The sequence below is a fragment of the Tetranychus urticae genome, chromosome 1, assembly GCF_039701765.1.
Source record: "Tetranychus urticae isolate SD_2017Ah chromosome 1, NJAU_TeUrti_SD_1.0, whole genome shotgun sequence".
Taxonomy (NCBI): Eukaryota; Metazoa; Arthropoda; class Arachnida; order Trombidiformes; family Tetranychidae; genus Tetranychus; species Tetranychus urticae.
In genome coordinates this window covers 10649547-10718686 of record NC_142958.1, presented here as the reverse complement: position 1 = coordinate 10718686, position 69140 = coordinate 10649547, and the positions used below count along the sequence as shown (strand labels likewise).

Below are 69140 nucleotides of genomic sequence, written 5' to 3'. Positions count from 1 at the left end.
TTCAAAAAGGCTCCAAAATACATTATAGATTGCCATCGAAAAATACACAAACTTTATTTGTTGATCTTTGTTGTTTCAAAATTGGTAAAACACACTTGGATTGCGAACGACCGAATGAAAAAATCCTTAAAAAGTCAAACTGCTTTCTCTTTATATTTTATTGTGGATTCATTTCACTCGATCTATTGGCTGTGATTTGGTCCCTCACACTAGCTCTAAAATCTTAAGCTTAACCACTTGTGAGTGTCTTGAGCTTAACCAACCTGTGACTATTATTGTGGTCAGTAAAGCTGACTGCTAACAAGAGTTGTAAGACTTTGTTAGCTTGACTGAAGCCAATTACGCACGAAAGGTAAACTTTAGCTAGTCATCGTCCAGACTAATAGAGATGTTTCACTATTGAGTCTGAAAGTCAGTGAAATAATGACTACCTTGACAGTAGATGATGTTACAAGAGTTTCTTTAAGTGTAAAAAGTGATACAAACAGTTGGTTTAGAAAGGCAATTCAGAAGCATCATGGTCATTAATGGAACAATTGATCAACAATCGAGTTTCATCTCAACAATTATTGGACAATTGAATAGGAAGTTTAGCAAGACAAAAAAATGATTGACTTGATAAAGAGGTAAAAGAAACTAAATGAAGCCATTGATACATTAATGATGATAATCAACCATTATCTTGTGATTATTTCATTTCAATTCAATCCTTTAACTTCCTTAATCTATTCAAATACCGAAGACAGACGAAGCCTTGTTTTTATTAATACAAAAAGGCCTCAAGTTGATGCACTAACGCGCCAATTGTGAATGCAACAATTAGCAATGAAAGCTAATAAAGTTAAATGAACAATCAGTTAATCCAGTGAGCCAACAATTTGATGGCAGCTTTCATCTTTTGTAACAAAGGATGAATTTAAATGTAAATTGAAATGGTTTGTTTAAAAGTCAAAATAGCGACACAATTGATTGTAATAACAATCATTATGATAATAACAAGGTGAACCCATGAAAATAGCCGCAGGTCAAGATTGGCCTTTCCGCTCTTCCTCTCCTCTGGTGTCCACATTGATTATCATAATTAGATCAACATGAGGTCAACAAGAGATGAAGATTTCAGGGAAAAACAAATGATAATAACGGATAATAGTTGGTCTTGTTAGTTATCATTTAGAATAATATTGTAAAAGAAAAAACATTTTCTGTCTCAGAATAGGCCAATTGGTTGAGATTTTACGATAAAACGGAAATGATTTGCTTCAGTTATCTTGATATTGATACAAAAATTGATTCAATTTTAATGGAAAATGTTTTTTAGCCAAAAAATGGAAAAAAATTATCTAATTATTTTCGTTTTCATGAATAAATAGCTTGGAAATTTGGATTTACCTTTTACTCTTGCAATAACATTGTTTCACTGTTAATGAATATTTCAATTAATCAGTTATTAATAATGTTAATTGACTCATTATGAAATTGATGGAACAAGAAAAATGTATTGAATAATTGTTATTCATTAACTTTTTTTGATTAACATTTTTTTTCTTCCCTTTTTTTATCCTTTGTTAATATAACCTGAAATCAATTAACAAATCAACTCACGTCACATTGAACCGTAAATTAGATTACCCTTCATCTAATCAAAAACCAATTAACTTAATCGAGAAATTTAATTAATGGTGAAACAAGAGAGAAACAAGTTGAAATGATAATAATGTCGAAAAAAAGACACAAAAAGAGTTTTCATTAAAATGATAATTCTGTAATTATATTGATCAATCATGAAAAAGGAAAGAAAATCATTTCTTCTCTCGATCCACAATCAACTCGAGACAATCAAATTTCATGAAAAATGAAATCATACAAAATCTTATTCTCATGAAGCAAAAAATCTCACATTTCATCATTTCATCAAAAACTGACTTTGCTCTTGAGCAGGGATTTATAGGAAAGGAACCACACAAATAGAGTTAAATTGAAAGTTGAAAGGAGAACAAAAAAGGTTAACAATTGATAGTTGGTGGCAAATGATATATCAATAACAATGTAAGGAAAGATGAAAGGTGAAGGAGGAGAGAAAAGGTAAAATTGGCATTAAAAGGTGGAGTTAAGGGCTTTTGATAAACTTGGTAATAATCATTTTCCTTCTTCTTTTTTTTTCTATTTTTTTCTCTTTTTGATTGGAACCAAATAAGATTGTCAAATATTTTTGACAGCCTTTTAGAGGAGGTCCAGGTGGGAGTGAAGGTAATCATTGAACATTAACTGGTAACAAGGTAAACGCTAGGAAGCAACAGTAGCAATCAAATGTGGACAAAGTCTCAACAAAAAACACAACAAAGTCAATGATATTATCATCATTGTTATTATCAATATTATTTTTTTTTTGCATCTTTTCTCTTCTTCGCTCTCTGTGAGTTTCCATTTGATCCACCCTTGTTATTAACTGCTTTTTTCTGGTCAAATCTGTGAGGTCAAGTAATAGCCTGTTTTGTAACCAATTGATTGTCTTTCATTAAAAACTATTTCTCTCATTCAATTTCATCCGCTTAATACGAATCCAGTAGAAAAAAGGAAAAAAAGTTTACTCACTTTTTGTTTCACTCTTGACAAGCTATCATTTTCACGGTAACCATTATAATTGATTCCTATCAATTGAGTTGATTACCTTGATTATCTCTTCTCTCTTTACCTTTCTGTCTTCTCTCTTCTTCTTCTTCTCTTCATTTTCATCTTTGCTGGTAAAACTCATCTCCAAGGTAAAAAAGGTAAAGAAGCTGTTAACTATAAATAACAAAATACGTTTTGACTCAAATTACTGGTCATTTTGAGGTTTAACAATAGACTTAAATAATGGCGTTTACTGTTGACCCTCCACGATGTGATGTTGTCCACTTCACAGTCTGGATGATTATCAAGATGATTATCATGATTATCATTTTAATGATGACAATGATATACTTTAAGCCTTAATCATTCCATGCCAGGTTAACAAGCAGCAACAATGAAAAAAAGGTCAAATTATTCAAAATGGAAAACAGTCTTTTTAAAGCAAAATTTCATTTTCTGGTAAAAAATTGAATTTCTGTTTATAAAACTTGGGTTAATCACATTAATTGACTCATAAAGGTAACCAAATGTGTGCTTGTGCTAAAAGAGCTCAATTTGTGTTGTAATTATTAGCAATTACGAGTTAATCAAAAGAAGATGTTGGGTTAGCGTGAAGCTCAATTGTTTCATTTAAGGTTGATAAATTATTTACAATCTTGACTGATTAAATGAACAAGTTGGCACCTTGAACGAGGTGGAGTCGAAAAGGTTTACTCCCATTGCCAGGTAACTCCACCTCAATGTAGAGAAAAAAGTTGAGCAAAGAAAATGAATAGCAACTGAATTAATTTAATTGTTGTTGGCTGCGAAAAATGTATTTAACTAAATGATATTTGCAATGAATTTCTTCTTCTTTTAAGCAACAATCAAGATGATGATAATGATTGAGTCAATTTGATTGAGAAAAGAGAGAAAAAAGAATGAAAAGGGAAGAAAGAGAAGAAAGTAAGATGAAGATAAAGAGGTGGGCAGGTAAAGGTAGACGTTGAGGAGGAGATTGAATTAGTTGTTGGTTTAGTCGTTTGAGTGAGTTTCTCTCATTTCTCTTGAATCTCTTTAATCATCATTAGTCCACTTGATGAGAATCATGTTCAACATTGAAATCATCTTTTAAACTGCAATCATTCAATGGAAATTGAATAAAAAATTTAAATTCTGACCTTGACTTTGTTCACCTTTCGAGTCTCATTCGATCATTTTGTTTTGTTATTTATTTTTTCCCTTGTTTCTTCCTCTTCTTTTCACACTTTTTCAACTTGTTTGTTTTCTCGATCAACATTGGCGGTTACAAATCTCAATCCGTTTACCCTTCAAAAGGGTATTTACTCACCTTTGGATTTACCTTTGAATGAAAAGATGCCCGGTTATAGGTACAGTTCATCACCCAATTGTGATATAACTCACCATGTTCATCTGAATGGTCATCATGGACATCATCTAACACTCAACAAGACAACTCGTTCTCGTGATTTCACCATTGCTCATCTTGTACTTAATGAAGGCAACAACAGAGACGATTCAATTAAAGGTAAAAGTTGTCTCGATTCATCCAATAATAACCATTTAAAGAATCTATCTTCACCCGATTCTGATGAGGAACCTGAAGTTAAATCGTTGAACAATCATCATTCCAATAGCCATCTGAGTTCAGCTCATCTCAATTCCCTCAATCAACATCATTATCATTTGTTAAATCACAATTATCTTCGATTATCAAGTGATTCTAAATGCAATAATTTAACAGAAAATAATAATCGCTCCAACACCAATGGTAACCATTCAACGGATAAACTTAATGATTCACTTTCGTCCAATGTTAATCAACGGCTATTAGGTGACAATTGTGATTCCAGTGATCAGGGTCAAAGTGAATCAATGAATGAAGATAAACTGAATGGTGATGATTATGATGATCTTGATGATAACATGGACCGAATGGAAGATACAAGTGATTTAATTAACTGTTCAAACGGATACTTTCCCAAGCGAAAACAGCGTCGTTATCGAACCACATTTACTTCATTCCAATTGGAAGAACTTGAAAAGTCTTTTTCAAAATCTCATTATCCAGATGTATTCACCAGAGAAGAGCTTGCAGGTAAAATTGGTTTAACCGAAGCTCGTGTTCAGGTAATTCAACTTGCCCTTTAATCCAAATTTTCCTAACAAATTAATCTTAATCTAGTCAAGGTTTAGTGTTGATCCATAAATTGAAATGTTTATAGACTTGAAATAACTTATTGTTGGTTACCTTGGATTTACAGTCAATTTGAAAATGCAAATCACTTTCGATAATTAGTTTAACTCGCTTTTGTTGAACACTTGCAATTTGTTTCAATTGTTGCTACAAATAATTTGCTTAATTGCGATTGGTAAAGTCACTTAATTCACTTTGCTTTAGTTGTGTTGACACTTTTCAAGGATTTACCAATAATGTTAATCTTTTGTTGATCTATAAACACGGGAATAAACGTTGTAATAAACATTGCTTTAAGCGTTTAAACTTTGAAAAGTTGACAATGGATTACAGGATTAACAAATTAAATCCATTTTTGACTATTTGTACATGAGCTGAATAGGATTAACATATCAACACTTGATTTTGAGCTTTTTGGCTTTTCTAGATTAGTTAGGATTCGGTCAAGTTAATCTTTTGAACCCAATTAATGCGACCTTTTCTCGATTCCATTATCAGGTTTGGTTTCAAAATCGTCGAGCAAAACACAGGAAACAAGATAAATCTCCAAATGGACCTGGACTTGACCCTAATCCAGGTCCAGTTTACAACAACATTGGACTTTACCATGGTTCACCCAATAACCATCCACCAACCCTATTACCGAGTCGAGTTAACATGGGCACTGGACCTTCTGCTCAAAACGGAATCTCACCATTACCCAATGGACTTTCAGGTCAATCCAATCCAACAGGTTCAGTGGGTTTAAATAGTTTACCAGGTTTAAGTGCTGGTGATACACTGAATAATCCCTTCTTGACCAACTTCTTTAATCATCTTCATCCTGAAACCAAAGGTTCCTCACCTTATCCATCAATACCCTTAACCCTGGCCAGTTCACCCAACGGACTGCCTGGATTTGCTGGTTTCCCTTCAGCTGCTGCGGCCGCAGCAGCCGCTGGAACTTATCAGTCATTGTTCAACAGTCGCCTCGCAGCTTCCAGTTTCAACACTTTACTAGCCAATTCTCACCTTACAGGAGCCAATAATCCAGCCTCATTCCAAAACTTACTAGCCACATTATCATCCATCTATGGAACCAATCATCCAAATCTTCATTCTTATCCCTCATCACATTTACCTTCATCTCATCTTCAACACCATCCTCACCCTCACCAACCATCTCAACAGCCTCAACCTCAACAAGCCTCATCCTGTTCATCATCAACCTCATCATCATCTTCACACTCTCATCCCAATCTACCTCCATCACCAACCATCTCAGTTACTGACGATTCACCGGACAAAGCGCCATCACCACCACCGAGAAAGTCCTCATCGCCACCAGTGAATAGTGCAAGTACCAATGGGAACAGCAATGAATCAACCCACAGCAACAACAAAGAGCCTAACCAGTCAACCAACGGAACACCTTTGTGCCTTGTAACTAAAGAGTTTGGTGAGAAAAAGTTTCACGAGAAAAGTTCAAATGAAACATTTCGCTCATCGAGTATAGCGGTGTTAAGAGCAAAAGCTCGTGAACATGAGATAACTTTAAGAAGAGAAACTGATGTCAAAGAAGAAGATGAAGAAGAAGACGAAGATAAATGACACAAGTGTTCCAATGCGAATAACAATCAATTCATTTGTAAAACAAAACATGATACACTTAAAGTGACCAACACTTATCATCATTCCAATTCATTTTCATCTTTCGTTTCTTTTCTTTCATGGAAACTCATCTTTTCATGTTTCTGTACTTGGAGTTAATTCATCAACTGTAAGCTTAACCAATTTGTATCAACACTTATTGCTACCTTAATGAAGATAGAAACACTTTGAAAGGCGAAAAATGAATAAATGGAAAAGAAAACAAATTCTGTATTAAAGTTGATCGGCATTATACTTGACCGTTTCAAGGGTGTCCAGTAGACAATATTGTCCAGTTTAAATTTACTCGTCATACTCATATTTATAATATAAGTTAATAAAAAATAACTCAAAATGAAACTTCTTTTTCTTTTCATTCGTGAAACTTTGATTTTCCCATTTGATTATTTCATCCTCTTTGTCAGATTAATCATTGGAAATGATTGAATGGAAATTTACTTTGCAATGTTTACATGAGATGATTATCGTTCGGAAAAGTTGAACAAATTGAGACAAATTAGATTGCAATAGTCGATATTAAGGTTGAATGGTTTTTCTTCCTTCTATTCTTAATCACTTAATTTGAATTAGTCTGGTAAATTCAGTGTAAAGTTGGTCAAAATAGGAGATAATTTGTTCTCATCTTTTTTTTACTTCTCAGTCTCAATCCAATTCTTGTTCATTGTTTCACCAAATTGTTTCAATTTTGCTCGTTTTTCTTTTTCTCTTCCTTCTCACTTCGTTGTTAATTTTTCGCTTCAAAACACACCAAGCTCACACATTTGATGAAACCAATCAAATTGTGAAATGGACGAAATTGAATAAGAGAAGAAAAAAGCGACGATTAAATGGAAACTCGATGCACAAAGGCGAATCAAAGCCTAGTAAATGGAAGCAAAAAATGCTAATTGCTGATTAAACTGGTGATGAAATTGATGCTCTGATTGGTTTCACTATTCAATTATTCTTTCATCACTAATTGGGTTAATCAGATGAACTAATTTAATCGAACAACAAAATCGCTTTTTTCAAAAGCTGTGACTTGTTATAAAGTAAATTGTCATTGCAAGCATTCAAATTCATACTAAAATGAACCAGAAAAACTTGAGTCAAGTAAAGAGTTGAAATTACAATATTAAGTTTAAACATGAGAAGCAAATTTAAAAGCTATGAAATTAACCAGATTAATCCTGATCGAGTCTTTAAGTTAACGAATTTTCTTCTTGAAATATGTGCAAAACTATAGGATTGATTAACATAATCAATTAATTTGAAACTTAAACCACTTTAAGATGCGCAAGATGTGGAATCTCAATCTGAATTGTTTCATTTCTGGTCAATTTATTGCAAGTTTTAGGGCCTTCAATTAGAAAAGTGTTTGTATAATATTCTTATTGATCAGTCTTTGATCACATCTTGAGAACAGCTTCCTAATGATGAGCACAATTGTGAAACTGAAGACTAATGCAAATAAACAATTATAGCTCAGCTCATCATGAAATTTGTTATCAATTTGCCGACATCTTTTTAGTGAAAGACTGTCGATTGACTGCAAATGTTAAAAACAATTCAAACGAAAACTTTTATTTTTTTCAAGTCTAGAGCTATTTACAGTTGATGAATGCAGTTTAACCCATTTAATTTGCCTGAAAAAATCGCTTTGTTGACCTTTCATTAATTTGATCTTAACTGAAATACTCTTCTTCAACCTCAACCTTTTTCCCTTTACATTAGTAGGATATTTTAGCCACGGCTTTGCAGTCAAATTAAGTGCGTTTCCATTCAAAATATGTTTATTAGTTGATCAAGTTCACTTTGACATTTCACGGATAAATTTTGCAAATTTATTCTAAATTCAGTTCTTTTTCATGACTTAAAACTTAAAATTAGTATCCTCATTAGATTACACTAAGCTTTCAATAACCAACGAATTTAATCTCAAAATATTCTAATATTAAGAAATGTGAAAGAATAAGATTTGAAATCCTTATTCCAATATACGCATATCATTATTACACAAAGGAGTTTATTTGAGGAGGATTTCGAGCTCGAATGTCGACAAGACCAATAAATTTTGTTCAAATAAAAGACTTATTTTGATCTCGAAGATTTCACTTTCACAGAGATTTAACTTATTTATCAGCGAAATCTCAAGTTTTGAGTCTTCTTAAAACGATTATGGTTCAGTCATATTAAGCTTCAAATTCATGAATTATTCTCTTAATCGCAATCATAATTTCGATTAAAGTTCATTGAAGATAGATTAAAAACAATCGTTCTCAATCGAGAAGTTGTTATGAAAACAAAATATGAAAATTGAAAGATTTGAATGGAATCGCAATTTAGCCAAAATTTTGTATAAAATTGAATTCTAAGCTAAAACTCAATTTTGCTTTTTATCGCTAGTCAAGTTGAACATCGAACTTGAACTGCCCTGTAAAGAGTCATTAGATTGAGTTATTAATTGGTTTTGAACACATTTTTGTTTCTTTTCTGTGCTATAATCAAAGGAAACTGTCGTGTTATTAATGGGCCGAACAGGCAAGCAACTAACAACAGTAACAATGTAAATATATCATCTAATATCTTGAGGTTGCCTAAGGTTAAACCAGCCTGAGGCTAGTTTCTGTTGCAACTTATTCTTACCAATCTGGTTCAATCTCATTATTATTATTAAAAAAGCAACTAGATACGGACATGGGTCAGTTTATTCAAATTAATTGAGCCCAGTCAAGTTTTTGGTGCAAAATTGGGAGGAACAGAAACACACACAAATTGATGAGAACTGATAACGAAGCGAAAGTTTAATAATCAAGTTAATGGCGCCTAAAACATTGTTAATGGTTGAACCTCTTCAAGTACACCTTGGTCCAAACACTCAACCAATTTAATTACCTTTTGCTTTCACCTTGTTTAGACAATCAAATGGACTGATCAAAAGTTAACCAAACTTGAACCGGATCGATGAAAGGTTGAATTGAAATTTCTGTTGACACAAAGTGAATCAGTTCATTGATAATCAATCAGATTCATGTTTGAAAATTGTTGATTGAATAGTAATCAAAGTTGAAATATTGAGTTGCAACAGAAATGAGCGTTTAATAAACATGATAAATTGAAAGCAACTGTGCAAAATCAATCAGTGATCTACCTTAATTAAGAAAAATGTTGATTGAATAATGATTGAATAATTGATTGGTTTTAAAGTGCAAATTGACTAATGAATCGATTGCAAGCTGAAAACAAGTCAAACTTTATTCCATTTCAAGTTATTAAAAGTTTATTATAATAGTTTGGGTCACTTCAATTAGCCTAACCTAAACATTCAACAATTTAGCCAGTTAATCAGTTGTTCAAGTTGATTAACTTAAATTCATCTAAATTGGTTGAGAAACACTTTTTCCAATTCCATTAATAGAAGCTGATTCATAATCATTATTAGGTGTGCACTTCAATCAGTTTTACATCGTTTGCTTGTGTTTCCCGATTTCATCCGATGACGCTGATTGATTATCACAATTCAAACATCTTGAGTTACTTTTCATGTGTAATTCAGTTCCTTTTCAAAATGCTAATCCAACTGTTAACGATTAACTTTCTATTGACCAATAAATTTTACTTGGTTCACAGTTTAAAGGCTTTAACCTCTGCTCTTCTCTATGAACAAGACTCGGCCCTTTTGTGGTTCCTCAACTTGCAAATTAATTTTCTGACCTCTTCTTTTGGCCTCACCAATAAACCCGATCATTTGTCAGGCTTAATATTCAACAATTGTTAGTCAATCGGTAAATTATGTGAACAGTCTTAATGTTTCATCTTCTCATTTGAGGTTAATAGAAACGAAAAGATGAACTTCTCTTTACCTTTCATTATCCCGATTAGCATGAGAGCCAATTTAGATTAAGTCATTAAGGGATAACAGTTGATGTGTTTTATGATCAAAGTGAAATTCATTTCTTCATGGATTAACTGTGATTCAATGTATTATAATTAGAAAAGGTGAAGTCTTTACGAGTTTTTCAGACTGATTTGTTGGTCCATTTGCATTTCATGCTTTTGTCCATTCACATTGGTACATCAACTGAAACTGTCGTCTCATTGAGTTGCATTGAAACCTAAAATTCTGATCAACAAGTTTTTCTAAAACTTTTTTCGATTAAAACAATGAAGAAAATCATTTGCTCAAAATAATGAAATTATTTCATCTAAACCTTTATGAGATCGAATTGTATTTTTTATAGTTTTGATCAATTTATGTGAATGTCGATCCAATGCTTCAACTTGACTCACAAATCACACTTTAATGTTTACTTTTTTTGTTACATTGAATTCATTTTCTCGGAAGAATTGGATTCTTGGATTGTATTACAGGTTATTCATCAAAAATATCACTTTATTATGTTTATGAGAATCACAAGGTAACAAATTTTTGTACAGAAATACGATAATCTATGAGGGAATTAAATTTATTTCAATCTTGTTTTCTTGTTGTTAATCATCTTGTTGATTCTTCAATCGTTGCCTTTATTGCCTTTCAGTTAAATTTGATTTACATTTGGTTTAAACATTTTCACGTTTTTTTGACTTTGCTTGCTCATCCTTTTTTCATGGCGATGAAACAAAAATGATAATTATAATAAAAAATATTAATAAGAAGGACAAATTATCGGATAAAAGTTAATCACGCAATAATCGCAGGGAAAGCAAAGTGAACCTGAACTAGCCTTGAATATTCAACTGAATCTTGGCGCTTACTTAAAATGATATTGACCCAAGTTGATTGTCAATTACAGAATTGAATGAAATTGAAAGAACAAGAAAAATGTCATAAAAGAAAAGTTTATCCAGAAAAAGAGTGGAAATAATGTTACATTTAATTCATTGAGCATTTGCTAATCACTCTCAAGATTGATTTAATTGCTTTAACGATAAATTATGATTAAGCTTATTTACATTGATATTTAGTTACAAAGCATTTAATTAAATCTCAACGAAAATAAGTTTATTTTTCATCAGCTTAGCAGAATTTCAGACTCATTATTTGATTATCTTTCAACAGAAAATGTTTCGTCTTCTGTTTGATTCATTGCATTGTGTATGAAATAAAATTATCTTGTTTCTCATGCCATTCACATGCATTTAATCAAGTCTTGTTTTGAAATAATTAATGAATGCTGAAAGCTTTGATTCGTATAAATTTTTCAAACTTTATTCAACATTCGATGATCTCTTCAAGTTATTTTGCTTTGAACAAAACAAACAAATTTACTTCGTCATTGAACATTAAGTTGTGCTGGAAACCAAAATATTAATAGTTTAAATTGTTCCGAATTGTCGGAAAGTTATGCAAATATTTTGCGTGAAATTAAGACAATTTCGAACGTTTTCAATGAACTTATTTGCATGATTATCCTTCAATTTGGAAGTTTAGAGGAACGAAAATTATTGGAAATAAACATAATAATGTAACAAAGTTTGACAAACTGTTCTGAAATCAATGAATCGGGAACAAAAATGTCAACAAAAAATGAAAACTTGCAACGAAAGAAAAGAAAAGTTGTAGAATTGCTCGTCTAGCTGATCGTCAATTTAAAAAAAACTAAATTCAAGTCCAAGTCTAAACATTTTCATGGATGAGAACCAATTACATGCGAATGAAGGAATCATTGAGACCATTTTTACACATTTATTGGTGAGTAAAAGATTTTTTTCCATCTCAACTGAGGATCTTTCAAGTTCTTTCATTGGCTTTGGAACAAATTAGTTGAAAATATCAAGATGCTTAGCTTTCTCACATTTCCTTTGAAATCTGTTCTGATTTTCAAACATTCAGAGTCGGATAAAATTATACTTCTATCATCTGATCAAATATTTCTCCGAAACTTCAACTTGAAAGATATTTTCTCAAAACTAAAGTTGACTGCGAAGCAAATGTTTCAAGTTTGTCATTCCTTGAACTTTCAAATATTGATTAATATTTTCAATTAACTGATTAATTTGTGCGCTTAAATGAAAATAACTTCAATTGATTAGCAGCAATTTTGACTAATTAACCGATTCACAAGCACAATTTATGTTTAATGATACACATTTAAAGTCCAATTTGAATTTAAACCATCAACAGAATCAATCAATTAACCATAAAGTTTAGCAAATGAGCAAAAAGTGAATCAAAAATTTCAATAAAATAAAACCAAAAATGAAGTTAAAATGTAAAGCAAAAGAGAAGCAAAAAAATATCAATTTTGTTCATTTAAATTGTTTACGGTTGAAGATTGAGTGAAAATAAAAAGGTTAAGAGAAACGCGAATTAACCCGTTCTTTAGCTTTGAATTTAATTTGAATAGTAATTAAAGGTAATAACTTGCTCTGTTTCATCATACAACTTCAATTGCATCAATTAGATGAATCTCAATAAATAGTAATCACCAAATTGCTTTGAATTGCAAATTTACTCCAATAATAAGGTGTTAACCCTTTTCAACGATATTCATCAATGAAGTTACCTGTCACTATAAGTAATTATCACAACACATTAGCTTTTTATTTATTTATTTCATTACTGAATATTAGATGAATGAGTCTAAAAAAGGTTAAATTGATTAACAAACGGATTCATTGAGCAATTGCAAGGATTATTGTCATTGTAAATCAATGGTTTTATTGAATTTTACTTCAATTGTTGCTATAATTGTTTGGAACTTTTTGTGATGAAAAATGTGAAAAAAAAGTAATTGGTTTGAATGGTCAAACTGAAGAAGCTGATTGTTACTTTAATTAAAACTCTGGGTTTGGTATTGGAGTAATTAATGGTTGATCGGATAACATTGAACAGTCAACTTGATTGATTAGATGAGAGTTTTAATAAGGTTAATCAATGGTTCATTTTTGCTGTTTACTCATTGTTTTATATCCACAAGACACACACAAAGTCTCAGTTCATTTTGAGCTAACCTTGATGGGCATCATGATCATTATACTTATCATGATCACATGAAGCCAGACCCATTATTATGAAAGTAAAATGTGCAAAAAGTAAATTATTATTTCAAGTTATGATAATTATTTATTGTTATTCAAAGGGCGGAGAGTTGAGAGTCAATTGTTCAATTCAACCCGGAATTGGATTCAATCCTTTCATCAATTAACTTAATTTAATTTGTTGACCATTTCAAACTGAAACTTTTGAGAAAAGTTGAGAAAATAACTTTTTTTTCTGTTCTTTTTTTTCGCCAGTTTTCAAAGTTCGAGATTTGAAGATATTTTTGTCTTTTACTTGATAAGATAATATTTTCATCTCTTGTCAGTTAATTAACATCATCATCACTCTCATCCAATTAACTAACCAACAAGCTATCATCAAGTTACCTGAGAGAGAAGAAAAGAGAATGCGAAAACCATGATATTGGATTACATGGTTGGAACTCATTTGGAAGAGAAAAAAAAAGAAGAAAAGTTTTCGCTGTTGGCCAGTCTTAACCATTGACCAGGTAATATTAACCTTGACCTTAACATGTTAACAAAACAAGAAGAGTGACACCGAAAGATGAAGATGAAAGAGAAGAAGATGAGAAAACAAGAAAAACAAAGATTTGTTATCGGTGAAGAGAAGAAGATGTTTGTTGAAAGAAAAAGCAATTTTTCAACTTTTCATCAGCGAAACGAAGAAGATGAAGAAGACATTAGATGATAAACATTAATAGATTTGAGAGACATTCTCATCTTGTTGAGCATCTTGTTGAATCTCCTGTTGTGAAGTGTCACGTGATTGGTAACTTGATGACCTTTGCTCAACATAAACAGAGAGTTAAGATGATAATGAACAAGATGAAGTTATGATGATGAGGATGAGTTAGTTGTTGTGATGTTGTTAACGACTCTAAAAGTTGACAGTGATTGTGAAAATATGTTACAATCAGAGCTTTCCAATGGCATGTTAATGTCATCATCATCATGATGAGAGAGAATTACTCTGATAATGAGTAAATTAGGAAAATTGGTAAATTAAATGTCAAATTGTAAGCGGATTAAAATTGATTTTCATTTTCTTTCAATTATCTTGATGACAGGTAAACGTATTCATTCTTCTTCTTCAACATCATCACCGTCACCACCATCATCATCAACATCATCAACATCATCTTCGCAAATCATCTTCTAATGATTAAATCGGAGAAAAGCTAAAAATGTTTGACTTTAAATCGCATCTTCTTACCTTTCACTTTATATTAATACATTTAATAGATTATCACATCATTATAACTTTAATTAAATCAAGTAAAATGATTCCGTAAAATTGATTAACAATTAAACCATTTCATTTGCAATTATATTAGTAAACGTCTTTAAATGTTTTTTCAGTAAAATTTATTGTGATTAATCAACTTCATTCATTTATGCTAAATCGCTCACATTAATTCAACTGTTACAAGTGTTATAAAAGTTGGGAATGAAAAGTAATCTTAAGATGAACACATTCGTTGAAGTATTCAGTTGGCTCTTTTAGCGCACAACACAGAGCCTTATGACAGGTTAACTTTGTTAACTATTTTCAAATCGCTTTCTCTCAAAAGATTAACTTTATCCATTTGAATGGCCAGTAATGGCTTCAACTCAGTTGTGCTTGTAAAGGGTCTATAGACTCAGTTAATCTTTACCTTTAACTTACATCAAAAACCAATGAATATGCATAAGTTTACTCTGGTTTCATCTCTGGTCTCAATCTCTTTCCTCAAACATTTGTATATAAACTATTTCCTTTTCCCATTTCACAACCCATCTCTTACATTGATACTGTATAATTATTTCTCTCCGGTATTTCCACTTGGTTACAATCTGTGCCTTCTCCTTCCGTACTATCTAAACACCTTTAACCCTTTAATATTTACACTAACTTGCATTCAACCCAAACTCAATTGAACAAAGTGTTCTCTCTGTATTTTTAACCTTAATCAAGACGTCACCTTTTATTCCTGTGTTGCTGGTAAAGGGCCTTAATTCAAAGCTCAGTCTTGGTTTGCATCCTCGGTGTCTCTTTATCATGGGTATCCAATACTCTTATCGCTTGGGGTTGTTTCGAGAACTCTAACTCTAACATGTTCATTCTTTCTCATAAGTTTCAAAGTCATCTTTCGGCAGAATCAGAATCGAATTCTGTACTTTAATTGCATTTGTTTATTTGCCTGATAAACAGACCTTTGAGTTGATTACAGTATTAGCTCACAAAAAAACTCACAGTAAAAGTAAACGAATGAAATATTAGTTGTCTTTTGAAGAAGCATATTGAGTTATGAAAATCTAATGAGCTTCATCTGCATGGCTCCTGAGTTTATTATATTATTTGAAACATGATATTGTGAATCGGGTGTTAACACAGTAGATAAAGGTTTAAAGTTAAGAATGAAGCTTTTGGGTTATATTTTCGGTTTTTTAGCATTTCATTACTCAATTCATTAATTTATTTTAATTATTTTTTGCGCACTTATTTCATGAATCTTTTTTAAATTAAATGAGTGGATAAAATATTTTCAGTAAACAGTTGTTAGTTTATCGCCATCCCATTCTTTGTAAGAGTAATAAGAGAGTTTTAAAGTCTTACAAACTTTACCGATTATCAATTTGTTGTCCCAAGAGTACGAAATAACTCGATGATAAATCTTGATCAACCACACAAGTGGAACATTGAGTCGAAACTCTTGCTTTTCAAAGTTTCAATTTTAAAGTGAAAGTCATTTCAAGATGAGATCAGAGTTTTAGAGCTTACAAAAAAGTTTTGTTTTAAAACATTTTCAATAAACTGTCTGATAAAACTTTGAGTCAGTAAAGCCACGAAACTGAAGCAACACTTCAACAATAATATTTTGACCTTTTGACTGAAATGTTTGTCAAAATGAAATTAAATTCAATCATCAGTTTCCACCAGATAATCAATGAATTCGTTGAGCTTATCAAATGTTGTTGTTACAATAATAATTCAAGATAATCTAATGATATTGACTATTCAACTTTGAGTGGAACCTCGAAGATTAGAAAAGAGTTATTGACTTTTATTGAGCAGCAAAATGATATTCCATGAAGGATTAGAATCTTCTTTTGTTCCAGTTTTTGATCAATCATGTAAAATCAGAAAGTGCAAGATAAATGTATTTGATTAAGAAAGTTATATTGTTGAAGCATAAATGAATGTGTGTGTGTGCTGTTGTTGAAACAATTAATAATAGCGTAAATAGATGCAAGGCAAAAAGCCATAAATTAGGTTGTTAATTACATTCAAGTAAATAGACACAAATCATGAAACTGATTCCAATCATTTCAACCTCAACTTGAACAATTAAATGTGTTTGTGAGCACTGTTGTGTGTTTTTCAATTAAAGTAACAATTTAAGTTGCTAAATGTTTCTTCATTGATTTCAACTCGCAAGGGCGGATTCAGCACACATCACAGATGATAATGTAATGACGATTAAATTTCATTTTGAAAATTGAAAGATTTACCTTTTTAAAGTTGAACATGAAACAATAAAAAAAGTTGAGAAGAAAGAGATTGAACAACTTGAATCTCTTGAAATGTGATTATTAAATAATAGATTTATACTAATAAACGCTTTTTCTTGATTAGTTGCAATATTAATTAAAAAAGAAACGAAAATTGTTTGAAATTTGAAAAGCTTATCCATGAGCTTTTCACTGGGTTAGGTTAATTTATGAGGACATAAATTAGGTTAACCTTTCACCAAGCCTTCACACAGACAATTAACTCTCATCTTTAACTCACCTTTACAAATTTAAATGTTTTTTTTGGTTAAGATAAAGAGAGAGAAAAGAGAAAAGTTTTCTTCTCAAAAAAGCAAAATTCAGATGAAACTCTGTTGACTTTGAGATGCAAAGTGATCATGAAAAACAAAGTGATTAGCTTTGCAAGATTTTAATCATTTTGTGATTTAAAGTTGATTGAGTTAATTAACTTGAATTTATTGTTTGATTGTGAGTCAGTTGCGGTGATTATATCACACAACATACACGAACACAGTTGAGCTGTATCGATGCTCTTTAATGGGCTTATTGAGGTATAACCCGGATCTGATGATGTTACCTTGTTTGATGAAAGGTAAAAAAGGAAAAGAAAAGTTTGTGAAGAAGAAGAAGAAGAAAAGTTGAAAAAATTAACAAATGTTCATTGACAAGACGTGATCATGGATTGAATAATGATAAGAACGGAATGGAACGCCATGATAATGATGATAAATATTATTCATACAATGGATGACAATCAAGAAGGTAGAATCTTGTAAATGCTCTTAAACTAATTTAACCTCATTAACACTTGAAATTGGCGTCCGAATCCAACGAATCGCACAAGATGGCGAAAATGTTGCTCCAATCTCCTCCTTCTTATCTTCATCATCATCATTTGCCGTCATCTTCATAATCATAATCTTGTTCATCTTCTTTCCTTTTTCGTCTCTTCACCATTTTCCTTGCCTTTTCTACTTTTACCTTCTTTTCTCAAAGCATATTCACCTTTATGGTTTACCTGGTTCGATGTTATCTGTTGATAAATTTACTCCAATGAATACAAACATGATTAACAATCGTTAAGTCCATGTTGATGATGATGATAATTAACTTTAACTGAAGGCGGATTCCATGTTCCATTGGGTTCAACCTTTTCACCTTTTCCCGTTCATATTTACCTGCATTACTACTTGCTCCTTGAAGCTCATGATTAATTGGAAACAAAACGAAAGCAAAAAGAAGAAGAACAACAAGAAAAAGTAAAATTAAAGGGGAAGCTTTATTAAAGTAAAGACTCATGATGATAATTAACCTGAAATAAAGGTAAGCTTATGAATAAATTTTAATCATTAAACTTCATACCTTTAAACAATGAACCTCACAAGTTAAGACAATTAATAATAACGAAAAGAAAAGACGAAATTCATGAAGAAAAAAGGTAAAATTAGATTAACAATGAATGAAAACTGATTAACTGATCAGACGAATGACAATTGATTTACTTTTATTAACTGATAATTTAGTTATTAGTTACTAAATAGGTGTGGAAAGGTGTGTTGACTTACGCACAAATCACAGTTAATTATGGTCAATCAAAGAAAACTATTTCATTGAACAATTAGAAGGAAAACAAAATGCAATTTAATTGGCCTCTAATCACAATCATTAGAGTAATTAGTTTTGCCAATCATTTCCATATTTAAAGTTGGCTCATTCATTGCTCCAATCAACTTGATCATCAACCTGATCATCATCTTTAAATCGTGATTCAAGTAAATTCATTGTAATCTAATTGACTCTCCATGTAATAATGAACATCGTTTTTCTTTTTCCTTTCAATTTCGTCCGTTCAATTCAAGGTTGATCCTTGTTCAATTATATTCATAATCATTTCAGTTTATTGCAATAGCGCAACCTAAATAATCATGAAACAATAACAACCTTACCAATCATCAGCTGAATCAGAAATGAATTTACATTATCATCATTATCTTTATTATTATCATGCTAATTGTATTAGATTATATTATTAGTAGGAAAATTTAATAACATTATTTAAGTCAATAGCTTTACTTGATTACAGTTTTAATTTCAATTTAATTCATTCAAGATTGAATCAAATCTCTAAATGACTTAATTCTCATTGAAACAATCAACTTGTGATATTAATTGTTATTTATAATAATGACTACAGATTAGGGTAAAAACAATGAGAATCTTGTTTTTTTCTCATCTTCTTCTGATTCTTTTCTTTCCATGAAAATTGGCCAAATGAATATTACCTTTTGGGCTTGTTTACCTTTGCTGCTCCTAACTTATTATTAAGGCAATCCCAGAAATTTGTTATAATAATATTAATAATAATGATAATAAGATGATGAGCAAAGAAAATTTCAAAGTAATTAATCAAATTATTGCATTTTCTCATGTATTTTGGATAAGCTCAATTTTCCTCAATTGTTTCTCCTCAAAGGTAAATGAATGTTGGGTAAAAGATGAAAATATAATAACAAGACCTACACTTGTTGCCTTGATTAAGTGGCTTTAACTTGGTAAGGTGATAATTGTGTTAATCTACCGATTAAATGTGGTAAGTAAATGTTTATGATTTAAATGCTTGTTTACCAACTGCTAACCAAAGGTCATCGTTTCTGGCTACTCAATCGTCTATCAAAATAGAAATGAATAAAAGACTTGATTTAGTCTGAAATTCAGCCAATGTTTTATTGTCATTTAATCAAGTCAATTATTTTCAGTAATAATTATGCAAAATAATCCAATGATGAAGACTTTTGAGTTGATCAACCTTTAATGGTTTGATAAAAGGTTAACATAATTTTGAGTCAATGAAAATTTCATTATTTAATGCATTAACTGTTAGCAATGATTTCATCTATTGAAGGGAGTGTTTATTAGGATCAAATCAACATTACTCATCAGTTTATGTCAATGTCAATGAATAATTTGTTTCATGTTTAATCAATCTTAAAGTTACAGTCAACTCGTGCCAACATTGCAACAGTTTTCAACTCAAAGTTGACCTTTGCTAACCAATTTTCATCAACAGCCTTCATCAAACTGTAGTAGTCCTGGTTGTCACAATAATATAATACAATCTTTTGTAAATAAAATTTGTTATATCAAATGCTACAATCAGATTTCATTTTTATTCAGAAATTGTTTCTATTTGAATTAAACTTGATCACTTTGGCCAAAATTATACTAACCTTTTCTAATGCGAAGACATCGAAACTTTTCTCAGCAGCCAATCACAGCTACAAGATGATGCAAACCTGATGATAAATATGTTTGATAATAAGTTGGTGTGTTCAACAACTGGTCATTTTAATCGAGATGATGCAATGGCATCTGAATTTATTCATGGAGAACACATTTCAAATGTTTTATCTAGTTCTCGAACAAAGGAAATCGAATAGATTGGACTGAAATGACATTTAGATGGCTTGACTTGAAAGTTGCTGGTAAAACTTGTTACAGTTTGCTCTATAAATTCATTGTCAAGTTCTCATCAAATCTCAGATATGTTCATAAAACTTTTTTCTGTTCTAATTCAATCTTTTCTTAAGATCCTCTGCCTGTTACTTGAATCATAGAGATGCGACGCATCCTTTACGTTACAGTCTAATATTAACATCTCATTTTCCCTTTTAAAAGCTATAAAAGGAATGTTGGAAAAGACAAGAACACAAGTGTAAAATTATGACTTTAATTTGATTGTTGACCACCACCAATCTGCATAAGCTTGATCATCTCACTGTTTTCATACATGATTTCATGTTGTTTTCATTTTCAAGTGTATTCTCTTAATGTTAAATCTACCCAATCAGTAAGCCTAAATAAATGAATTTTTTTCGGATAATTTAATTACGTTAGTTTTGTAAATTTCTTGGTTTTAAAAGCTCCTTGATAACTGAGTTATAGAATGTGAGTCAAAATTCTGTGTATCGAGCCACTGATCTTTTATCGTCGGTGAAACACTTACAGTTAAACCAATTTGAATCCATTGCGTATTAGTTGGGTTCTGTTGCATTTTCAATGATTAGCTGTAATTGTGCTAAATAAGCTGATGATGCTGACGGCTAACTTTAAGTAATGGTGAAGGCATCAATTTTACTCAACCCGATATTGCGGTTAACTTGCGTTTCTTTTTGTTTTCTTTTTCACTTTAACACACTAAATTAAATTTTAGGCCAATCAATTAAAGATTTGATTTTCAGTGTTTAACGGCAAGTGAAAGAAAGCAGAAAAAGATGATTGAAATTGTAAAGACAAAATTAACTGATGATGATCCCAGAATCTTCATCGGATTAACTTGTAATCAATCAACTAACTTGTGATTGTTATTTTGGTTCACTTGACTCCTTAACCTCTCACCCAAACATAACCTCAATTACATGGTATCATTATCAATATAAACAGATAATATTTATTTCTTCATCTTCTTTTCTTCTTGTTTACCTGGCGATTCCTTGAGAAATGAAAATTATTAATTATAGAAGTGAATATACAACAAGAAATGAGTGAAAAAACGAAACAAAATAGTAAACGAATAAACGAGTTAACGATTGTTGATCAAGATAGAGATGAAGATAAAGATGATAATGGATTGCTTTTTGCTGTTTCTTCTTGACTTTTCATTTCATCTTGTTGATTCCTATTTACCTGTTATTGATGAGATTATTATGATTAGCTGAGAAAAGAGAAGCAAAAATGCGAAAAAGTTAATCAAAAGTTTCACCAATAATAATCCTTCCATCACGTTCATAAACCAATTGAACTGTAATCTATTATCTAATATATCGATATAATGTTGGGATTAAATAATAATGATATATTAATGGATTGAGAAAAGGTAGAAAAAGTTTGTTCTTTATTGTTCAATTGAATTCAACAGCATTTAGCTTTTGATTGATTCAGTTTCAATTTATATTCTGCAAAGTAATCAGTTCATCAGTTTATAAATACAAACAACATGAATTCTGGTTGAATAGGAAAGAGTTGAAACTAATTGATAAAGTTTACTTTTGACAAATTGTTTAATCTCATCAAAAGTTGTTTGCTGTTGAAATAAATTGTTTGTTTTTTGCTGCTCAATTGCTCATCAAGTTACACCAATGATTCTTCCCTTTGGGTCATTTACCTGATTAACCTAGACAGATTATAATGCCATGAATAATAATGAATTGCCCCTCTAAATTACCCTTAAGGTCCTTCTTTTTTTCCAATTATAACAAGTAGAAACAAATGGTGAACAATTTTACTCAACAAAGATGAAGCCATCAATTGACAAGTAAAGCTACTTTTCACGCTCAGTCGATCCATTAAAATGAGAATCATTTTTGTTCAGTTTTTCTGCTTTGCTTTTCTCATTCTCATCCATTCTCAGACAGTTTATCAATAAAATGCCAGACAAATTGTTACTATTGAAGAGATTGAAAACTGAGTTTTCAAGAAATGTGTAGTTTAATGTTCTTTGTCAATTCAACTCTGACATTTTCATGTTTTCACTCAAAACTTTGATTAGACTTTTTTTCAACCTACGCGATTGAAAATGAACTTCGGATGTTTGACTTCGAATATGCATTATTTTTTGTCATTTTTATTCTAGTTTTTGCGCTCTATGTTTATCTTTTTGTATAGATACGATCGTAGTGTTACGATGTATTGCTTTATAAAATTCATTTTCTGAGTTTTACATTACTATTCAAAATATTAATTGTGACAATATTCTCGAAGAGACTCGAGACCTAAGAAACTTGACCAACTTTGAATCGGTATAGAATGTTGGTAACTTGTGGAAAAGCGTTGATGAATATTCAGGGTCAATCAAAGTCATTATGTTTCAGAGGTCATTGAATGTTGAATTGCCATTTTCGATTTAAGAATCAAATTTTGATCTTGACAGAGCCGCCTTGGTATAAGATCATGAACACCTAGTAAAGGCACCTGCAAAGTTTGTCTCCAATCTGTTTTTCAGACATCGTCCGATAAAGACCAACCAAATTGGCACCGTTGTTTCACTAGACTTTTTTGTTAAATATTCATCTAGGCTACATTTTGATTCTGTGATCACCAAAAAATTATTGAAAACAAATTGATTGTTTCACAGCGATTGTTTGAAATGCAAAGCGAAATTTATTCGGTGGCAAACTTTATCGTTCATACACCATTTCTCACTTTTTCACGCAACGCTCATGGGCTAAGTAAAAATATACATTTCATTAGCAAACTCGACTAACAGTTCATGCCGACTCCTTGTAAGTTACATTTTTTAAGTGCACTTGCCGAGATATAGCACTTAGTAAGTAGGATTAATTCCTTTAGCCACGTATGCTCAGAATTTGGCGAGCGATCGTCAGACCTAGTAAATAGATGACTTTTTAGTCTTTTATATCATCGAATAATACTCGATAGTTTTTTTGAAAAATCTTTTTACGATTTACACGAACTTACAAAGTGTTGTATGGAAACTTGAAATTTTCAAGATTACGCTGCAATAATTCAACAGCAACAATCATCGGTAATAATTGTTTGATATGATTTTATTTGATAGCTTTACTTGTTGTAACCTAAGATTGAATCTATTTGCATTGTAATTAACTGATGAACTAATTCCACTTTCCTTTGTCTCAACGATTAATGATGAAACAACATGAAAATTCATCATCAATATTTTCCTCTCAAAATAATGATATATTTCGTTAGCAAGTCAAATATTGTACAGTTAATTGTGATAATTGCCATTAAACGCTTTTATCATAATAAAAGAAACCCTTGGGCTATTATCGTGCTGTGGTTTTATCACTTTCAACAATCAAATATTAGCAAACGAAGTAAACTTAAAAGTCAATCAAATGGTTATGTTATTTTATTAACAAGGTTGGGCAGTTAAACTCAATGTTGTTATCATGAACAAAACTTGCAAAAGTTTAGAAAAGATTTGAAAAGTTGAACGAAAAATTGATTTTCTTCTAGTTTCTTGGCTAATCAAACGGATTAACTTTCACATATTTAATTGTTCAACTCAACATGTAATCATTGTATAATCTCTGACAATTAACTCGCAATCATAAATTACAATGATATTCAACCATTTGCGTGATTAGCTCACATTATTTGTGGTTCAACGAAAATTTGCGTTCAAAACTCAACTATTGTTATTAGTCTCTTGATTCACCAATTATAATTGCAATGAAACAATGTGAATCAACGCCTTACCAATTAAAGTTAATGATAAGTTTCAGTTTGAAAATGATCATGAAAACATTTTTACAATTAATTGTTCAATGATTTATGGAAACATTTCTTGTTGTTCAAGTGAAACCTGGAAATTCAATTTACACAAAAATTATCAATCAAATTGTTATTTAATCTGATAAACAAGTTGAATTAATTGAGGTTTTAAACTGATTGAAAGATTAATTGCAATTTGATAATTGATCAACCAATCAAGCAAAAGTATAATTGTCAAGTTAATCAAGTGTTAATAAAATGCTAATAAAATGTTAATGTAAAGAAATGAAAAAAGGATTTAATTTTGGCCTCAATAAACTCAATCAATGATTTAATCAGTTGATTGATACATTTTGCTTTTTCCAGGTAAAGTTATGAACGAAATGTGAATGAAGTAAAATCTGTAGGAAGATGATTATGATTAACTTTTTCTCATTCAATTTACTTCTCATTTCCAAATTAATAATCACAAATGTTAATTGAATGGACATACCCTGTAATTGAGTTAAATTGTTGCCTGCGATGCTTAGATTGATCTTGTTGTTGATACTCAACAATTATTAAAATGATTCCTTCGAAAGAAAAGATGAGCGTCAATCAAATTAGCTCAGCAGGACTCTTTCAATCAAGTTAACTGACAATTATGACATCCGTTCGGCTAACTATTGGCCTCGGGCTTTGATTATTATTTAAGTCAACTTCCCCTAATTATGATCATCATCATAATCAGTTTCATCTTCTGTTCACCCTTGTTGAATAAGAAAGCAAATTGAATGGATAGTGAAAGAGAAGGTAAGAAAAAGGTAAGAACACAAACCTTGAACAAAATATTATTAGTTATTAGTTTTTATTAGGTATGAATCAAGTTGGGATCGGCAAGGTTATTATCATTATCGTTATTAGTTGATTATTTGGATGATCAGAATGATGATGATGATCATGATGAGAGGAAGAAAAAGAAAAAAATTATTGATCATATCGCCAAATGTGTATAAAGCAACACAAAGTGATCAATAATTATTGAAGTAAAAGAAAAAAGAAATTAATTTTTTTATCGTTAACTTGATTGTGGGTTCATTCATTGATAAATTGTTTCCAATATAATCAAATTAAGTCGATAATTGGTTTCAATTTGGCTTCTTTTAGCTATAGCGTTGATAAATGTTGAAGATTAATCCACAATTATCGCCATTAGAATCGGAATAACGGACAATCCAGATTCTTGTCAAGCTACAAGTTTAGCTCAACTCTCATCTTAAAAACTTCAAGTTTTTAATTCTCAGAGAAACAGTTGATTGTTGATTGGAAGAGCATCTTAATGAGCAAATAGATATTAATAAAAATGATATTATCTGATTTCAAGTCAAATCAGTTTAAACATCGATCTTTCAGCATCAAATTGAACCGCTTCAGTCAAACATTTATTGTGATTAATACAAGCGGAATGAGTTTGGTAAAATGAAAGTGAATTTGATTGTTTTAATCAATTTTAAGCGATTCAACTTTATTCATCTCAACTTGAATTAATCATCAAACAATTAAACTTTGGTTGAATCTGAAAAATGAATGGAAATGAGTTTGAATAAAAAACTGAATCCGGTTCTTGTTTCATTGACTGTAACTCTTGAGATGAAAAAAACTATAAAGAGATGACTATTTGTTCAATTTTGTTGGTTAACCATTAACTAAATGATACAATTGAGAGTTTGCTCGTTGCTTATTCACATTATCATTATAAGTATCATTATCACTTAAATATGATATCATTAACAGGGAGGCAAGTGATGAAGATGATGAGAAGAAGAAAAGATGATTTTAATTTTGAGTAAAATGGATGACAAAATGTGAGTGTGTGTGACTGATGATAAAGATGATTATCATGATGAAAGTGTAATTCAAATAATCATAATGTTTACTCGAAATAATCTGTTGAAAAGTAATTTAAAATTGTGATTATGGCTGCTACTTAGTCGATCAAGAAAACATTAACATTGACTTTAACTTTTTTTATTCATTTCATTCAAGTTTGGCAGCAGCAAGCCATTTTGTCATAATAATCATCTTAATCATCGTAATCATCTTCATTCTCATTTCACCAAAAAAACAATTTTGTCTACAAAAAATGAGCTAAAAATGGTACAAAATGTTCAAGATTTAAAGTGATCTTTAAATGGAGGAAAAAGGTAAAAGATCATTTTCTTGAAACAAAAAAAAAACAAATTTAAACGATGATTATGATGAATATCATAAGGATGATGATAATGATGGTGATGATTTTGGTAATGATTATTTTAGTAATGTTCATTCACAGGTTTATTTACCTCCCACAGAAGGATCTTTCATCGCCATCACAGGGAATCCTTTAAGATTATGTTTCAATGAAAGCTTCTTAAGAGGCAAAGCAGCACAAAAGAAGGTAAAAAATCCTATTAACTGGATTCCCTGCCGTTAACAGAACAACAATCAACTAACTGACCACCCTTGCCAATCATATTGTTTATCATTGTCATCAGCTGGCCATTAATTATAAAGGAAACGAGAAGCAATTACAACTGTAATCAACTTACAACTCATGACAACTGTTTTATTGGTTTAATTGCAAATGAAATGTCAGGTTTCACTTTAAATGAAAAGGTAAACTTTCCCAGGACCAGAGACTTGCTCTTGCAAATGATTTGGTTTACTTTAATAATTGATTCCATTCATTCAATATTATTATCATGTTAATGTCTAGAGCAACATTGATAGATTGATTTGATCCCAACAACCTTTAACCTCCATTTCACTAGAGTTTACTTTAGGCACAAGTTTCAACGAGTAACTGGATTGACCAAAGTTTATCATCGAGTTATTCTGTCATTGCCTAAAGTTTATTAACAAAAAGGCGAGTTCAATTGAATGATTTCCGCTTTTAAAACGTCATATTTTGCGCACAAAAAAGTAACAATTGACTGTTACTGAAATGTTTCCCTTACCATTGACCCGGGTCACCAAGCTAGTCCACGATGTTCACCTAGAGATGAAGCGTCGTGTGGAAGCAAAGAGTTATAATTAAGTAAATTGTCTTGATCAATACCTGAGTTTGTCATCCAACTGGCTCACATAAGAAAACTGAAGCTGAAAACTGAAATTCAAATTGAATTGACAAACTTGAAGACTATCATTTGATACAAACTAAAATGCAAAATATCTCTTCGCGATATTAGTGATTGAACAAAACTTCAAAATCAAAATTTTGCTCTCCATTTAAGGTGTTTTTCATCGAAATGAATATTTTCAATTAAAATTAAAAACCCCAATCTCAATCATTTTGAACCAATCAAAACACTTAATCTATCATTTTTTGATTGTGACGCAGCCATAACATGACAACCCATTCAATCTCGATTCGTGCTTGATGAAAAGACCTTTAAATGTCATTTTCTTTACTTGTTTTATCTCATAACTTTTTTGAAATCAGTTTGCATTTACAAATCTCTATTCAAATCAATGTGTCGAAGTTGATTTGCAATTTTTGCTTCTACTTTTAGTTATGAGATCTGAAAGCGGTTGCTGTCTCGGTGAATAAATTTGATTTTATTTTATCTCATTATTTAATTATAAAATGAAACATTTATACTCATTTATTGGTTATTTTATGCTCTTTTTACCTTTATTTACTTTCTTCATTAACTGGTGATTAGTTAATTGTTAATGTTTCCGGATTGGTAATGATAAACGCGAATAAAAGGAAGCTTTGAATATCAAGTTTAAAGGGGAAGTTTGAAAAAAGTCAAGGTAAGTGAGATGATCATGATGATGATGGTGATGATGATGAGTAGGATTATGATGATTTAACATTCATTCACTATTCAGCCAAGCTTAAAATGATGTATTTCCTGGATGAATGTTTAAAAACAACAACAACAATAACAATAAGAGCAGAGCCGATGCCAAGACAATCTGATTCAAAATATAAATAATAATCATTAGTATTATTGTCAAGTTGAAGGAAAAGGTTAAGACCAAAGGATAAGGTGAATGAAAGGAGAAGAAAATATTGCAAAGAAAGAGTGCGAAAGAGAAGATAAAAAGACAGAGAGCGACGGAAACTCAGAGAGAAGATGAATTAGCGGCTTTGCTTGGTTGATCAGCATAATGTTAATGTAATTGCTTTTCACCACTCACCATAGTCTAATAGCACCATCACATCGTCATCATCATTATCTTCATCCGACAATGTGACCTTTCTTCGTGGACTTTACTGGGCTCAACTCAATGATAAGTTAAACACAATTAATATGCTTCACTAATCACAATCAACATGATCATCTTCAGCAACAAGTAAACTCCTTCCTCCTCCTTCATCCAAATGATAATAATTGCTGCTTCTTTTCCTTCTTTCTTTTCTTTCTTTTCTTCTTCTCTTCTTCTTACCTTTCTTCTTCCTCCTCCTTCTTTACCTTGTGACAGAATCAGTTGATTGTTGCAACAATCCTTAAGGATTGGTTGGTTAATCAACTCTTTACTATTCATCTTCACCTTACATGAACCAACCAAATGAAGCCAAACAGTTATCATTAACATTATTTACCATTCAATTGTCAATCTATAATTAATTATAGTTAAACTTGTAACAACTTTGCTTTCATCAAACAGCAAATCTAAAAATGTTAACTTGATTGTCGTTTGAGAATTGAAATTGTTCATATTAACTAATTAACAGGTACAATTATGAACAAACACCAAACTCGAGTAAACCGTAAATGAAGTGATCTCAAGCAATTGGGTAAACTGTTCAACATTAACCTTCAATGCTTTAGTTTTACTGATTAAATAGATTGTAATTAAAGGTTTAAAAACAGTTAAGAAGCAGAAATTGATTAACAGAAAATTGATCAACTCAATTGTAGTTGTTAAATTATTGAACCAGTTATGTATTTGATTAAGAAAAGGCAAAATTAGGTTTGTTCACTTGTTTTACCAACTAATCAAGTGAACCAATCATTAATCTATTTGATTAAAGGAATCAAAGTTAATCAAAGGTGTGCCTCCATAAATGTTGAATTATCATGAAATGATTTAACAAGTTTGAGGTCAATTAAATTGCAATCAAAGTGAAATTAAACTGGCCACAATTGAAGGGTTGGTTAATAACAATTTACTTGTTCTCATCTAAATTGTCTTCAATTATTATTTACTTTTTTTCATTGGCATTACATTATAATTATCATCTATTTTCTTGCTGTTTTTAGCTTACCTTGTTCAACACGATAATCACGATTAACTAATTGTAATCCATTTAATCGTGATTAACCATTTTTCAATTTTCAGTCCAAACTTGATATTTCATCAAATGGATCATCGATGTTGGTCACAATTTGACAATCAAATTAACACGGAGACGAGTCTTGATTCACTTTCAATTGACTTGTCAACTTATTCAGCTCTGATTAACAAACCTTATTGGGACAACCAGAATAGTTTGCTAATTGATTCATGTTAATTGTTTCACTTATTAAATATTGTTATTCAACCTTCGAGCAATTAGTGATTGTTTGTGTTCCAACAATCAGATTAACTATTCAACTGTAAAATTAAAGTAATTAATTGATGAACGCCGAGGTAAACTTGAAAAAGATAAAACCTCGAAACTGATTTTCTATTGTTTTCTAAATGTTAACAATTAACTTTGTTAAATTGTTTCTGTGTGTTGTGTGTGTCTCTTATCATTGACTAATATCATTAACAGACTAACAACAATCATCTAATAATAAATTGAACCTTTGAAAAGTATAATTTCATCGTTTATCTGATTAACTTAATGTTAATTGAGTTGGTAAATATCACGATTGAAGCTCACAATTTGAAACATTAAAGATTAAGCGCCATTTATGCATTGTACTGTTAATTGGTTGAGTAAAATGTTGATCATATTATCATTGAATGTCAAATCGTTTAGTCGATTAGTTTGATTAGTTTAATATTCAAAGATCAGAGTCGGTAAAAGAAAATGATTTCAAGATTAAAAGATTAATCTCTCCCACATTTACAACTTGATTAACATTGAGTGATTTTAATCGAAAAAATCAAATTAAGTGAAACAAATCTTTTCATTCAAGTTTTGAAGATCAGTTTAATGAGGATAATTTGCTTGTTTTAATGGACACAATTAGTGATGATCAATAATCTCGAGTCTCTTTGGTCTGCGGTTTCAATAGTAAACTCAATATTTTCTCAGACTCGTTTTGAAAAACTTTGAAGGAAGGTTAAATGATTAGTGAATTGTTGTCTTGCAAGTTAATTGACAAAGTCAGGATAAAGTGGGCAAAATGGAGAAGGAAATTGTAATTAATTGTTGTATTATTTAGTAGTTAACCAACAGTGGTTGGGCTACTTGGGCTTATTTTTAATTAAAACTAAGCCCAACCAAAGACAATTGATTACCACAAAGTAATCACAAAGTTAATTAATCACTAAATTGACCAACTGTTGATTCCTTCATGGCTAGCAATGAAACCCGAAGAGCGGAGTTAAACGGCGAAAAAAGTCAACAATATTAGCTTTAATTTCAATTTGAGCTTCTGCTTTTCATTGGCATTCATAGTGATAATAGCATTTTCCTGATCATCTTGTCGATCATTCCTCTCGTTCATCTTCTTAATCATCTTCTCCGCTCCTTAATCCATTTTAACCACACAGTTGTTACACAGTCAATGGGCATTGGGCTGAAACCGATTCTTAATTTGTGTGAACATTTTGATTCGCAAAATTGAGTACAAAATTGGGATTAAAGCCAACTAATTATTTGCTGCGCAAATACAATCAAGGATCGGTCAACCAATTTTCAGTCTCTTTTGTACACAATAAAGAGGTTTCAATTGATGTTGATGGTTAACTTGTTGGCTTCTTACCTTCATTGTCTTTGCCGTTTCTATTACTTTGCATTACTCTACTTTACTCCATCGCCATCTTTATCCTCATCCTCTTCATCATCTTTTTTTACCTTTCATCCTTGGTTAGATAGAAACAATGATTTCTCTGCTTCTCTTTCACTGTTGATCAAATTGTTAACCTTCCTCTTCAATCCATCATACGATTGCTGGTACAATCAAATTCATTGATTGCGTGAGATACATTTAGTTAATAATATCAAGTTTGCTGTTTTTTTTGTTTCATTTTCCGATTGTTTTTCAAACTTTTTGCTGCCCTTTCTTATATCATAATCATCATCAAGTAATTTAGTTATCTTCTTAATTATAGTTGATCCATGATTAGTGATGTAATTACAAACATGTAAACTAATCAAGTTTTACTTGATATTGATATTGTAATAACCTTAATCAGGTCTTATTAGTGGTTTGCTTTGCTTGTTTTTCATTTTCTGGTCAAAGCTTTTTTTAGGGTTTAAATATCAATTACAATTGAATTGGATGATCAACTAGAGATTAATTTGAGAATCAATTTTTAACAATTGAATTGAATCAATGTTGATGAAGTCAATTCTTCCCTGAAAAAAACTACTCAATGATAAATTGAAATACAAAACGGTAAACATTTGACTGTTGGTAGCATAGAGTTTGGTAAAGTAAATTAACCTTTTCCAGGTTAACAAGTTTCACCAGTTAATCTTCATCTCACAATTTCAATTAACTAATCTCTCTGGTTACTATATTATTAAGATTGAATTTGATTAAAGATGCCAAATAAGTGTATAAACAAGAGGAAAGATGGAAACACATAATCAAAGTACATAAAATATAATAGCATGATCAAGATATCTGTTACAATAGGAAGGCGAAGGGGAAACACAAGATTGCTCAAGTTGATTGAGTTTTCTTCCAGGTGATTAATTAGTTAATTAAAGTATTGCGTGGTTTAATTATTTTGTCAAAACAGGGTAAACAAAAAGCAGAAAATACTTATTAAAATGTGGACCAGACTGGATGAACTCACTTAATCTTCCTTCACTTACAGGTTATTCATTTTCAATCAACAAACCGGTAGATACCGAAATCGAGTTACTTGCTCCATCTGGTGATGTAAAATGAGATTGACTTTTATTTAGCGGTAAATTCGTTTTGGATTTGGGTTTGGCTTTTTTGGGTTAATTGATTTCTGGTTATTAATAAATGAATAGTAAAAGCATATACAATTGAAACAATTTATTTTTTTGAACAATTGATGTTTGGGTGGAAAAGGGTGGGACAGTTTGAACATTAACATTAGATAATTAAATTACATTAAATAACATTTTATAACATTTTCACATTTTTGTTTGACTTTTGTTTTCACCAATGATATTCAAATGTCAACAATATGAGATCATTTTTTCATTTTTAGTTTTTTTACATTTAGAAACTATTTTTGTACTCTTTTTGTGTGTTAACCAATTAAGTTTTTAGTTTTTGTTTTGACATTTTTTGGCATTTGAGATTTTTTTTGAGTGTAGGAGACAAGGAAAGTGAGGAAGTCATGGCATTTGTTAACTAGATTATGAATTAAATTGATTAATCTAATGTACTAATATTGCAAGATTGGGTGGGCCAAATGGATGATAACGATAACCAAGATCTTTAAATACAGTTGAAACATGATGACAACACCACGAACCCAATCTACCAACATCACAACCGCACATCCAACCAATTCGGGTTTCATTTTGTCTTATTGAATACCAGAAATGGGTTGTTGATTCTGAATCAAATTGTGAACATGAAAGTACAACTTTAAGCATTATTTGGTAATCACAAGGTTCCCAAATGAACACATCTTTAATGTTTGGTGGGTTTAGTGAATCAAACGAGTTTGAACATGAAAGCGATCGCATCATTCCATATCCTCGAGTTACTTGGTAAACTTGAAGAGTGTGATCTCGAATATCTTCTCTGGACATTGGTGGAAACGAGACTTGATTTTTTGATATTCGACGAAAATCAGCTTCATCTAAAAGTGATGGTCCTTCAGGCTTACAATGACTGAAATTCCATCGACGATATTCAGGTGAAGAGGTTGGATCAAAGGTGTCATCACACAGAGGAATGCTTATCATTTGAAAACAGTTGATCATGGCACAAACGTTCATTAAATCGCTATTTATGTTTAACCTGTCTTGCCAACAAGGCTTTTCAATCGCTTTAAAACTACGAATACGATGTTTTACTTGTCGTATTATTGCTCTAACCAGACCAATCCAGCTTCTTAAATTGTCCAGTTCACTTTGGTCCATGAAGTTGCCCATTTTGGGGACAAAAGGTTGAAGACATTCAGTGTTTGTTGTGTTTTGTCCATTGTAATTGTTTAAATCATTTGTTACAAATGACTCAACTAAACCTCGAGTAATTGCATTTGAAACAATAACATCATTTTCTTGTAACCATTCAGATCGATATTTTAGGTTTAGGTTAATATCATCATAACCATTTCCATCGAAAGCTGATCCATCGCCTGGAGTTCGACCATTTGAAGTAACATTTATATCTTCAAGTATTGCAGGTCCGGTTACATCAACAATGTGACCTGTGGAACTGAAAACAATGAGTGATTCAAGTGACAGATGTTTGGGTAAAGAATCGCTTTCATTGGGAATCAGATAGGGAATTCCGTCTTCTATCAGGAAAACTGCATCTTTTGGAACATTTAATCCATGGATTATATCACGACGAGTTTGCTTGGTCATAACAAAGGATCGACTGTTTCGATTGAAACCAATGTATTTGTAGGAAAACTCAGATCTAATTGTTTTTCGAACTCGGTCAATCTTTGAGTTGCAATCAGCCAAAGGACAGCGAAACATTGATGCCAACAAGCGATTAGGTAAAGCATGTTTCAATTTAATCAGATACAAAGCTAAATCACCTGAAGCAGGGTAAATTCCGGATCGACCAATAATGTCTCTAAGTTGATCAAAGTGTGGCTTTCGTATTCCAAACATGTACTCATAGTTAGCATCGGGTAAATTGTCAACCCAATTGGGTTCCATTGGTTGGTAACAACCAGACTTGACTTGAGAAAAACTTGATTGAATATCAATCTGGATGAAAAAAGAAATGTAAATAGAATGGAATTAGCAAGTGACTAATTGACATAAAATAACCATTAATGAATCATGATTCATGACTGATTGCTAAAAGATTACAATGGAAATGCATTTCTCAATAAGATGATAAATAGATGATAATAAATATCGAACTGAAAATTTAGGTTTACCTTTATTTTGCTTTTTCCTCTGATAACTGTAATCCAATCGAAGGTTGAGTAAAAATGAAGTTGAAGCTTCAAGTGATTAATGGACAATCAATTTCAGGTAAATATTCACTTCACACTGTTGATCACAATAAGATTTGAACAAAGATTTGGTTGTATTATGACCAAAGGAAAGGTAAAGGCAGTAGATTAGCCCAAAATAAATGACAACAAATGTTGAGATATTCTGGTTGCACCGACTCGAATCAAGGCAACAACTTGACTTGCGTCTATTTCGAGTGAAAGGTTATTTTAAAGAGTTAGAGAACTTTTAAATTTATCTAACATATATAATGCACTGTCTGCTATTCAAATTCATCACGATTGTTGTAATTCTGAATACTTTTTTATCAGTAAGCTTTAGGTATGGATTAGTTTACAGTTGTCTACAAACTCAATGATCAAATAAATGTTTGATTTTTTCAAAATAATCTCAAATTTAGGTAGGATGATCTGATGATTTTTTGTCAAAATAGTTTATATATTCTAGATAGTCAAGTATGGGCTTACTATGTGAATTCAATCTATAAATTTTCGGACATCAAATCAATACTTAGATAAATTTAACACAAAGAACAATTAGCAAGAATTATTGGGGAAACTAAACAGTTTAGTATAAACTGGATTATTTAAATATAAATTAAAAATTTTCAGTTTAGTGATGATAAATATTTATCGAATTATTTTGTTTATATAACTTTACAATACCATCGATCAAAAATAGCCAAGTTTTCTAAATTGTATGATTTATACTAAACCACCATAATAAATAGTGTTATACATATTATATTGCATACAAAAATCCAAAGCCCTTTTCACTCACAATTTTTTTGGCTTATGTTATCTTTTGAATAAACCGGTTCCTTGCTTAAAACCAAGTATTGCACAGAGACACCTATGGTTTGTTATCTAAACTCATGAAATTCTGAACGACATGTTCGAACCTGTGAAGCTTAATCATTTGTTTTTGTTTAAATGTCTTATATAATTTGTTCTCATTAATCATGAAATTCGAACTATTAATTTTAACTTGTTTAATTTTACCGAAAATTACTTCTGCCGAAGAAGAATGTTTAAGTAAGTATTGTTCAGTTTTGCATCAATTAATTTTACTTTTTTATTAATATAGCAAAATAACCTAATGTCAACGAATAAACTTAAAATTATTATTTCAATATAATTAACTCTTATTTGTGTTTTCCTCATTTTGCCTAAATCTCTGATTTCAACCCTTTTCACATGCATTTATGTTTCGCAAAAATTAACTGTAATTTATCACATCAAGTCAAGTTGAATCTGCTCTTTTGCAAGTGAATCTGTTCGAAAATGTAACTCCAAAATATTCTCTTTCTCTTTTACAATTGATTTAAACTGACAGAAAAAAAGATTTGGTGTTATGATTGTTCGACTGAAACCAACCCTAAATGTGGCGATCCTTTCAATATCAGTTTGGTTCGAGGTGAAGACAAAGATGTTACCTTAACCCAATGTGAAGGCTGTTGTATTAAAATAGTTAAGAAAAAAGACACTCGTAAGTATTATTTGTTATTAATTTAAGGATAAGATAACCTTAGTAACTCATTTAGTTGATCGATTTTTCATTGTTGATTTACCCAGCTGAGACTCCCAATAATAATCAAAGTGTTAACCAGTGGACCACATTGTTTTACCTAGTAATGAATGAAAGCAATTAATTTTCCAGCTTGTAGTTCCTGGAGGTTGAAATGATCCTTGATTTGATGCCAACAAATTTCTGGAGCTATTCGAAGAAAGAATAATTATTTCTCTGATAGGACTGAACGTATTGTGAACGTGTCTGCATGACTTCCTCTTGTGTTCCTTTGATAGATTGAGATTCATGATTGTCCTGATTTTTGTGCCAAGACACCAGATATTGTTGTCTCTAATCATGAATTGATAGCTTCTAAAGGCTATTAGAGATCAATCAATCAGTCTATTGATAATCACTCAATGAAGGAAATTGAGTCAAAAATTGTCATCCATTACATTGGATTAATGGAATGAAATTTTCTCTTCTTTCACAGCTCAGCAAATAATTCAAAGAACTTGTACAGGAAAGATCCAGATTAACCTTTTCATGGTGGATCATGTTTGCATGGAGGAGTCAGACGGAAAAGGCCACATGTGTTTCTGTGAAAGTGATGCTTGTAACTCAACTTTCAAGATACAAGTGAATCCACTTTATTTAGGATTAGTCCTTTTAATTCACATTTCATCTCATCTCTTCAGTTAACAACATAACCGTCAATATTTATTCAAATTCAACCACCAGATGCAGATTCATTTACAATCTGACCTGTTACTTACCTGCCCACTTTTAATGTCTCGTCGTTTCTTTTGTTGATGACTGCAAAATCAACGAAAATACTGAGCATGATGATCATTTTATATTATCAATCGTTTTTTTGTTAAATACTTTCTTCTTTACCATTGATGTTGATTGGATTTGACGTGCAGTGTGTTCAATTATATAATATATGGAATTGATCTCTGAGTGGACCTACGATTCGTGATTAACGTTGGTCTGTTGCAATTTTTGATTGTAAACTAATAACTCAAAACTGTGATTCTTCATTATAAGGACTGGAAAATTAATGCATACTCAAAATTTGTTACACATGCCTCTTTTATTCCAAATAATTATGGTTATTGGCAAATAAATAGCATGAAAATCAGCAATAAATTTCATTTTCATTATTATCATCATCATTGACATCTTCATCTTCATCCGGAAGAAATTAAAAACCGAGTGATTCTTCAACTACCTTTAAATTACCATCATCATCAACCTCACCAACTACAACCAATTCTAGATTTGGATCTGAATTGGTAGGTAACAATGATGTTCAGGGTGTCAACAGAGGCAAGTGATAGTATTAGTGGAGACAGTAATATCGGTGTTTCAGGTGATATCAACAATTGACTTAATAAAAAGTTGGATACATTATTTGGACGATGTTTTTCATCTAACCGTGGCTCAGATTATAAAAACAATAATAATAATCATGATAATATAAGTAATAATAACAACAGTAATGAGATGATAACAACATTGGCACAAATCCGTAGCCTATCACAGGATACGTTGAATACAATGGTTAAAAAGGTTGAATTGGCTGAGAATCAATTGTTAACAAGTGTTTTAAATTCATTGCAAATACCTGGAAAATTATCACAAATTAAAGATGCATTTGAGGAAAATGTAAACAAATTGAGATCACAGGTTGATGGCCTTTCGTCAAATGCACCCATTTTAAGGATACTAAGGCACATTAAAACACAGTTACCCGATGTTTCAAGGGTAACATGTATGGATGAGCAAACATCAGAGTTACTTGAGAAAGCGACCATTCAGGTTAACACCATGATCAATGATTATACTAAACAGATTAACTCCATTGATCACAGTTTAACCAATATTAACACTATTGTCACCCGACTCAATAGTCTGGTAGATAAATACAAGAATAATTATGTACAACAAAATACAAGCTCTGGAAGTTTACGAACATCGATTAGTTCATGGGAGTAATTATATCAAAATTATCATTAAACAAAAAAGATAAAATAAAAAAATAAGTTAAATAAATAATAATAATAATAAAGTTATAAGGCAGTGTATAAAATATAAATTAAAGACCAAATTAAAGACTGATTTTTTGGGCTTCATATCCATATTTGTTTTTTTCATGTGAATAGAATCAAATCTTTCGTCTCTTCTTTTTTCATTACGAAAGAAACAAAAGAATTTCTGTTTTGTTTTAAATTTCAAAATTACAATCAGACAAGAATTATGTAGAGTGGAAAGAAGAGGAAGTCAAGAGAGAAAAAGAAATAGAAAGATAGATATATGTGAGGAAAAGAGCAAGAGTGAAAGAAAGAGTGAGATAGAGAGATAGAAAGTTAGAAAGAGAAAAAACGGGTAACAGAATATTTTGGTTCAATGGAGATTTATATAAAGCTAAGTAGGGGGAGAAAAAAGAGAAAGGTCATCCTTGATTTTTGTGTGGTTGTCCATTGTTTTCCTTCAAGTTTGATAATGATTGAAAATATTTGTGAAGCTTATGTGTTGATGGTGGTTAATGGGTTGCTTTGATTCACTGAAAGGAGTATCCGTTTATGTGTCTGATGCATCACGGTGAGAATGTTGATTTGCTCCTTAGTGGTCTTGTTTTTTTCATGAAATGCTGATTTAGCTTCCACAGATGGTCCAGATATAGATAATTGTCAGATTTTGGTTGTTGTAGCTTTCAGGTCGTTTTTATCTCAGTCACATTTATAGCTGGATTTTTTGTACAGAGACTTTATGATTAATTAGTAAAACGACAATCAAACTGTTGTCCCTACGATATTAATGACGACCGCCTCTATGCTCTCTTTCTCTGTCTCTGTCTCGCTCTCGATCTCTATCCCGATCTCGGTCTCGCTCTCGATCACGATCCCTATCACGATCCCTATCTCGATCTCTTTCTCTGTCTCTATCATGTATCCTTTCATCATGGTAGCGATCTCGCTCCCGACTTCTATCTCGATAATCACGTTCTCTTTCACGACTTCGTGATCGATCTCTACGACCAGACTTTTCTCTTCTACCTCGATCACGAGATCTGTCTCTTTCTCTAGATCTAGGCCTATCTTTGTATTTATTTGATCCGTAAGACTTAGCTTCGATTCCATGAAGTGTATCTTGTAAAGAGCTTATCAAAATTTTACATCTCTCATCATTAGCAACCTTCGATCTTTTAATTAAAGCAATTGCTGTTAAGAGAGTATCAACAGCACGATTTAAATCACCTAAAGATTAATCAACATTAAGAGTAAATTAGAAACTAAAAGATAAAATTTTATAAGATATAATTTTGACTTACCCGCACTTGCATCTTCAACAGCCCGACTGATGGCAGAGCTTGAGACACTTCTATTTTTAGCCATTATTTCCTCATATTCAGCTTCAGTCATAGGAGGTCCTATAGAAGGATCTCCACCCATAGGACCCATGTAATCGCCATATTGGTTGGGACCTGGAGGTACACGGTATGGATCGTTGAGTTGATTAGGTGGAACTCCTTGGTGTTGGTTGAAAAATGCTGGGTTAACATGGGGAGCTGGTCCTGAATGTGGTCCTCCTACTGGTGGCATATTAGGAACTTGTTGTAAAGGTACTTTTGATAGAAAAAGAAACAATAGTTAGCACATAGAAATATCAGTACAATTTTTAATAAATACCTAGAGGTCTTGGAGGCATAGCGCTTCCTTGAACATGCCCTTGACCTAAACTCATACCGCCTTGTTGAGCATTGGAAGGATGTCCTGGGTGCGATGAGTGATCTCCCCAGTCTGAAAGTGAAGATGGATGATTGGAACGATGATCTGACATTCCAGGACCTCTTAGTAATGGTTGCGATGGATTTCCTCTTTGATTTGATGGGAGTCTCATCAACGGTATTCCTGGTCGCGATGAGCCTGTATGAAGAGGTGCTTGGCCCCTTGATGCTCCTAGAGGGTGCCATGATGTTTGACCTTGGAATGGTCCTCCATTGCCTTGAGCTGACAAGGGCATTCGTGGTGTTCCTCCTAGAAGTGGACCATTTGGCCGAGGTGTTCTTGTCATCAATGGTGGCCTGAGACTTCCTGAAGTGGGGTTGAAAGGACGAAGATTTGCTGTGCTGGCGCTCATATGTTGGTTGCCAGATCCTCCAGGAATTAATTTACGTGACTGCATTTCGAAATGGTTCAAATTTGCTTTACTACATGGAGTAACCATAGGATTTTGTCCATGAATTTCACTATAAAAAATAACAATTAGCTTAGAACCAATGTAAACCAATTCATGGTGCAAATTGCAAGTAACTTACACTTTGGGAAGTTTTTCAATGACTTGGCGAACAGAGTTTTCTGATCCTAAGGTAACAACGCAAAATCCTTTGGACTGCCCATTTGCTCGATTCTCGAAAAATTTAACATCAATGACATCATTGATTCCAATATTATTAATAGCATCAGTTATATTGAGATCAGTAGTCCACTAAAGACAAACAGAAACTCTAATTAATGACCAGAATCAAACAACTTGAAATCAACTGATAAAAATTGGACGACTTATAATCGGACTTACCCATGTTAAATTGCCCACATATATGCCTATCTTTTTGGTTGACCCTTGAAGATTATCCAGCACGAGATTGCTGGAAAGACTTTCATTGTTTGTATGTCGGGAATGATTTGAATCTTGGTTTGCAGAATAATCTTCATCATTTGATTTAATGCCAGAAGAAGTTATGACATCGTCATAAAGATCAACACCTTGGTCATTATATTCGTTTTCCTGAGTAAGAAGAAAGAAACGGTAAATTAGAAGTGAAAACGTTTGAACGTTGAATCATAAAAAAGGTGAACAAGGAAAGCATAAAGTCAGTGCGTTTAATTAAACAAAGCAAGAAAGCATTGAAAAATAATGCAGTTTAAAAGTTGATTTTAAAGAGAGATAGGTCCATAGAAAAGAGAAGCCAGGAAAAAAAGAAAGAGATCTAGAAAGACTGGTCCAATAAAACCAAAGGAAACTGGAACCCAAATGAAAGAAGTGAAGCCATGAGCAACACAAAAAAGATGACACAAAGTATAAAAAGATGTTAACAAACCTGATTAAATTCATTTATGTCAAGATCATCTGCATACAAATCAATTTCAGCACTGTCTCCCATAATATCAATTAGATGTGATGGTCAGAAATTAAGACCATTCGAATCTTAATTAATAAAAAGAATATAATCGGTAGAGACAGCTTGTTGATTTTGTAACAAATTATATTTCAGTTTCACAAATAAATAAACTTCCAAAGCATAGAAAACCCAATCTGAAGCACATCACAAAGAAGAGATTATGTTACCATGGAGACACTTTCCTACTCCATTTTAGTTCCATTATTAGCGCCAGCTTTGATTTAATATGATAATTTTCAAGTTTCTAATTATCAATTGATTCTAATCAATCAACTGATGGATTAAATATTATTATCAAGGTGACAGAAGAAGTACTGAATATTGATGACTAATCGCATAGGATAGATTAAAAGAAGCATTAGAGTGATAACAAAATATGAATTTAATTATTTTTTAATTTATTATAAATAATTGAATTTCAATAATTTTTATTTTATAAAATAACAATAAAAGGTAAAATTCATTCCGATATTAATGCATGCATAAATATTACTAAACTTTTGATAACATTTTGAAACCATCTTCGATAGATCTTCATCTTCAATCACCTTCACAACCGGCAATGGTACGGAAATGGAATGTATTGCATCTTGCATCAAGTGATCTCTTTTTGATTATTTAGGCATCATAATCCAAATGAACAGTGATATTGAGACCAACAACATGGAATCTGAAGAGAAAGGGTCAAATTATGAATTAGATGATAATTTATGTAGCAAAAGAAATGTGATTGCTTATCCTTACAGAAAAAGAAGTGAATTTACTTACTGAATAACAATTTTTCCCAAGGCTCTAGCATATAAAGATTCGTTGTTAGTTCATAGACCAGGTACCAATCTTTGATCTTTTGAGTTGATCTTTTGATAATTTCAAGCATGATGAAAATAATAAAACAGTCAACTAAACAGAACTGAATTCACACCACTCCAAAAGTCAATATTGATTCAATACAATCAATCATGGGCCGCTAGATGGCTGTGTAATCAATATGAAAAATATCTGATATTTGCTATTTGTTGTTTTGATTAAAAATCTGGTCCTGAATTGCAAATCTCTATTTTATTATGTGGTCAATTTATTGTTATTTTATACTTAAGCAAATCCTTTGACCTCAATCAATAATCCGATGAAGACAACAAGCATGTTTGACAACTTTCGTGATAAAATACAAAACGTCCAATCCTTGTCATCTGGGTAAGTTGATTTTGTGAAAGAGACAGAGCAAATACAATTTTATTTCAAAGGTGTTATTTTGAGCATCGTTATTTTCTCGTCTTATATTTGCTTGGATTATATTATATTAAGATCGTAATTTTCATACTTTCTAGGTTGTTGGAACTTTCAATTGGAGAAAAGAAGAGCAAGAACCCCGTGAAGGGTGTCAATCTAAACGCCGGTTTCAAGCTACTGTCATGGCACCAAACTCATTGGGAAAAATGTCATCAAACCACTCAAGAAAATGCTGAACTGGCAGAGAAGGTTGCTCACCAACTAGAAAAATATGAAACTTGTATAACTAGACAACAGAATGCTGTCAAAAACTTTATCAGTCTATGTGAAACTCTACCGCAACTAGAAGAGAGTATCTCAACAATAGGTGAAGATCTGAATTCTTTAAAGCGCAACATACTTTGTTTGGAAGAGGCCTTAGACGAATTAAAAATTCGTAAAGAATTGGAAAATTTAATACAATTTAAAGTAGATCAGAAGTATAGACTAGCTCGCTATAAAGATTACAAAATAAGTGAACTGGAGTCGTTGAAATCTCGTTTAGCTGCGGATCACGCAAAGAAGATCGCCAATTATGAAAAGCTAGAGCTTTTGAAGTTAAAAGAACGACAACTAGCATATCAAGCTGCCTTTGAAGAAGATTTAAATTTTTATAAAACTCACGGAAAGCTGATAAATAAAACCGACTCGGACGAAAAGATAAAATCACTTGAGGAAATTGAAGTAGAGCCCGATGAAGAAGACAAAAAAGCTTTGGACCAATTTCTCGAAGATAAAGACATAATTTAAACTGAGCCTACAATTTACATGATTTGATCTCAGTTGTTTATCAACTTGTTTTTATATGGTCTTTTCGTTCCTTAGAAGAGTCAAATTTTCGCAAAGAAATTGATAATTTGCGCCAAACTTTAAAAGAAACATTCTCTGCAATACCAATCGCAATCGATTTGTTGGAACTATCCATGTGTTTTTGATATTCAAAATCTATAATTATAATGTTATGTGTCTATCGCAACTGGTTGTTTTAGGCCAATGATTCGCATATTTTTATGATTTTTGTAAGAGTTTAAATTAAAAGATATTGACTATAACTCTACTTTTAGATTATGATCAAACGAATATGACTTAGCCATCAATATACTAACAAAGGCATGTCTATTTAAGATTAATCACTAAATCAAGGTCCCCATTGTTACAATAATAAACAGGAACCAAGACATTTCGTCTTGAAATGAAATTGTGTCATTCAAGAGCAATGTTTTTCTAGTTGAACCAGCTACATTTTTTGGATGTTATCCGAAAGATGAAAAGATGTGATGATCAAGAATTATGAGGAATAAGATGAAAAAATTTGAATTGATTGCTTAACCTTCAACTAGTTTATTAATACAATCCATGTAAGTAAACAAGGATGTTGCTTCGACTGTTTACCAACCATGGTTAAAAATAGATGAGCAAGTTTCAATTAAATAGTGTTGAGTGAAAATTGAGACCCAATAGATAGCTAATTAAGGTAATATTCAAGTCTTTTACCAAAGTCTATTAAAAGATTTAATAAAAACAACTGTCACCTAAGTTGAAGACAGTAAACAACATTGAACCAGATTAATATGGTTGGTAAATGAGTCAGTGCAGTGGATTTAACAGTACATTGACACAAAATAAAGCAACTTGACGAATAGTTGACGCGCATTTTGTGTATACATTTTAACCAATTAATCATAAACACCGAGTGAGTAACATCTAATAATACAATTAGCTTCAAGTTTATTAAAAATCAATCGAAGCAAAATATTGTCACGGAAAAACGGCAAAAATTAAATGAACTTTGGCATTTATTTCATTGAAGTTAATGGCCTAAACTTACTGAATTTGACATCTGGAATTTCAATATTATACTGATAGCTTTGACTACCTGTTGAAAGGTTGATATTAGTTTTTATTTGACAGTGATTAGAGTTAATTCTTGGTAATCAGAAGCAAATACTGAACACTGTCGAGCTACTTCTAGAATGTGATTTACTTAAAGATGATTGTTGATCTCCTTGAAAAATAGATTACATTGCTTTGAGTTAATCATTGTCAAAGCCTTGAGATGAATTTTTGTTTCACTAGGAACCGTAAAATTTGAATTTGCCAACCCAAATTAAAGTTTCGTGTGCATTGTTAACCATTTTTTTTATCGTCTTTTCATCATCCTAAGCTATAACCTCCCACTCATATGGCCAAAGAGGCTGAACGTGAGGCTAAAAACTGAATTTTAGACTGAATTTGAAGCTGATGACTCAGTGAAAGGGAGGTTGAACATTCCGACTGAATTCTCGAATTACGGATATAAGAATTGAATGTAGATGAAGAGACATTGTCAGATTGAAAAGTGACAGTTAACAGTTAACAGTTGAAGTTTCTTCTTTGATTCGCCTTCGAAAAGTCTTATTCAGTTTTGTTTAACCATCTAAACACCTAATTATGCCTTTCAAGCCAGTTGAACATCCTAAATGCCCTCGTTGTAGCAAGTCAGTTTACGCTGCTGAAGAGGTTCTTGCCGGTGGATCTAAATGGCACAAGGGTTGCTTCAAGTGTGGCCTTTGCAACAAAAGACTTGACTCAACCAATGCCGCTGAACACGGACCCACGGAGCTTTACTGCAAACAGTGTTATGGACGTAAATATGGTCCTAAAGGTGTTGGTTTTGGCGGTGGTGCTGGTTGTTTAAGCATGGATGTTGGTGAACATCTCGGTAACACCGAATCATCCGTATCGTAAGTTACCTTTAAATTTACACTAAAACTCAATTTCTAATCATTCCTCAAGTATTACTACTAAGAAACCTAATTGAATCTTTTTTTCTCTTTTCACCCTTTTTTTCACCCGATATCATGACCAGAAATAAGCCACATTACGCACCAACCACTGGTTAGATTTGTATTAGTTGTTTTCATTATCCATTGTACCTTCCTTTCAACTTTGCCAATCCTTTAATCAATATGGATGTTGGATTGAAATCTAGAGATTGTTTTGATCAAACTTGATTACCAGAAATGTTTGTCACAACACTTTAATGTTTTTAAACGGAAAATAAACGAATTAATGACAATTAATTATCATCATGCGCTAATTTGTATTAATCACATTATACAAAAAAAATGAAAGTAATACAATGAGAAACAAAATGTTTGGTCCATAATTTATAAATCATTGGCTAAGTCATTTAAAAGGTTTGTTATATAAATATGATAAAAAGTTGGGAACACAAAATGAGAATTGGTTGGACTGATGAAATACAAAATATGGTTGATGGGAAAGAACACAATTGAATTAAGAAATCAAATTTACGATTATCTGTTTATCTGGTCGTTTAAACTGTTTAACAAGATGCAATTGAAAATTTTCATCAATACTAATTTGATTTCGTTTCCAATATTATAATAAAACTGTTAACATGATATACAGTTGAATGTATATCAATATTACAAGCGTTAAAATAATACAAAACATTACATTCTTTACTTTAACAATGAAAAAAATTTAAATTACATAAATTAAACATAAATATTAATTATTGAAGCAATCAAGTGTTTCAATCGATGTCTCTAAGTCAATTTAAAGGGTAAGTTATGCTAAAAGGTGTAAAACCTCAACAGTAATGTTAACATTGATCAACTGATTATACGATGCTAACATGGATTGAAACACTTTTACATTATTTTATATAATAAAATGATTCAAGTCTTCTCAATGGAAACAATTGCGAGAAGATTAAATTGCAGTTAATTGCAATTCAAGATAACTTGATACAAAGGAGTTGCTGTTTATAAATTAATTGATTAACATCTTCTTTGACATGACTAATATCAAAGATTTGTATTTGTCTAGGGTTGCTATTGAAATACAATGGATTGTATTGAGACAAGCTTAGACTTACACAAACACTGAGGATTGTGTTTGAAACTGATAGATCGAAGCAGCAAAAGTGACAAATTTGATTTTTAAATGTTGACAATTGAGTAAACATTTCAATACAATATTGATGTGTTTATCAGCGCAAAGAGATGAAAAGTGAAACTCAATTTGACTGATCTTTCATGTAAACACACAATTGGGTTTACAGTATTAGTAACATTTGCCTGTTTTTACCATGCTCTGTAAATTTACAATTAAATTTGATTTGTCACAATTTTGCTTATTAACTGATGAAAGGATAAGAATCTTGAAATATATTCTCATCATTTTTTTTCTAACAGTAACATTACAAAAAGGAAAACAATAAAACAATCTGATGAGAAACAGTATTAAGATAGAGATGATGTTGGATGAAACAATTGATTTGCTTGGAAAAAAGCTAAAAGAAAAATTAATCTTCTTCAATGGAAGAAGATTACGTTTTTATGATTTGAATTGAACAATTGGAAAATTGGACATTTTTCTTTGTCCAATAGTTATCCTAAACTTATTGATTAAACCAACATAAGAGTTGATTTGCTAGATGTAAAAGCAAACGAAAGAGACTTCAATTCATTAAGAATATGGTTGAGTCGTAATTTGGTTTGGCTTCTAAATGTTACATTTTGGCAATTTTTTCATTAATTAATACTATTCCTATTGTGCGGTGACTCCGATGTAAACATATTTAAAATGGCGGCACAAATTATTTGAGCATTCGTTTCTCCTGGTAACATGTCCATAGCAGTGCGAACATGGTTTTCTGGGAAAATTGAGGCCAAATGAAAGTAGAGTTTAGACCGTGGATTATCTGAAAATAATTCTGGCGACAGTGAACGGTACATCAGAGTTTTCTGGGATCCTTGGTGAGATCGATTGCTGTTCAATAGAGGACAGCTTTTCTTGGCAGATAAAGGTAAGAATTGTGGAACTGATAAAGGTCGAAGATTAATCGGTGAATTGGACCAATTAGGTTGAGCCAATTGGTATGGAATTGATTCACTGGTTGACCAAATAGAGGAACCTGGGAAAGGTGGTGTTGCTGATGAAATGACTGATGATTCAGTCGATTGTACCTGTTGCTGTTGACTCAGGCCTGATCCAATTGATATATTTTGGCACATGTTTAAACGTGAATCTGAGTTGGCATTACCCAGAATGGTTTGTCTTGGTGGAAGCCACGTTGAGTTAGAGTCAGGGGCACTTGCAATTCGGGTAACATTTGGATGGGGCATGCTATTCAAATTTAAATACGGATAATTTTGTAATGCACCGTGATTCGTCTTCTTATGGCCACTATTCACATTACCGCTCGTGTCTCTACCAGTACTGAATCCACTGTCACTTCGAATCCTCATAACTTGCTTATGGCCACCTGCAGGTCCACCACTATTGCCTGGTGACGATGAAGAACCTTTTTTCTCTGGTGTTCTCGATTTATTACTTGTTGACTTGTCACTATAACCAGTCATTCGGGCCAGACGAGCATCATATGTGGGATTTAAGGTTAACTGTCGTTGTAATTTACGATGTAAATTAACCGATTCAGCTTCTTTGCTCGAAGATACTTTGCTATTAACATTATTATTATTGTTATTATTATTGTTGTTGATATTATTGCCAATTTGCCCAGTATTTGAAGATCCAATTGATTGTTGAATTGTTTGTGAGTTAAATAATCCATCTTTACGTGCGTCAAGAGGGAAACTCGTTGAATGGGATGTTAATAGAGGTTTAATCCTTGAAATGGTCATCTTTTTGCCCAATTTATTACCATTGTTACCCTCACATAGAGTAATGTTTGGGGGTAAACTACCTGTGTGAGTTGCTCTCATTTTTTCACCCAATTTTGTAGAAGATGTAACGCCATCAATTGAGCTTGAACTGCCAGCATTGGATCCAGATTGGTTTCGAGCCTTGACTTCCATCAACTGTAATTGTGCTTGTTCCAAGAGGCGCTCAGTGACTGTTTTTTGTGGCTGATTACCTCTTTCTGGATGATAATATTTACATTTATTTCCGTATGTACATTTTTTACCATAAGGACAGTGTAAAGGTGGCGGTGGCTGTTCCTTTCGACGCAAGAAAACATCCAAAGTGGGTCCATGGCGACCCAATGGATCATCAGGAGGCATAAACCGATCATTTACAAAAGAATACATTAAAAGCCTTTCCTCGACAACCTTTTTATATTCTGGATTACGATTGATTAAATCACGATAATTGTCATTGCTAACAACAACTCCATCATTTTGTGAGGCCAAATTAAGGATGTACAAATCATCATGGCAGGTCAACCGTCGTCCACCAACCATTCGTGAAGGAGTAAAAACCAAAACCTTTTCATTTTGAAGTTGAAAAAGTATTTCTCGATCTATTCAAATACAATAAGAAATAAGAAAAACAAATATTAATGACTAATTTAATGGTAATTGGTAGGTGGAGTATTCAAGTTGTGTATTTTCTTGGCAGTGCAAAAATAAGACCAGCATCAATGTTATCATTATCATTGTAAAATATATTTTGGCAAACAAATAATGAAGACAAGCCCGAGCCTAACCTGGAAAAGAAACCAACCCATTTACCTATGAAAAGTTTTTCACTTTCGCAGCTTTTGGTAAACATTTGAAGGATAAGTTAATAAGACTTTTTTTCGATAAAAAATAAGATGGAAAAGATGAAGAAGAAAAGAGGAGGGCAAGGTTCTTATAGGTAAATGATACCTTATAGGTGGGCCTGAAAAGTTGGCCTAAAACTAAGTCCACAGTGAATTATGATCATTATTATTAGTGATTAGTTGAAGACGTGCGACATTCAGTTCATTAGATGACTTGCAAATGAACATCTGGGTAATGAGAAATGAGCTAAATTAACATATTAATCAAGTCAATAAAAGGTAAATCAAAGGTTCGAATGACATCAAATTTCAATTTTTTGTTTTCAACTTTCATTACTTTTTTACCCTTGATGAATCCTTGCTGATCAATATTGTCTCAAAGTGAAATGAATCTCAAATAATCAATCAAGGTTAATAAGGTGAAACTCGGCATTTTTCATGCAATAATCAGAGTCCGGTTAAGGGTTAAACAGTATGAATATAAACTGTTAAATATAAGGAGTTAAATGAGATTGATGCAAGCAAAATAAATTGCTAATTTAGTGAAATAAATAGTGAAACGGAGCCGGATCTTTTATTTTAAGGAGTCAAGATGAATATTATGCTTTTTTGGAGCAAAAATGAAACATTACTGATCCTGATCAACAAATGAAGCATTTTTGAATGAATGATGATCAAAAGAGGATAAAGATGAGTTTTGACAGGCCCTTTAACTACAACTTTTTTCTGCTTCCATTCATACTCAAGTTTCAATACACTTTAGATGCAAAAGGCTGAACTAGTTTCTGATGATTTCAGGTAGTTGTTCAAGTTTACGCTAATCAATATCTGTAAATCAAATGGTGGTCGATGGAGTAGTTTTTGTTTTCAACCGGACTCTGATCAAGGTTACAAATCTGATTAATGTGTTAACACAATTTGGTAATCACGCAATTTGATTGTTACAATTAATCTTTAAATAACATTAATTAGACCATTAGAATCAGAAGCTAACCTAAATTTGATAATTTAATTTCATAACCAAAACAAATTTTGAACCTTCAAATGTTTTATAGCAAAAGGTTTGAATGAAAGACTAATGAATCTAAATTTGTTTAAAATTAGATTAAGATGATCAAGTGATTTAACTTATATTGAGTTACAATTGAAATTCACATTGGATATCAATTTATTTGGTTCACCTGTTTTCCGATGAAAGAAGTTGAAAAAATTGAAAAATGTTCAGTTGTGAATGAATAAAGGGAAAAGTCAACAAGTAAAAATAGGAGTAAATAGCTCAAAGACATTTGAAAATGTTAGTAATGACACTTTTGGTGAGAATCTGTTTGAATAAATGAATGTCCGAACATGAAAAACAAGCATTTCTCATTAAAATCAATGGAATGATTGACAATAACCTTTTCTGGTTACCAATGACGTTTTAAATGTTGTCAAATCAAATCACAAGTGAATTAAGTTAGCCGTTAAGGTTGAAATGAACAAATGGTCAAAAAGCTGGTTCATCATGATAACATTGACACCATCTTTTGCGCAAAAATTATGATACAAAATATGTTCAGATTCGTTTCCTGGAATTAAATTTCTTTTCAAATATCAACCATAGCCAATATGGATTCTACAATAATCATGGTTTTAAAGTTCATAATGAATTCGAGTCACTGGGAATGCATTTATAAGAACATTTGAAGAAGAAAATATCCAAAAGAATGGAACTTTGAAGCGATTCTATGAATTCGAAGTGAGTGGTGATTGTAAATAGATGCTCATTTTGTCATTTTAAAGATAAATTCAACTGAAAGGTTTGATTTTAAAGTAATGTCATCAATCGGAGTAAATCAAATTTCTCATAAATCAAATAAAACAATAAATTTCGTGTTTATGTGAATGAAAATATATTCAGAAGTTAATCGATCCATGAAAACAAGAATATTTTCTAATCGAAATTTACTCTTTCATCAAACTGGAGTTGAAAGTTTGTCAAAATTTTTAGGAAATTCATTTATGAAAAACTAATTTTTGAGTCTAAATGTTTAAGTTTTGCAAATTGAAACCTTCTGGATTGATCTACAGATTGCCTTACACTTGATTTGTACCTAAAAGATTTGAAACTTAATTGAGATTATTCTGGATTAATCATGAAATCAGAAAATGAATGGAAATAATCAATTGTATCAATTGTATCAATGCCAATCAACTTGCACTTGAAACAGAAATACAATTCGACGAGAAGATATGATATTGAGATTGAACTTGTTTTTTGGTTGAAAAGTATTGCACCCAAGTTAATGATCATTTTCTTGTTCAATTGTTGATTTTAATCGAAACAAACCTTTGATTGGATTCTCAATTGGTGATGACTCCTTGCGCCACATTGGAACGAAAACGGTTATTTCTTTATGGCCTCTGGCTTTGAACCAATCAACACAGATTCGCAATCCTCGACACGAGAAAATTTCTTTATTACCATGACTTTGAAAGAGAATCAACAGATTAATAACTTAATAAAAACAAGATTAAAATGAAGTTCTGCGAAAAAACAAAAGATTGGAAATGATCAATTTTGTAATAATAATATTTTCGATTCCCTATTAAGGTAAAGATTGGCCGCAAAACAATCTAATACCATATATTAATCAATTAAATTGCAATTACTTTATTATTTCATTAGCTTGGTTAGTTGATGAAATTTATCCTGAAAATGTAAACCTTTATTAGATTCATAATATTGCAATAGGTTAAGTAAGTAACATAAAAAAAGTGATTTACTCAAGTTAATCCTAATTAATCCAGTAAACACAAGAAAGTGAGGTTAATAAAAAATTTGAGTTTAGGTGTTAAGAAAGTTTTACCCTTAGCTGAATAATAAATGGGTAAACAATAAGGTTAAATATCAAAGTTGATTAATTTGATTGTTAATCAATTTCAGCTTTTCTCTGGTTATATTTTCTGGTGAAAACATAAAACAGCAAAAAATACAAAAAAAGATATTAAAGTGAATGGCGAATCAACAATAGATTCAATTACCACACACTGAGTGATCTATGGTTATTCAAATTTTGATCAATATTTTCATCATTAACCGATTAGTTGATTGGTTGGTTAATCCAGAGTTTAATAAATGATGCTTTTTTCTGGTTATTGTTACAACTTTTTTGGCAACTTTTAAGCTGACAAGGTCCGTTAACCTTGGCAAGTTGCATTGCGTTTCTTCCATACTGACCATAATGGTGAAAAACATTTACATCTAATCAGTTTTTATCCTTGCTAAAGATTTGACCAATTTCCGGGGAACCCACAGAGAGTCGAAGGAACCAGGCAACAACAACGGCAATGTTAACCCATGTTAGGAGTAATTGAAAAATATATAATCATTAAAGTAGTGAGAAATGTAAAGGTGAAATTGAGAGAAAGATGAGAATCGAAAGGATGAGAATGATGATGTTGAATGTAAGGTTATAATAAATAGACTCCTCCTTGCCAGTCTCAGATGCTTACGAGTTTAGAACAAGTTCAAAGTTTTCGTCTTTTCTTCGTCGATTTGCTTACATGTAATAATAAGCAAAGTGACCTGACACTTTTGGGATACAAAAGGAGTTAAAAGACTGAAAACAGGATCACAATCAAGTTGAACTTACCTACGTTTACATAAGAAACCAAGTAAAAGCAAGTCAACTTGTATTCAGTGTTAATTTAGTATTTTATTTACTCTCTATGTAAGTGTTTCATTTGTGAGTTTAATTTGCAAAAAATTGTTCAACTGTTCAATTGACCGTTTAAACATCGAAACATCAGTTGATCAAAAAAGTAAAGTTAAACAAAGTTAATTCAATCAAAAATGGTTTACTTCATTTCAACAGTTTCACTCCTTTTACTAGTAACAGGTAAGTTTGAAAATATCATTCAACACTCATAATCTAATTACCAATTGCAATTGAAGTTTAAAGCAAACTTTCAAATCATTTTCAAAGCTTATTAAATTTGCATGTTGATTCAATTTTGCTCATTTATCCACTTTTATTGAAACAAGTAAAGTTTTTGAAATGAAATGACATTTTTTTTCATGTTTTTGTCAACATTCATTTCATTTGCTAGCTTTTTGTTTTCCTTTTGCATGATTTAAAGTATTTTTTGATTCTGTTTACAAGCATTTGTGATTCGCTTTGTCATGTTGGTCAAACTTTTTTTGTTGCTTTAATGCAAATGTTTTTCAGTTGATGCGTACGAATTGGATGAAATAACTTATTTACCTAACAATTATTGGTCCATAATGAAGTATGCAACAACACCAGCAGCATATTCATCAGTCCCTTATATTAAAAGACAAGGTATAATTCCTGGACCTCGAGTAGGTCGATCATTTGCTCTACCTTATGACCATCATTACCATCAATTGATTACTAGTGATTCAACCAATAATAATGTTGATAATAACAATTTAAATAGTGATAATGTTAAAAGTAAGAATGTTAATAATAACAAGTATAATAATAAATATGATAGTCTCGATAACTTTCACCCTGAATTGCATGATTTCCAATCATTGACTGGATTCAATAGTCGAGGTAAAAGATCATTAAGACTGAGTGATATTGCTTCAGCTGCATCCTCCTCATCTGCATCAAATCCCTCACCTTCTTCATCAACTGGATCGGCTGTTGATATGGCTTCGATTGAGGACAGTCCAAGTCCGCAAAGCATGGCAATTTACTCTCGATCAACCCGTCAACTGATTCCAGCTCCAAGGGTTGGTCGCTCATCACCATCATCATCATTATCCTCACCTTACTTATCGCCTAACCTTTTAACAGGTTTCAGTCAACAAGCAAGCACGTACAATCGAGCCTCGGACGATGAGGTCAACAGTTATGAAGGTGATCAACAACTTGGTTACACTAGTTTAGGTACTCATGGAGGGATTCAGTTATTGGCTGTTCCAAGAAACTATTTAAATCCTTTCATTGCTAAAGATTTATTCAAACGGGTTGCCTTGACACCGAGAATTGGACGATCAGATGGTTCATCAATTGGCTCAAAGGGCTGGTTAGACGATGATGATTACTATAATCGAATAATCAAATCATCATTTACACCGCGAGTTGGAAGATCTGTTGATGCTGTTAATGGAGACAAATCAATGAAAAGTTCAAAACCGTAAAAGTTTTCAAACTTTTAATTGTTTCCTTTTACTTTAATTTTCATCTTCTTTTATTTTCAGTTAAGATCATCATGATTGTGTGTGTTTATTTATCATTCATTTAACATGGAAATTGTTATCATTTTTTCAACATTCAGTAGATTCATTCAATTAGCATGGAAACTTAACAACACTCTTTGATTGTTTCACACCAAATTAATCAAATTAAACAATGTTAATTGTAGTTCAATTAGTGATGATAACTTTTCTGTCCTTTTCATTGTGAATAAAAATAAAGTTATACTTTTAGTTTGTCCAATAGTCAAAACTTATTAGCCATTAATCAAGTCAACTTTGGCCTTTCAGGTTAAAATGTGTTAAAACATTGAAATTTATTTTAAAGGTCAATGAGATAAACAATTTAGTCCTGAAATAAACAATAATAATGAGGATTGATTGATGACCTTAATTGATACAAAAATGACCTTAAAACTAACATAAAGCAAACGGTAATCTCAAGTGTTTAAGACCTCAGGCTTGGTTGTATTCATTTTGAATTGTTAACAATTCACTCTTTATTTGGCTTTTAAAAGGTTTAATCTGATCTCAATCTAATGATGAAAATATGGAAACAATCGCGGCTTTTTTCGCTGGTTAAGAGGGGCAAAAATTCAATTGAAGCGTTTAAAATGATTTTCAATTGAAATCAGGATTTATTTGTGAAATTAATTAGCAAAATTTGATGAAATTAATTGAGTCAAGTTTCAAGTGATATCAAAAATCAAAGTCTGATATTTTCTGCTTGAAACTGGAAAAATATTGGATTTCTTCAAGATGGTGAAAATTAGGTTGAAGCCATATTGAACTGAAATTGAATCAAACTAAAAATATCAAATAACTATTCATGTTTATCCAGATAAACATATTGGAGTGAAAATTAGTATAAAAACAAATTGATTAGAGTTACCTAGACATTAATAAAGTTGATTTAATCGAGTAAATTAGTGAAAAGTTTTTGCTTTTTTCACAGTGAAACATGTTTTTCTTGAATAAAAACAATAACAGGTCAAGTTGGATTGATGAGATTAACATGAAAAGATGGATGACATGATAAGGTAAGAATCAAAGTGATGACAGATTTAATGACGGTTAAACATGAATGTTGATGGCCGTGATTACCTTGTGAGTGGTCAACAGGAATATGAAAATGAATTATTTTTGGAAGGAAGAATGAGATTGAAGGGGAAAAGATGAAAATTATAACAAAGGAAAGAGAAATTGGTGTTAAAATTAGATTGAAAGGTACTTTAAGAAACAGAAGATAAGGATGATGAAGATGAAGATGATGACCATCCCGGATCTCTAACCGGATATGAGTTACAGGTAACACAAAAGGCTATGTCTAAAGTCAACGGGAAGCCCGTCAAGATCATTTGCTTAAAAAGCCTATTCAAGTCCGTTCAGCCCAAGATGATCACTTCCACCCTCAACAATAACAGGCCAGTTTAACTTTTCCTCATTCAAAGAAACTGACCTTTCCTCAAAACTTTCCTAATGTAATTATTTTCAAGGAAACGTCCAATGATCAAGTAACATTTTGAAGCCGTTGCAAGGGGTCGACACTCCATTAGCGTTGCTTCATTTACAGGTAACTCATTGATTATAATTGAAGATATTGTCTGATCTCACGTCAGTTGTAAGTCTATTCCTGATCCCTGAAGAGACAAATTAAATCTGTTGAGTGTTAATTTATTGTTGCCTTATTATTTGAATGGCAACTTATTAACTTGCAATGATTGACAATTAACACTTTCAAGTGATTGCAACTTAATTATAAGCAAATTATTATAACCTCAGGGTTGACAAAATAATCACTGGGTTATTAGGTGATAAGAATTAAAATTACTAGATTAGATGTTAATGAGTATTCAATGTTGTTACCAGAAAGTATTCAATGAATTACAATGTTATAAATGATAATGTGTTACAAATTGTAAGATATATCGAAAGGAGTACAAAAAGTTAATCAATAAGGTTGATGATCCAATTGAGAGTCGAGTTAATTTAATAAAATTATTAATAGAAAATATTAATAAAAAAATGACTTTGCTTGACAATATTAACATATAAAATGATTGAGATAATTATGATATAAGCTGTGAAGCAATCAAACCGATAAGAACATTATTGAAAATCAATTTTTAGTCTACCAATTTTGTCTGACAATTCAGTTTATGGGTTAATTATAGTCAATAGTCTATTATAATCAACAATCAAAGGTTATTATTGGAAACCATTGACAATGTACTCAGATAACAAAACTGACAACAAAGTCCGGGTTCGTTGGTAAATAGACGTCAAACTGAATTACGGAAAATAATTCACTCTAATCAAGATGATATTTTCTCATCATTAAAATTTTCATCATCCCACGCTTACTTTAATCACAGTTAGCTAGTGAATAGTCAGCATCTTTACATAAACCCGGATATGAGTAGTTAGTTGTAACGAACTACACTTGTTTAGATAAGCCAAGAGTTGAGGTAAAGTTGTTGATCATTTTTGTACAAAGACAAGTCTATGAAGTTGTTGACAATAATTATGATCATTTCATTCAATCATTTTGTTTTGAAACATGAAAAATGAAGATTCCGACTCACCTCATGGCTACATTGCTGCCATCAATCACTATCGGTCGTAAATAGTCACTACTATCGGTTGTATCACAGGTACGATGTAAAGTATCCAAGTGGACATCATCGGTATGATGAACAAGGTGATGATGTGAATGTTGATGGGATTCATGATTGGCACTACTATTATTTACAACAGTATAACTAGGATTGGAATTGGTTTTAGTTAAATTGGGTCCACTGGCACCGAGTTTAATCAGCTCTTCGAGAAGCTCATTTTGAGCAGCAAATGGACCAACCTTGACCAAAGCCATTTGAACCTGAGATTCGGTGTAACCCAATTTAAGGCCAAATTCAACTCGAGCATTGTAATTTGAATCATCGACAATTGGATCGTCACATAAACTCAATACCTCATCTTTAACCAGTGACGAGGTTGATGATGAAGATAGAGTTGAACTTAATGGTGGGTTAAATATTTCAACAGATGTTGGTGTAGTCCTTTTAATGGTCACATAATCACGATACTCGGCTGCTAATGTGTCCGACACTGTTCGTGATATTTCATCATGGTCACCATCAAATCCCATGGTTACCTGAAAAGGCGAAACCAGAAATTGATTGAAATATTGGTTATTAGCTAAGCCAATCATGGTTTGCATTCACTTTAACAACACAATGGTAATAGAGAGAAATATGAAGCACAGTATGAAGGAAGAGAGGAGCAAATAATTCAGAGAAAGATTTTCATTTGAATGTAATCAACAGTATAATCATTACCGATACGTTGGGCAATTATAAGAGATCACAGAAACAGACATGGGAATTAATCTGGAGTTTTGATTATTTTAGGGGAAATAAAATCTTCAGATGTGTGAGTATATAATGAATGTTAAAGGGAGAAACTTGTCAAATAGACTATCAATAATCATTGATCACTTAACAAATCAATTGACAATGATTTTTAGTAAGTAAGATACCAAGAATATTCAGATAGTGGTGTTATTGTTGGCAATGAAAATGGTTATGATTATGATTATGACGAGGTTGGTTGAGTAATGAAGGTGAAAGCCTGTTAACTATCATCTCTTTATCTTAAAAGTTGGTTGAGCGAGGTAAAGAGTTTTTCCTACCAAATTAACTAACTCAATACTATTCAATCAATATACATGATGATGAGGAGAGAACGATGATGAAATGAAATGTAAACTAATCAAGGTACAATAAGAGACAAGTTTAACTAAATCAGGTCAAAAGTAGGTTTGGTTAATTTGGTGGTTTTAAACAAGAGAAAAGAAAGAGAGAGAGAGAAAGATGAGAGAGGGAAGAAAAAACAGTAGCTTGTTAAGCAAATGGCCAACACATAAAATACATAAACACAGTTAAGACTAAAGGATAATTTGGGTAAAGAGAAAAATGGTAAATAAATTGGACCCGAAATTGGCATGTACGGATAGGTAACGGATAAAATGTGGTCAAATAAATTAGTAAATGTATTTAATTAACATGTAATTACCTTTAAATCATCCATTCTGGTGTATTGTTCCTCTTCACAGGCAACAAGCAACAATAACAATCCAGGGTAGACACACTCACTTGATCTTTTTACCTACAATCATTATAACCAGAGTTTAACAGTGATTGACACAATGGGACACTAAACACAATAAATAATTGATAAGACCAAGGTAACATTGAATTCCACTGGTTAATCTTATTGTCAATCCAGTTAATTAGGTTCATTGGAGTGTTGGAAAATCATGGTTAGATAATTTCAAAAACCATTCATCCCAGACATGCTAAGAGACAAGCAGAGAGAAAGAGAGGGAGAGAGAAACAAATCATTGGATCACAATTACGAGGCGCCAAAAATTAAATCCAGGTTTGTATTCACTGTTTATTTTTCGATTTTTCTTGATGTTTCACTTCACGCCATATGTTGAGATGACCAGTTTATCATCATTTTTCACTCACTTTATTTTTAAATATATATTCCTAGTTTGTTTGACCAGCTGAGCTAATTTTAACGGTGACAGTGCAATGATAAAGGATTCAAGTCGACTTGGGTACACTTGAAAGGTGAAAGTGACACTGGTAAAATAACACAATAACCAAAATGAATAATCAAGGTAACACTACTTCAATTTTAAATTTACCTTTTATCTAATAACAATTTGTTCTTACATCTATCACTTTTTCTTGGTACACTTATGTGCTGTTAATTGAATTTAGCACCAGCCAAATAAAGCTCTAGTGCAAGTGAGAGTAAAAGTATCATGATCACGATTGGCAAGAAAAATCTGTTCACCAGTTGATCTCGGCTTACTAGTGCAACCAAAAGCCGGAGAGAGAGTTAACTGGAGGGACTTCAATCTGGGTTGGACCGGCTAACATGCTATTGTTGGGGAAATAAGGAAACCTGTTTAAGTTAATTGTGGATCTCACTCTACATCCAAGGGACTCTGCATCCTTCTCACTCATCTTCTATTAACTGATTCTTCAATTCTCCCTCATCATCAAACTTTCATTTCTACCAGTCTATTTTTTTCTCTATCTCTCTCTCTCTCTCTCACCTCATCCCATCTCATCCTTAATTCATTTTCTCTTATTCGTAATAAGCCTCTGTTGATTCAGGCTTCTGTTGCTTTTTTATTGTTGATAGTGTTTAGCTTCTTGTAAGTTGATTGTAGGTTTGGCGAAATGCAGTTGAATCGGAAAAAGTTACAAAACTGGCCTGCTCCTGTTATTTTGCTCTTTATTATCTTCTTTTGGTTACCATGAACTAGTAAAATCGGCACACGGTTAGGTCTCAGTCGATTCCTTAAATCTTATTTTATGTGTAATGATCCAACCGCCTCTTGTTAACTTTCCCAATTTTTTAACCTTTCACTTTTATATCTCTCCTCTTTCCGGGCCATATCATGCGTCTTCAGTGTTTGATTGAATTATTTATGCTAGAAATTCAGGGGAGAGTGGAAATCAATTTTTCAGAAGTTACTCTTTCCTAAAATTTAACATGACCGAGGGTTTATTAGTGGTTTTATCAGACTGTGCTAATAAATCCGTTGATCAACTTCTTTATAAGACCTTTATACTCTATAAATTGTTCGTGATTCAATATGAATAACAATGAATCGGAGTTTCTTAGTGGATTTTAATTCTTATCAATATGTATAAATGAGTAGCAAGTAAATAGTTTTGAGTAGATTTTTAATAAATATAATTATCTTTTCAGACAGTAATCAAGATCAAAATATTGATTCACGGAATGAAAAGGTTAATATTGCATTTAAATATTGCAAATATTTCTGTATAAATTGAACAGGATTGACATTCAATTGTTTGAATAGAATATGTAATGTCATTCAATCACCATGTGACTTAATTTCCGTGAAAACCATTGAGCTAGTTATTTGATTGTGGAAAACAAAGCATCTTATTTTCTGAATAATCCAATAGAATACAATGTAAATCGACAAATACTGGATCCATGCCCATTTCATTGTACACCAAAAGCCTGGAATGTAATGGAAAAGATCATCTTGGTAATTCAATTTGATGTCAATTGTAAATTTATCCAAATTTCTTTCATAGCCATGATTCCAGAGGAATAATGTATTCGGACTTGTGGTTATTGAGACTGAAAAGAAAAGACAAAAGCGCAATCAATAAATAACCAGAACATTTGAAAGAGTCAAACTTACACACTTGAGATGTACTTTCTGTCAACATATTATCAATACTTGTTTTGATCGAATCATCGGAATCCACATAATCAAAGATGGATCCAGTTGACAGCAGTAATTGGTCATTAGGCAAAGGTACTTTTTGCAAAAATTTCAGATCTCCGATGATTGATAGTTTGGAAGGAGGTTCATCGGTGAATGACTCCAAAATGAGTTGTGAATCCATTTTCAGGTTCATATTAACCTACAAAAAGAAAAAATTAGAGGATAATTCAAACTAGGAATATAATTTTACTGGAAATAAGTTCAAACACTCACCTTTAGTTGATATGTGAAAAATAAAATGAGTTTTATGGATGAAATTTTTTCCGTTTTCTCCGTAGGCAACACTAATTTCATGTCCAATTGGTCGTAAACATCATCGTTATTTAGATCTGATTCATAATTCTGAAAGGAGAAAGTTTAAAAAGGGTGAATTCAGAGATAGAATATATGTTGTCAGACTTACCGAAATAAATGGTATTCTGATCTTTTTTTGATCCAGTTGATTGTTGAGTTGTGGAAAGCTACTCCAGATGATTTGGTTACTTGATATTGATGTATTTTTCAATTTAGCCATCATAATTAAGTCATATTTGAAGTTTACTTGAGGCTTTTCCCAGAAATAGTCAACCTTTTTCCAAAGACCATCGGTTTGGTAAACAATAATCCAAGGATAAAGAATGTTGATAATCCAAGTTATTATGGTAAACAATGTTGCCTGTGATATTTTAGAAGATTTATAATGTACAATTAGTGGTCTCGAGAATAAAGTTATTAAAGACATCATGAAAAAGAAAGTGTTTGATTCGGATAAAATCAAAAATGAAAGGTTTACCAATGTCCGTTGTCAATGGAGATGCAGAAAAAAAACAAAAGAACAAGCGTTTGTTTGGTAAGCAAAGATCATTTATTTGACCATAAAAATTATCTCTCAGTGTTTAAGTTCCCGTCATGAAAGTTGATGGGTTTTGACTAAACTCAACAAAATAAGACAATCCGAGGATTTGATTCGAAAAACCACTTACAAAAAATGTTAACAATTTTGAAGATAAAATGGGGTTGAAAAATGAAATTAAATGACATTCAAACCATGGATATTAATGGTGGGTCAGATTTCTTTAATCAACGTAATTATCACACTTCAAACGTTGAATTTGGATTAATAATTTTTTCAGATTATTGGCAACAGGGACTGTCATAAATTGAAAAGAGTGGCCTTAACGGTCCAATGGTCACGTTAATCCATGACTTTTAATTGATTGTTACAGTTTTCATTTGTAGGATAGAGGGAAAGGGCTATGAAAATAGAGGGTTAAGCGGAGAAGACAACGAAAGAGTTGAAGAACGGTTTGCGGTTGCAAGAGCAAGTTGAATAAACTAATTCTCAATCCACTTCTTCCAACTATCTGATGTATCCTCGTTTTTTACATTCTGGAGTGGATGGGAAATCAACCTCCCAAAAGTGTGGTGGTGTCTTAGGAGGAGAAACATCTGATCGATGTCTTGAATGCTTTTCTTCTGATTTATGGCCAAGCTTTTCAAAAAATTTTTGACATTGAGGACAGGAATGTCCTTTCAACTGACAGCGATCTTTCTTTTTCCTGATGGGTCGTTCTTTCACTTTCAAAGTAGCCTTGGAGTTGCATGCCAAAGAAATGATTTGAGGTTTTGGTTTTGGTTTCGGTTGCATTTTATTACCACCTCTCAAAGCCAGAACTAAGTGTAGAACTGAGCCTCCAGTAACTTTGTAATCGGCTGCTGTTTTTTCATCGTTCCTAATAAAAAAAAGAGCAAAATATGAATAAATTAATAATAAAGACATTGTTGAAATAAATAATAAATAACGTGGTCAAATAGCTCGTGAATTACATTTGTTTTCCACTGAAGATAAGTCGTTGTTGGGCAGGAGGAATACCCTCTTTTTCTTCTACCCTTTCCTTGATTCGCTCGACTTTGTCCGTTGGTTCAATATCAATTTCAATTTCTTTACCAGTTAAAGTCTAAATAGAAAGGCAACAAAAAAGTAACAATTAGATGAAATCAGTTTGAAGATAAGATTCAAAAATGTAAGGCTCACAGTAAATTGAACATACATTAATTGATTGACATACCTTAACTTTGATTAACATATTGAAAGATTTGAATGAATAATACAAAAATATAAGTTTTTATATAAGTTGAATAATTAAGTTGATAACTGCGATAATAAAACACGGGACAATTTAGAGAATGTCAATTTATTTGGATGAAATCTCAAAACATCAAAGTCGTTAAAAATATTGAATGGAAGAGAATTCAACTGCTGTCATGGCAACGGCATTAATATCACGCCATCTAGTGTTTAATTACACAACTATATTAGCTACTTATTATTGAATAATTTAAGTTGATTAACTTAAAGTAATTGTTATTATCTCTGCACTGCTCATAACTGAATAATATTGAAAAATTCAATTAAAAAAATTGAACAATGTTAGGTTCACCTCAAGTATGGATTAATCAAAATGAATCACTGGATACTTTAACAAAAGTTCAAGTCAATCATTTTGATTCCCGTTACAATCGATGAAATCATCTCATCAATCTATTCATTTGATTGCTCGGTTCATTCAAATTCATGATCAAAACTTTCCATTTATTAATCGATTCACTCCATCTAGTCTAACACAACTCTACAATTATGCAATTTATCAAAAATGTCGTTAATCAATCATTTTTAAAGTCAAAATTCAGAGGTAAACTAACTCATCTTTTTAAGCTCTAATTAAATAGTCTCATTTTATAAAAAATTCAAACTAACAAATCAAATAGTAATAATCTGTCAGGCTTATTGTTATCATGATCAGTTGTGGTGCACAACTTTCATGAGGTGAATGGGATTTCAGCTCGACTTAGATTAACCACTGGTTATTAAGTCTGGTAATGACAATCAAAAATGTGAGTACGAATAACTAGATATAATGAATTGTTATCAAATTTGGATGCAATATTTACAGAAAATTGCAAATCAATTGAGTCTAAAAGGTAAATTGCAAATTAATCCTGAACACACCTCAAAACTGTACGAAAACAACATTCCTGAGCTTTATATTAACAATTATTTCAAGTTGATCCTATTAACACAATATTTATACAATCAACAATAGAAATAATTAAATCTTAAATTAAACTTGAACTAGCTATAAATAGATTGTTGATTCTCTATGATAAACCAGATTTTCATGACTTACCTGGGAAAAAAGCTTTGCCATAGAAGAGAAAACAAAAATAAATCTCATTTGCTTCTAATAATATAAGTTACCTTTGGGTGTGTCTATTGATTAATATTGATAATAATCATGATTCAAATGAGAGAATCATTATCATGACCGAATAATGAATGAGTAGGTAAATGAGGGTGAAAGGGTTCCTTTTATCATCTCCAGAGTTCCCCAAATGTTGAACATTATTGATGATGTTGATTATAATGGTGGCAATGATGACCAGGAAAATTAGGTGAAAAAAACAATTTTTAGCCAACAGCTAAGGCACAGGTAAAGATGAAATAGACAGGAAAGATTGCGGCGATGAAGATGATGGTGAGTAAAAGTTGAAAAAGATGTCAGGGACAGCCAATTATACGAATGTTTAATACACTTTTTACTTACAGCAAATGAAATGTCCCTGAAGACTTGAAGTGAAGGAAAGAAAGAAGGAGAAGATAAAGAGGGAAGAACGCTTTCAACGATCGAAGTCACTAAAGAAAGAGACTGATGGAACTGGCTAGGTGAGTTAGCATACCTTTAAAATTAAAAAAAAGAGAAAGAGAAGAAAATATTCGCTTAATGAAAATGAATCTCATTTAAAGCGCCATTCTTTTCTGGACTGAGGAAGAGACAGTTAACGGTTTTTTGCTATTGGTCATTTTGTGTGTGTAAAGTGTGATATTTAACAATAAACGCTTTGTTTAAACTGATAATTGAAAACTTCTGATCGTATGCTTCACTTCAACTCTATTCAACTTGTTACTTAACTGTTACATTTCCTTGGTTCAACCATTCAATAAATCTTTTATATTAGTGATTTAATCTTAATTTATCTTGTTTTAATCTTGTTCTAATCTTGTTTTAGTTTTGTGTTCCCCAATTGTGATTATAATTATCAGGATAAGGATTAATCATCGTCACTCTCACCATTATCATCTTAGAGCCCTTTAACCTTTATGGTGTTGCATTGGTTATTCACATAAGTCACGATAATTTTGGTAATAGAGTCACACCCTTAAGAAAAGGTTCCTGGGCCAAGACGATTAATGTGATTTCACTCTTTTTTTGGGTTTAAATGTTGCTGATGTTGGTTTAATATAAAAAGCTTAAATATCAAAGGGAACAGACAGTTAAGGAGAAGACAAGAAGACGAAAAGAATAAAAGAATACCAAAAATAAGAAAAGTAGAAGTTATTATAAGTTAAGTTAAAATCAAGGTAACATTTACTTGGTAACCTTAAAGTAAATCATCAACAATTTAACATTAAATTGTTGCCGTATTCTTAACCTTGTTTTGGATTTCCTTGTATCTTGTTTTTTTTACTTTCTACCTTGGTCCATTGCAACCAACATCAACCTCATCAACCTGATCCTGATCCATGGTTTTGCAAATCACTCAACCGACTTTCCAAAATTGCATTACTTTGGATCATTAGTAAATTTTTTCATCTACAATTAATGTGTTAAAATCTTTACCATTGGAAAGTACTTAAAATTTGGTGACTTGGTGAAATTGGTTCGTTTGTTTCGCTTCTACCATTTGTTTTTTTATAAATTATTCTGTCTGGATTGCAAATTAAATTACCTCACCAATTAAACTAGCCATGGTCGATGGATATGCCAAAGGAGTTAAATTTGCAATGCTTATTGCAAATGGAGTTATATTTGTAAGTTTATGTCCTTTAATCTTTTAATCCTCTCGTTGCTCAGCTCATGTAAACTTGAACAAACTTATGGTGATGAATTTTGTTCAATCTTGAACAATCTTGTTTGCAATTAGCATGATAGCTCATTAACTCAGCTGAATTGTCCCTTCGGATGCTAACTTTTTAAACTTTAAACAATTCACCATTAAAACTTCCGACTGAAATGAAAATATTTTACCATGTTTACCTTGTTATTAATATTGATAGTTAAACTTGGGATTCCAAATGTTTTATTGAGAGCAAGTGGGCAGAAATCAATGTGAAAGTAACAATAAATTGAATAAAAATATGATGATGATGATGATAACCAGAAAGTTAACAAAAGTGAGGTAAAAATTATGAACTAGAAATAGATATTCCAATAATAATATCTGAAGAAAAGCCAATCAGTTATTCATAAGTTGTTTCAACTTGCTTTCAATTCGGTTTTCGTTATTCAACTATTTCCATTCCAGTCAATCTTCTCTATTCATTATAATACATTTACCTTGCTCTTTCCAAACCTATTTAACTGTGAATATTTAATAATAATATGAATATAATATATTTACAATTTTATTACCTAAAAGAAGAGAGGAAAACTGTATCAAAATAACGTAATAATAAGCCTTTTTTAATACACTCTCTTTTTCTTCATTGTTTTTTTACCAATGAAATTTGTATGTTACATTAGTTTGGAGGTTTGACTGTTTTTTCAATCGGAGTATGGACTTTATCAGATAAATCATTCATGGAAAGATTACTTGGAACCAAATCATATGTTGCTTCAGCTTCCATCCTCATTGGTACCGGATTAGTCGTGGCAATCATTTCATTTCTTGGTTCCATTGGAGCTTGGAGAGAGATAAGATGCATGCTGATTACATTTTTTTTCATTCTGGCAATGATTTTTTTAACCATGTTAACTGGAGGTATTCTGGGTTATATATTTCGAAGTGAAGTAAGTTCAGAGTATTAACTTTTGCCATGTTCTTGTTTACCCTGGCATCTCTTTACTTTTACCAAACTCAGTTCAATTCTAATTAGTATTTAATTTTTCAATAGGTTGATGAAAGGATGCATTCGGAAATGGTGATGACAATTAAATTATATGGAAATGATACCAAAGTAACTGAATCTTGGGATGCTGTTCAACGAAATGTGAGTTTATAACTCTAAGAGATAGATCCGAAGGAAAAGTAACTTATAAACTTCAGAAGAAAATGAATTTAGCAAAGATTAACCCAAGTTTTGAAATATCTATTTGACTTTCTTCTATTTTGGTATTTATCAAATTTTCTTTTCTATTTTAGTTCAATTGTTGTGGTGTTATTCCTAATATTGGTAACCGATTTAATCGTGATCAAAAAGCTTACAAAATTTGGATGAGAAACTATAATTTTAGATTGAGTGGACCTCAAGTACCTGAAAGTTGTTGTAAGAACCCACTTGATCCTCAGCAACGAAAGGCTTGTATACGAGATAAATTGGAGGAAAGATACGTTTTTATGGATGTATGTAACATGCTTGAATTAACTCGAGATTTGATTGATTTGAATTAAATTTATTAATAACTTATTTCTTTTTGTCAATAGGATTGTTATGAAAAGATGAAAGATTTTGTTAAATCACATGCATTGCTGGTTGGAGGGATTGGCATTGGAATCGCTGCTTTACTAATATTTGGAATGATTTTATCATGTGCATTATTTTTGATGTTAAAATAACTACTCACTGTCAAATAGTCACCATTAAAGCATAATCACAATCATCATCATCATCAACATCATCATCATTACCATATTCATTAACATTATGAGTGCCAGTTACATATCAACATTTCCATTTTCATTGCTTCTCATTGTCACCTATGAATTTTTACTCTCACACTACCTTTGAAGATAAATTAGCTACAACTTTTCTCATGTTGGCTTTTTTGGTCTCTGTTTTGGTTGTATCTCAATCCTGATTACAACGAATTTTAATTGTGCCATAATAAATTGCGTGTAAATAGATGTGGATAACAAGTAAATGGTGATGTTGATGGTAAATTTGATGTAGGAAAGGTTCTAGGTAAATGATGTTAAATGATTCCTCTTTTTTCATTCATGAAAAAAAACGAAAAAGAAGAGCAAAAGTCACGCATTTTTTCATCCTTCTTCTTCTTCTTCTTCTTCTTCTTCTCATTGCCTTTATTTTTGTTGTACATACTATTTCCAGCAAATGTAAGTAAGTGGGTGAAAGATTCATGTTAGGATATTATCATGAAGTTGACTCTGTTTATCTTGATGATAATAATAGACAAACAAAGTGAAAGTCTAACAATCAAAGAGATAGAGTTGAGTTGAAGAGGAAAAAATGAACTCTAATGTTGATGCGTTTATTGGTTGACCAAAAGGAAAGTAACAAACCTCTTGATTTGATTGCAATAACAATTAAGTTAACTAGGTAAACAAACAAAACTCTTTATGGTAATGATGGTGATGATGATGAGTTTGGATCTGACTGATTCCAACCAACAAACTTGACATTTCATTGTATAAAAAATATCAATGTAAACTAATTTCTTTTGTCAAAGTTAAATTGAAGAAGAATCATTATCAAGCTTCAATTTTGCTCTTTTCCTCATTTTAACCTCTTTTTTTTCATTCTAATTATTCTCATTTGATTGAAACAAGAATCATCTTAATTGCAACTTGTAATTTAATCAAAATGCTGTACATTAATTATATATGTATATATTGTATTGTTATCACCCAATTAGTTTTACCAACTCTAAGTCATTTCATTTGCTCTCCAAACCCATTTATTCATTGTAAACCCATAATTGATTGTAAATTAACTTTAGCCAACAATTGTGATTTAATTAGGAAAGTTGATTCTTTTAATGAACGCATTGAAAGGTTATAATTTCAGTTCGTTTGCAAACGCAGAGCACAATTTAAACACAATTAAATTTAATCACAATTAAAGTTGAATTCAAATAGACTCAGAAGATTTATTCAGCCTTTCAAATCCTGAATATCAGGTTCTTTTAGGATCACTGAGTTTTCAAACTCTTAAATAAAACCAAAGTCAAACAAAAGGTACAATTACTAAGCAAGGATTAGTAAAGGGTAAAACCACAACTGGTCAACAGGAATGTCTCTGGACAAGAATTAGAAATAGTCTAAACTGGTTTTGAACAGTAACTCAGCTTATAAGCTTGACCTCTTATCTCGTTGATTAGCTTTAGAAAGCGATGAAACTAGAGTTGAAATGAGTTTCCAAACTCTAACCAAAAGAGACTAAAACACGAGAAGTTGAATTCAATGATTATTATCAGCACTATCAGGAACAGTTCAAGAGCTGTGATTTCGAGCATCACTTGAAGAACTCATTTAGATGAATTAGACTATAGTCTTAGGCACAAATTCAAGAAGATTGGAAGCACAATTTAGAAAACTTAAAGATATTTTATTACACCAAAAGTAAACCCAAATTTTAGAGAAAATTAAGATGAAGATGAAAGTGGTTTATAAACCAATATTTGAAAACACTTATATTTTTTAGATTCAGTTCGATTCTGTTGATTGACAATATTTAAAAGAACTAGGATATTTTCACTGTAGAACATAAAAGAGACTTATTAAAGACATAAATCAAAAGACAATTAAACTCAAATTAGAGAACCCATTATATACGTTAATAAACGGAAGGAAAAGAACAAAAGAAAAAGGAAAAGGAATGATGTTGTAAGCTTAGAAGCTATGGACAA

At 31.6% G+C, this 69140-nt stretch overlaps 11 protein-coding genes and 1 long non-coding RNA gene across 17 annotated transcripts; 7 read left to right on the top strand and 5 right to left on the bottom strand.

The window, feature by feature from the left end:
- The first annotated feature begins 3479 nt into the window (after nt 1–3479).
- Nucleotides 3480–6796, top strand: LOC107361439 (uncharacterized). Of its 2 annotated transcripts, XM_089270074.1 has the most exons (3): nt 3484–4138; nt 4445–4740; nt 5306–6796. In XM_089270074.1, exons 1-3 carry the CDS (start codon nt 3967–3969, stop codon nt 6395–6397), a joined length of 1560 nt encoding a protein of 519 aa, XP_089126200.1. In that variant the 5' UTR covers nt 3484–3966; the 3' UTR covers nt 6398–6796. The 2 variants fall into 2 exon arrangements, with proteins under 2 accessions (XP_015783755.2, XP_089126200.1); XM_015928269.3 differs by having other exon boundaries at nt 3480–4740.
- Nucleotides 6797–32334: 25538 nt separating this feature from the next.
- LOC107361455 (uncharacterized) lies at nt 32335–34639 on the bottom strand. Its single transcript, XM_015928285.3, has 2 exons — nt 34394–34639; nt 32335–34217 (listed from the first exon to the last, which is right to left on the bottom strand). Exon 2 carries the CDS (start codon nt 34164–34166, stop codon nt 32700–32702), a length of 1467 nt encoding a protein of 488 aa, XP_015783771.1. The 5' UTR covers nt 34167–34217; nt 34394–34639; the 3' UTR covers nt 32335–32699.
- Nucleotides 34640–35333: 694 nt separating this feature from the next.
- qvr (glycosylphosphatidylinositol-anchored protein quiver) lies at nt 35334–38029 on the top strand. Of its 2 annotated transcripts, none has more exons than XM_089267856.1 (3): nt 35334–35506; nt 35808–35960; nt 36047–36263. In XM_089267856.1, the coding sequence occupies exons 1-3, from the start codon at nt 35434–35436 to the stop codon at nt 36121–36123; spliced, it is 303 nt and encodes a 100-aa protein (XP_089123982.1). In that variant the 5' UTR covers nt 35334–35433; the 3' UTR covers nt 36124–36263. The 2 variants fall into 2 exon arrangements, with proteins under 2 accessions (XP_089123982.1, XP_015783563.1); XM_015928077.3 differs by lacking the exon at nt 36047–36263 and adding an exon at nt 36475–38029 and having other exon boundaries at nt 35339–35506.
- On the bottom strand, nt 37345–41296 carry LOC107361288 (cleavage and polyadenylation specificity factor subunit 6). Its single transcript, XM_015928076.3, has 6 exons — nt 41089–41296; nt 40566–40775; nt 40306–40475; nt 39677–40236; nt 39319–39612; nt 37345–39244 (listed from the first exon to the last, which is right to left on the bottom strand). Exons 1-6 carry the CDS (start codon nt 41149–41151, stop codon nt 38802–38804), a joined length of 1740 nt encoding a protein of 579 aa, XP_015783562.1. The 5' UTR covers nt 41152–41296; the 3' UTR covers nt 37345–38801.
- Nucleotides 41297–42167: 871 nt separating this feature from the next.
- Nucleotides 42168–43490, top strand: Dysb (dystrobrevin binding protein dysbindin). The gene is made up of 2 exons (XM_015928266.3): nt 42168–42363; nt 42498–43490. The coding sequence occupies exons 1-2, from the start codon at nt 42296–42298 to the stop codon at nt 43186–43188; spliced, it is 759 nt and encodes a 252-aa protein (XP_015783752.1). The 5' UTR covers nt 42168–42295; the 3' UTR covers nt 43189–43490.
- A 1280-nt stretch (nt 43491–44770) lies between these two features.
- LOC107361098 (muscle LIM protein 1) lies at nt 44771–45500 on the top strand. The gene is made up of 2 exons (XM_015927840.3): nt 44771–45161; nt 45287–45500. The coding sequence occupies exons 1-2, from the start codon at nt 44869–44871 to the stop codon at nt 45318–45320; spliced, it is 327 nt and encodes a 108-aa protein (XP_015783326.1). The 5' UTR covers nt 44771–44868; the 3' UTR covers nt 45321–45500.
- Nucleotides 45432–58397, bottom strand: LOC107361094 (uncharacterized). 2 transcript variants are annotated; one of them, XM_015927834.3, is made up of 4 exons: nt 58242–58397; nt 56753–57321; nt 51288–51427; nt 45432–48715 (listed from the first exon to the last, which is right to left on the bottom strand). In XM_015927834.3, exons 1-4 carry the CDS (start codon nt 58254–58256, stop codon nt 46983–46985), a joined length of 2457 nt encoding a protein of 818 aa, XP_015783320.1. In that variant the 5' UTR covers nt 58257–58397; the 3' UTR covers nt 45432–46982. The 2 variants fall into 2 exon arrangements, with proteins under 2 accessions (XP_015783320.1, XP_015783319.1); XM_015927833.3 differs by lacking the exon at nt 58242–58397 and having other exon boundaries at nt 56753–58188.
- On the top strand, nt 52582–54401 carry LOC107361095 (uncharacterized). The gene is made up of 2 exons (XM_015927836.3): nt 52582–52839; nt 53170–54401. The coding sequence occupies exons 1-2, from the start codon at nt 52794–52796 to the stop codon at nt 54111–54113; spliced, it is 990 nt and encodes a 329-aa protein (XP_015783322.1). The 5' UTR covers nt 52582–52793; the 3' UTR covers nt 54114–54401.
- A 71-nt stretch (nt 58398–58468) lies between the features above and the next one.
- On the top strand, nt 58469–59861 carry LOC112538743 (uncharacterized). Of its 2 annotated transcripts, XR_016198887.1 has the most exons (3): nt 58469–58607; nt 58725–58854; nt 58958–59861. It is a non-coding gene; the product is annotated as an uncharacterized LOC112538743 (long non-coding RNA). The 2 variants fall into 2 exon arrangements; XR_003082087.2 differs by lacking the exon at nt 58469–58607 and having other exon boundaries at nt 58661–58854.
- Nucleotides 59862–59918: 57 nt separating this feature from the next.
- Nucleotides 59919–61282, bottom strand: LOC107361096 (transmembrane protein 231). Its single transcript, XM_015927837.3, has 4 exons — nt 60920–61282; nt 60730–60858; nt 60430–60655; nt 59919–60365 (listed from the first exon to the last, which is right to left on the bottom strand). The coding sequence occupies exons 1-4, from the start codon at nt 61238–61240 to the stop codon at nt 60091–60093; spliced, it is 951 nt and encodes a 316-aa protein (XP_015783323.1). The 5' UTR covers nt 61241–61282; the 3' UTR covers nt 59919–60090.
- A 268-nt stretch (nt 61283–61550) lies between these two features.
- On the bottom strand, nt 61551–62714 carry LOC107361097 (uncharacterized). 2 transcript variants are annotated; one of them, XM_015927838.3, is made up of 3 exons: nt 62547–62714; nt 62323–62453; nt 61551–62228 (listed from the first exon to the last, which is right to left on the bottom strand). In XM_015927838.3, exons 1-3 carry the CDS (start codon nt 62580–62582, stop codon nt 61856–61858), a joined length of 540 nt encoding a protein of 179 aa, XP_015783324.1. In that variant the 5' UTR covers nt 62583–62714; the 3' UTR covers nt 61551–61855. The 2 variants fall into 2 exon arrangements, with proteins under 2 accessions (XP_015783324.1, XP_015783325.1); XM_015927839.3 differs by having other exon boundaries at nt 62565–62714.
- Nucleotides 62715–64313: 1599 nt separating this feature from the next.
- Nucleotides 64314–68138, top strand: LOC107361093 (CD151 antigen-like). The gene is made up of 5 exons (XM_025160649.2): nt 64314–65365; nt 66078–66344; nt 66449–66544; nt 66697–66897; nt 66979–68138. Exons 1-5 carry the CDS (start codon nt 65303–65305, stop codon nt 67108–67110), a joined length of 759 nt encoding a protein of 252 aa, XP_025016417.1. The 5' UTR covers nt 64314–65302; the 3' UTR covers nt 67111–68138.
- Nucleotides 68139–69140: the final 1002 nt, after the last annotated feature.

Excerpts from the sequence above, each read along its gene's own strand:
- LOC107361439 (XM_015928269.3), top strand. The coding sequence starts at position 3,967 with ATGCCCGGTTATAGGTACAGTTCATCACCCAATTGTGATATAACTCAC. Across the intron at positions 4,741-5,305 it reads TAACCGAAGCTCGTGTTCAG|GTTTGGTTTCAAAATCGTCG; the intron begins GTAATTCAACTT and ends TTCCATTATCAG.
- LOC107361455 (XM_015928285.3), bottom strand. The coding sequence starts at position 34,166 with ATGGAACCCAATTGGGTTGACAATTTACCCGATGCTAACTATGAGTAC.
- qvr (XM_015928077.3), top strand. The coding sequence starts at position 35,434 with ATGAAATTCGAACTATTAATTTTAACTTGTTTAATTTTACCGAAAATT. Across the intron at positions 35,507-35,807 it reads TGCCGAAGAAGAATGTTTAA|AAAAAAAGATTTGGTGTTAT; the intron begins GTAAGTATTGTT and ends TTAAACTGACAG. Across the intron at positions 35,961-36,474 it reads AGTTAAGAAAAAAGACACTC|CTCAGCAAATAATTCAAAGA; the intron begins GTAAGTATTATT and ends CTTCTTTCACAG.
- LOC107361288 (XM_015928076.3), bottom strand. The coding sequence starts at position 41,151 with ATGGGAGACAGTGCTGAAATTGATTTGTATGCAGATGATCTTGACATA. Across the intron at positions 40,476-40,565 it reads ATGTGGGCAATTTAACATGG|TGGACTACTGATCTCAATAT; the intron begins GTAAGTCCGATT and ends GTTTGTCTTTAG. Across the intron at positions 39,613-39,676 it reads TATGCCTCCAAGACCTCTAG|TACCTTTACAACAAGTTCCT; the intron begins GTATTTATTAAA and ends TTCTATCAAAAG.
- Dysb (XM_015928266.3), top strand. The coding sequence starts at position 42,296 with ATGAAGACAACAAGCATGTTTGACAACTTTCGTGATAAAATACAAAAC. Across the intron at positions 42,364-42,497 it reads GTCCAATCCTTGTCATCTGG|GTTGTTGGAACTTTCAATTG; the intron begins GTAAGTTGATTT and ends CATACTTTCTAG.
- LOC107361098 (XM_015927840.3), top strand. The coding sequence starts at position 44,869 with ATGCCTTTCAAGCCAGTTGAACATCCTAAATGCCCTCGTTGTAGCAAG. Across the intron at positions 45,162-45,286 it reads AACACCGAATCATCCGTATC|AAATAAGCCACATTACGCAC; the intron begins GTAAGTTACCTT and ends TATCATGACCAG.
- LOC107361095 (XM_015927836.3), top strand. The coding sequence starts at position 52,794 with ATGGTTTACTTCATTTCAACAGTTTCACTCCTTTTACTAGTAACAG. Across the intron at positions 52,840-53,169 it reads ACTCCTTTTACTAGTAACAG|TTGATGCGTACGAATTGGAT; the intron begins GTAAGTTTGAAA and ends AATGTTTTTCAG.
- LOC107361094 (XM_015927833.3), bottom strand. The coding sequence starts at position 57,387 with ATGCAAACCATGATTGGCTTAGCTAATAACCAATATTTCAATCAATTT. Across the intron at positions 51,428-56,752 it reads GGCAGCAATGTAGCCATGAG|TCATGGTAATAAAGAAATTT; the intron begins GTGAGTCGGAAT and ends TCTCTTTCAAAG. Across the intron at positions 48,716-51,287 it reads AATTGAGAATCCAATCAAAG|ATCGAGAAATACTTTTTCAA; the intron begins GTTTGTTTCGAT and ends GTATTTGAATAG.
- LOC107361096 (XM_015927837.3), bottom strand. The coding sequence starts at position 61,240 with ATGATGTCTTTAATAACTTTATTCTCGAGACCACTAATTGTACATTAT. Across the intron at positions 60,859-60,919 it reads TCAGAATACCATTTATTTCG|AATTATGAATCAGATCTAAA; the intron begins GTAAGTCTGACA and ends TTCTCCTTTCAG. Across the intron at positions 60,656-60,729 it reads TTTTCACATATCAACTAAAG|GTTAATATGAACCTGAAAAT; the intron begins GTGAGTGTTTGA and ends TTCTTTTTGTAG.
- LOC107361097 (XM_015927838.3), bottom strand. The coding sequence starts at position 62,582 with ATGTTAATCAAAGTTAAGGTATGTCAATCAATTAAT. Across the intron at positions 62,454-62,546 it reads AGGTATGTCAATCAATTAAT|ACTTTAACTGGTAAAGAAAT; the intron begins GTATGTTCAATT and ends CTTTCTATTTAG. Across the intron at positions 62,229-62,322 it reads ATCTTCAGTGGAAAACAAAT|GAACGATGAAAAAACAGCAG; the intron begins GTAATTCACGAG and ends TTTTTTTATTAG.
- LOC107361093 (XM_025160649.2), top strand. The coding sequence starts at position 65,303 with ATGGTCGATGGATATGCCAAAGGAGTTAAATTTGCAATGCTTATTGCA. Across the intron at positions 66,545-66,696 it reads GGGATGCTGTTCAACGAAAT|TTCAATTGTTGTGGTGTTAT; the intron begins GTGAGTTTATAA and ends TTTCTATTTTAG. Across the intron at positions 66,898-66,978 it reads AAAGATACGTTTTTATGGAT|GATTGTTATGAAAAGATGAA; the intron begins GTATGTAACATG and ends TTTTGTCAATAG.